Source organism: Ylistrum balloti, unplaced genomic scaffold (genome assembly GCF_031769215.1).
Source record: "Ylistrum balloti isolate Yb309-2 unplaced genomic scaffold, AGI_CSIRO_Ybal_v1 Utg369934, whole genome shotgun sequence".
In the NCBI taxonomy this organism is placed as follows: domain Eukaryota; kingdom Metazoa; phylum Mollusca; class Bivalvia; order Pectinida; family Pectinidae; genus Ylistrum; species Ylistrum balloti.
Window position 1 is genome coordinate 66,820 of NW_026782045.1, and position 72,089 is coordinate 138,908.

At 34.7% G+C, this 72,089-nt stretch overlaps 1 protein-coding gene and 1 pseudogene across 1 annotated transcript; one reads left to right on the forward strand and one right to left on the reverse strand.

Annotated features, from left to right (window-relative positions):
- The first annotated feature begins 339 nt into the window (after nucleotides 1-339).
- Nucleotides 340-1,779, forward strand: LOC132547096 (uncharacterized; annotated as a pseudogene).
- Nucleotides 1,780-9,836: 8,057 nt separating this feature from the next.
- On the reverse strand, nucleotides 9,837-17,202 carry LOC132547097 (thyrotropin-releasing hormone receptor-like). The gene is made up of 2 exons (XM_060210852.1): nucleotides 17,191-17,202; nucleotides 9,837-11,021 (listed from the first exon to the last, which is right to left on the reverse strand). Exons 1-2 carry the CDS (start codon nucleotides 17,200-17,202, stop codon nucleotides 9,837-9,839), a joined length of 1,197 nt encoding a protein of 398 aa, XP_060066835.1.
- Between the last annotated feature and the right edge of the window lie 54,887 nt (nucleotides 17,203-72,089).

Consider the following 72,089-nt stretch of genomic DNA (forward strand, 5'->3'; position numbering starts at 1 on the left):
TTTCAGTTGATATTCTTCTCTTTTCTGAAAAAGTTTTCCAGTTATTGTCAAGTAAAAAGTTGAAGGAAATTTGAGAGTCCATTATCGGATCAGCGTTCCGTAAAATTTGCTAACTGAAGGTTGCAGAGCAGGGACAATTACCTTTGTGTATTATCGGTTTCTTCCGTGTAGCGCCGATCATCGCCAAACAACACCAACATTAATTACGAAATATGCTAGGGGAGAAGGACAGCCGTGATAAATGATGCGTTCTTGTACCATGTAACGAGAGACTACTTTGAGTGTGTGTCGTAACTTATTTAAGAAACTGGACAAATCATAAGGTTCTTGTCTTACGCTATGGCTAATACTTCTCAACAGAGCCTCGAAAAACTAATCCAAGTCCGCAACCAAGAACTTTTAGAGGCCGCCAACAAATATGAACACAACCTCCTCACACCAATCATTGTGTATATCATAATTTTGATGATATCCGGACTAATTGGAAACCTGATTGTGCTTTACGTATACACCTTCCGTTTCCGGCGGTCAAGCTCACGCACCTTTATTTTGTGCCTGGCTATTCTCGATACACTGACATGTCTTTTTGGAATGCCATATCACATTCTTGATATGACGTACGTTTACACGTTCTATAACGTCATGGCGTGCAAAACCCTTAGTTACGTCATGGCCCTTTCCTTGCTCTGTTCGATCTACGTTCTGGTTTTGATCGCCGTAGATCGATATAGGAAAATATGTAAGCCTTTCAAAAAGCAAATTTCGGATATTGGAACGAAAACTGCAAGCGCACTTGCTATTGTCTTGGCGGCGATATGTTCTACGCCTAATATATTTCTGTATGGACACGCGACCATAGAGCTTCCGGGAACGAATGTCCGTGGTGTTGAATGCTTTATTGCCGATATCTATATGGAGACTGTCTGGCCAATGTTATATAACGCTTTCTTGTGTATAATTTTCATAAGTTGCACCCTAATCTTAAGTGTCTTGTACCTGCTTGTTGGCGTCAAAATTTGGCGACAGGGGTCGTTTCAGAGAGAGGATTCAAACGGACGGAATAGCCAGTGGAAGTTCTGCGGCAACAACTCTCCTCAAACTACACAGTGTGTTTTGTCAGAATCCGAAAACCCAAGCCTCAGGGTCAAGTCCGTCAGATACCACAAAACTAGTGACGTAGATGGGATGGTGAAGAATGACGTAGACGTGAAGAAGGTAGAACAATTCGAGATCGATATATCAGATGAAGAGGACGCTGTCTTTAGAACGAAAACCACACAGACTTCATTTATCAGTAACCATTCGTCAAAATTGCAACAGAAAAAAAATCAAAGAGAAAGCAAACGAATGACCTTTCAGGAGTCACGACTTCATAACATGTCTACTAGTGACGATGACCTTTCTATGCGTTCGAGCATCAAGCAGACCGGAAGCTTCAAATCTCGTATGTCGTCTTATCGTCGGAGCGTGCGTCTGTCACGAAAACAGCGTCGATCACTGAAAATCACCTGTATGCTGTTTCTGATTACGTTGGTATTTGTAATCTCGTTCCTGCCGCATCTCGTTTTGTTGATTCTTGATGCTGTAGACGATAGTTTCTGGTGGAACACCACAGACACTCAAAATATCGTTTACAACTTCTTTCTGCGGACCTACTTCATCAACAACATGGCGAACCCAATCATATATGGGTTCCTCGACATTCGCTTCCGGTCAGAAGTTTGTCTCCTTTTTAAAAAGATCGTGAAGTGTAAATGCGCTTCCATCTTTAGCCGATAAGTTGTCTTGTCGATGACGCCATCAACATAATTGTTTTTTTGGCGGAATAGTTGAATTAAGATTTTGTTTTCATAAACTGACTACACGGTGACGGAAGTACATAATGTCGTAGATTTACTGCTGTAGAACCACTGATTTACTTGTATCTTACTGCTGTAGGACCACTGATTTACCTGTATCTTACTGCTGTAGGACCACTGATTTACCTGTATCTTACTGCTGTAGGACCACTGATTTACCTGTATCATACTGCTGTAGGACTACTGATTTACTTGTATCTTACTGCTGTAGGACCACTGATTTACCTGTATGTTACTGCTGTAGGACCACTGATTTACCTGTATGTTACTGCTGTAGGACCACTGATTTACCTGTATCTTACTGCTGTAGGACTACTGATTTACCTGTATGTTACTGCTGTAGGGTCACTGATTTACCTGTATCTTACTGCTGTAGGACCACTGATTTACCTGTATGTTACTGCTGTAGGACCACTGATTTACCTGTATGTTACTGCTGTAGGGTCACTGATTTACCTGTATGTTACTGCTGTAGGACCACTGATTTACCTGTATGTTACTGCTGTAGGACCACTGATTTACCTGTATGTTACTGCTGTAGGACCACTGATTTACCTGTATCTTACTGCTGTAGGACCACTGATTTACCTGTATATTACTGCTGTAGGGTCACTGATTTACCTGTATGTTACTGCTGTAGGGTCACTGATTTACCTGTATCTTAAATAGTATAGTGTAATGCCAACAAGTCGTAGATTAACTGCAGGGAATGGAATATATTGACAAAGAAACTAATGCGACTATACCGTATAGAGATAAATGCGATGTAAACATCACATACATGTTATTTTATAGATTTACGGTAGTATTCAATCAATTTTGAACCTTACCTTGTACACCGTATATCGTATGAAAACATCTAACTTTGTATACTATAAGATGTTATTGTGAGGGAAGTTGTCTCATTCTCACAATCTAATGATGTGTGGTATAAAAGCAATAGACTTTTCCCATATATTAAAAAAAAAATGGTCGTCACGATTTTTTATGAAGAGATTGATCGAATGTGAACTATTGCCAATAGAAAGAAGAAAATCTGGTGGTAATTTTGGTGAGTGAGATTGGTACATATGAGTATGTTAACATAACTGTCTTTCTATTGTAAAAAGGGGAAATAAAGAATGTCTGTCTGTCTGTCTGTGTCTACCATGAAATAGATAACTCCGTCTATTTGTGAAGCTTGTTTAAAGATACTACGATTAAGTTTGGTTTATCATGTTTCTGATGTCGATATCATAATACTTTACTTTTTGTTGATGAGAATTTCAATGCCTGAAGTTACTGATTGTTAGGACAGTGCACTATCGGTGTGAAATCATGATCAATGATCATAATAATTTGTAAAGATTTGAATTTTGAATGTAAAGTACTACCAGAGTTATTTATAGATCTATTATTTTTTTAAAAAAATTACTACGTTTCTTATCAATCTACTTTGTTCCAATTTTGTGAATCTGTCATATTGTTTAATTTTCTTATTTTGTTTTATATTAATCATTATGTTTGACGAATCAAGATAACTTGAAATATAAAGTTATGCTTGAATCAGTCACCTGAATTATACATTTGATTCAAGAGTAGCATCACTACACATACACGATGTAGTTGTGTTTGTATCGAGCCGGTATATATCAGAAATATTAAACACGGATATATTCTTGTTCTTGAAAGTTCAATACAGTGCCAGTATAATTGAATAATTGTTATTTTGTTTATTACGTCAACAGATTTGAAAATTGATCAAGTTTAAATAGATAATGGTGAACTCGTCAGGTGAGTAAGAGTTATCTCCCTTCTCGTCGAGTTGCTTTGATATTTTGGTAGGTCGTCTCGTTAAAATTGATTTGTAAGGTATATATAACAAATACCCATGTAAAATGTGATCTACCATTGTTTCCTATATTAATACTAACTCCTTGTAATCAACATTAAAATGAAAATTGAACACGACAAACAAGTCTGTCGTATTATAAATGTACACCATATTTTGCGTTCATAACACATGAATCCGGCTTACCTGCGACAAAAGCATCCACATTGAGATATGAGTATTATAACAAAATGAGAATAGATATATATACATATATTCAAATATAAAGTTTCATTCTCAGTGTTCGGTGAAATATATTAGAATAACTTAAAACATCACGTCGAAATAAGCATTAGCGCATTTATATATATATAGATTAAACCTGTTTTTTTGTAAAGTAAATAAACTTAAAAAATGACAAAATTGTTTAAATTTTAATTCCTTTATGATCTCTTCGGTCTTCTGTCCTCATCTCTTTATCAACCAGTCCCGTGATGTAGGACTATTAGAAAACATCTATCGCTGTCCCTGACCTTCTTGTATACAAGATTTTATATACTTATGTATGAGAACATTCAGAACAAGTTGTTGAATGTTCGGTTTTTCACATAGATGTAAACCTTTTGCAGGGTAAACACACTTTCTCTGAAGGAATTTTTATTATATTTTAATTGTCTTTCTTTATATTTTGCAAAAATTGCGAAACAAAGTTTTTTCTACTTTGCCAGTCACTCTTGTTGGCCCAAGTGTAATTGCGTGATGGCTCTGTTCGTGGAATCGAATCCAAGCCGGCTAAGTGAAAGGCGAGTACGTTACCTCCCTGTCATCTTAAATTTTTTGTCGGAGAAACGTTCAGGGGTAGTCATCTGCTTATTTTTTTTTTTAGACATAATCCAACCCAACTTTGTATTGTTATATCCCATCATTATCATTATAATATCTCGAGCTTTAGTGTTAACACTGGACAAGACACATTGGAAATGACAATGACACCGCTTAACATCGTAATACAACAGGCATCAGTCTTCATTTGCAGAATCAGAAATTCACGCACAAGAGCGTAGCATATTGTAATGCAAATTTAGGATTAGGTACAATGGAGCAAAGTAACTAATTATACTGCATTATACAGCTGTTTTTGTCCTCTAGTACTCATCATCGATCCCAGACAGAGGTCTGCAGTGTGGATATCTAGACGGCAAGTTAGAATAATAATAATAAACAAGATGTACTTATAAACACTATGCCTCTAGTAGCAACAGTCTTCTGAAGTGAGACATTAAAACTGTATTGAGAAAGACATGTGCTGATTACATGAACACTTTGTGAAACACTTATATCTTCAATGTTCAATCTTTTATGTTCAATAGTTATGGCCAATGTGGATTTTTTTTTCAAATGTAGGTCAAAAGTCACAGTCAAGGTCATATGGTAAAAATAATTTGGTACCAACGTAAAGGTCTTGGCACAAGGAACACATATGTAACATATGAAAGTCGTACACCGTATGGTGCAATAGTGATGCGAAAGGTTAATGTTGACAACAAAGAAACAGACTGTACAAAAATTCTTGCGATCCGGGGACATAAAAATGACAGTTATCTGTGAGATATGAAATTCCTTAACACCTAAAACTGTTACAGAAGGTATAGGGATACTTTCAGATTTAAACTTTTATAGCACTGCATTAGTAGGGCTTCCCAGGAAAAAGTGTATGTATATAAAGTTTATTCGATATTCAAGGACTTGCTTGCATTATCACGATTTCTGTATAAATAAGTATGACCTTGAAACTTATCACACATGGTTTTCAGAAATGTAATTTGATGAAACTATAGTAAAGTAACATGACTGTCATCATGATGTTATTTTGAAATTGTGTATGTTCTTGTGCGATATGAAGTTAGATATTTTCGATGCTCTTTAATATATCTTGGTATCCGGTGGCTGGGTTGTTGGTAATCTTGTTCTCGTTAATGAACGTGACATAACTTACTTCGTAAGAATTGACATGACAGGGGTCGTAGATGAATAAGAAAACGCTATACTTTCCGGAACACCTGGTCTTTTCAATCCTTCTCCTTTGAACAAAAAAATGAAATTTGTTACTAGTTTTCTATCGTTTTGTTTATTTTGTGTTGGAATAAGAATTTGTTGACATGTCGACAATGTCTTTTGGCTACTTGCATGCTCTAATATTGCTCGAAAACCAAATTCACGCTACAGTTCTTCTATGTAGTCATTACCTGAGTCTAATCATTCCGGAATATGCTCTACTGCGGATCAAATACCGCGGGTTCATTTGTCAATTGAAGCTCTCAGGTTTAATGTTTGCCTGTAGGGCAAAAAAATTAACAGAAAAAACCCCGTCGTAACCGAAAGTTTGCGAGATATGTCATGTGATCACTCTCCCCTCTCGGGGTACCAATTTAGAGCTATTTACATGAAGCCGTAGCATGTAAGGAACACAATTTGAATCGAATCACGACACATTAATTTTAGACTGGAACCTACTCGAATAGCGACAGTTGGTATTACTGAACAATTTACATGTGGAATATATGACCTTTCACCATTTCATCATCTGTGTTACCAATGTCTCGTGTACAACGTGATACTTTGTTGAATGCAGGGTACAGGGAGTTAACGTAAAATTAATCTTCGTTAGAAATAATCCAGTACATACATCCAACGTTTACAGAATTGACTGAATGACCCAGACCGAGTCTTCAGGGCTCGAAAGTTGTGACTAAATAAAAACAACAACGAAAACGAGGCTATATCTCGATAAAGGATCAGATTCGTTATCCAATCAGATCTCCCTGCTAGCTGACAATCCAAAGGATGGTCACGCAACGAACTGAAGAAGATTCTTTTTCTAAATCTTACGTCATCTGAAAAGCCTAGAGCCAATTTTCCTGTGAAAATAACCCATACATAATTTCACATCTTTGACAATCACTGTAGAGTTATGTTTCATATGCGTCTACAGATTTGTTTTTACTGAAAAATATTTCTCTCAGACTATTGGATACTGCGGCAACAGCAAATATCCAATTTGATATCTGAAAATTTCTTTTTCGATTTTAATAACTCTAATACTGGATTTCCAAGTGTTCGGTGCAAGACAGTTTCATTAATCTTCCTTCACTGAAGGAACTGTCCTTAACTTAAAATTGCCCAATCGGAAGGCAATATGCCTATCCGTTACTTATTAAATATCTTACATTACTTCTGACTGTCGTATGATGATTTGAAAATCTTCCTGCTAGAGTCCTCCGTTGCTAGGATACTGATCTGAAAAATTACGAAAGTGAAGTTTGGGAAGGTGTTGACGTCATCTATATCAAAGTCGAGACAATTTGTCTTTAATAACTGTGGTGCAACACGTGAAAATGCTTTGTAACGAGAGGTTTTATAGTCATCATAACAACATCGATGTTCCATGATAAACTGGTTGATCCGTTGTTTTTTACGTTGTTTACCGTTTATATTTTGGAACTTACATGGATTTACGACGCGTGTCGTTAAACGGTCAGAAGACACGTGTTCCTCTGGAATACCTGAGCTTATTCTTTTTTAATATTTCCATATGGTACCGTGTATTTTTTTGCAGAGGTAACAGGGTGCATGTGACATTTTAATGTGTTCTTTGTGGTGTTACGTCATCAGAATATGTGATCGTTGCAGAAAGCATTGTGTTTAGAAAAAAAATACTGTCGTAAATTTGCTGTATGATATTATTATACACAAAAGTGAATTTAGCATTAAGACCAATAACAGGGTCAAGGTCAGCTGCACATGCGCATGCGATACCTGGAGAGAATATGTGGTATGATTGGTAGATAAATATATTGAGTTACCTTGGATAGGTGTCTGATTGGTAGGTTTCGTTTGGAGAATTATATACATGATTATATCAGCAGTTCCTTTAAATGTTTGTTAGAGGAAAAAATAGGACCACGAGAAAATAGGAGAAAAGCACATTGAGGGTGAAATAGACTTCAATGAAAATTACAGCATTTTTGATGAAAGAATTAGGTTAAACCACGATTATCAGTAAAAAGCATTTCGTTTGATCTGCCAGTGGTTTTCATGGATTTTACAGGTTTCTTCTTGAAATGTTTTGTCCTGTGATTTGACAAACACGCACAAGTGAAAAGTACTTCTCAAATCGGTTTCACCTTTAGATACATGAAGGCCGAACAATGAGTGAAACTGCAGATATAACCGTTTTGTTTTCATAGACATGAAATCAGCGATATGTAGGGCCTAGATCTGGAAAGAAATATTGAAAGCGTTCTGCATCCGTGAGGGTCAGTCGATATACATTTTGGTGGTGTGCTACAGTCTTTAAAACGTGTGTGCTTAGATCGACTGTAACATCAAAAGTGAGTATACACTGACAATACACACACATATATATACACATATACAAGCATACTTAGGTTGACAAAGAACATATATAGCGAAAGACAAGAAAGTTGACGGATAAAGAAAGGCGTGCATGTGGAAGAGAAAAACGGAGGGAACATCCAGATCAGAGTCACTTTCTTCATAAAGCGACGTCACAAGGACATGCACAGACGTGATAATCTGTTATGAATGAGCAAATATATATTAAGACTCTGAATTTCATTCAATCAATAAAAACCAAAAATACTTCTTTAAAATAAAGGTATGATATGTTGTCCGGACATTTCCAATAATATTGTAACCGAATATAAACTCAATATCTTACATCAAAGTATTTTTTACGTCTCAGTAGTTTATAGTCTTGCTAACTTGCAACCACAACCTTGCTCATGTGATATGTAATTAATTGTGCTTGATTGTTTGGTCTTTAATTCTGACCGGAGTTATTCGTTTCTTGGTAAAAAAAAAAAAAAAACAAGCGAAATCATCGTTGCAATATACTTTTATAAAACATAATGTCGACATCTTTTTAAGAAGGCTAAACTTATCTAGTGTCGACGTTGACAAAATAAAGCTGACTACGATATGTCGATGTCTTTTAAAAAGGCTAAAACGATCTTGTGTCCAAGTCGACAGAAGAAAGCTGACAACAATATGTCGATGTCTTTTAAAGAGGCTAAAACGATTTTGTTCCGACGTTGACAAAAGAAAGCTGACTACGATATGTCGATGTCTTTTAAAAAGGCTAAAACGATCTTGTGTCCAAGTCGACAGAAGAAAGCTGACAACAATATGTCGATGTCTTTTAAAGAGGCTAAAACTATTTGTTCCGACGTTGACAGAAAAAGCTGGCTTTTAAGAAGGCTAAAAAGCTAAAGTCTAATATGTCGTTATCATTTTAAGGAAACTGGGTACATGAATGTCGATACCGTGCTACCAAGACTGATTAATTGTTTAGGAGTTGTGATCTTTTTTTGTTATATTTGGTTTTTCAAATGATGCTCAAATACCAAACGCGGTCTTGAATTTCGTGCACTATTAATATTGCTTTGTTACCTGGAATATATTAGTGACGTGGAACAGTTCGATACTATTATTGATTTTTAAATCAATACAAATGATTTCATTGTCATTTTGATACTTGATATTTCCTTTATAAGTTTCAAATCCTAAGTCAAATTCTAACGATATCGGTCCTTATTGTATAAATATTACCTGTCCTCGTCACAATTATATACCCATCTCCTTTGTTGAATGTTGATTTGGAGTTAAATAAAATCACTGTTCTAGCATCCAACCGTGAGAATAATCATTGTTCAAATAGACGCCAATTTTCTCTTTATGTTCCCGAAAAAGTATTCTCTGTTATTCAAATATAACGTTGTTGGAATACGGAGCCTAACAAACTGACCGCTTGAAGGTCATTTTTTTGCCATTTGAGTTCGTGTGATTTTTGTTTTCAAAATAATTGATAAAATTAGAAATAAAGAAATAAAAAAGAATATAGCTGAGAATGATTTAATGTAAACAAGATACAAACAAAAGTACAAATCTGAATGATAGATTTTCACTTCCGGGATAAGTAGGTACGATTAAAGAAAACTTAAGCAAGTAATCATCTGAATACAAACAATAAATATATACATAAATGACTTTTCTTTGTTACAATCCACCAATACACGCCTTTCAATATCCGGTCAGTCAACTCTGTATCCGTTTCCGGAATTGGCTTTCTCTATTTCCGTAAAAATTTATAACCATGACTGGGGTGTGTTGGAGTTGGAATTATGCACAGAACATCGATGATAATTCTGATACGCTTTACTTTTATATGTGAACAACATCTTGAGCTCTTTCCGGAAGTAGGCTCCGGTAACGCTGTACAGAAAAAAGTTGATGCAGTAGTTTATGTAAAAGATTGTTCGCGTAAAATTGAGCAGATCTTGTGTTTCGCGGAAGGAGACCTTTTCTACTTTGTCACGTGACAGGACGAAGAGCTTGTACCAGACGACAGTGTACGGGACGTTAAACGCTATAAAGCAGAATGATATGGCTATGAGAATAAATGTGAACTCCAGCCGGATAATGCTCTCCTCCGTAATTACCTTGCACTCCCGATGTCGCTTGTTCCGAATGAACAACTTCCGGATGATGAAGGCGTTTAGTACCGTGATAATAACGAAAGGCAGAAAGGTAATAGATATTCCGAACACGCAGTCCAACACGAATGACAAATATTTGTGATCTTCATTGCGTGTGCAGGTTGGCGCGTTGTAATTTCCCGCCACGTGTACTTTGCTCATGAACGGTTTATAGGAGCAGACGATTAAAGCCAAAATGATAAGCGTGAACACGATTTTTCTGGAAGATCTGACGTCACAGATATCCTTCCGTTTGAGTGGATGACACACCCCGATATAACGCTCAAGCGTGAAGCATGCGACAAGCCACGGGCACAGAAAACGCGAAATGTACTGTAGATACAGCAGAGTCTGACAAACGCCATTTTGTTCCAGAAACGATGCTGTCACGTGACCATTTTCGGCGGGAATTCCCCGTCGGATCCACTCCGTCAAGACATAGAAACAGAGGGCCATAAGATCAGCGACAGAAAGTGCGGCAAGGTAAACACTAGCGGAAAGCTTACGCATGTTTTTTGTGAGGAACACCCTGAGGGATAAAATGTTCCCTACAAGGCCAATAGTGAAAATAAAAGGGGTGACGTAGGTGAAAAAATCATGACCTATTGAACTCTTGTACTGATTACTGTTATTGATCCATGTAAGGCTTTGGTTGTTCAGTAGTATGTCAGATAAATCGAAGTTTCCTCTGGAACAGTTATTATTTGTGGATGTGTTGAAAACAGAACCATTCGATTTCTCGCCTTCTACGTTGTTCCAATCCCCACAGCGATCTAATTTAGTCAGGTTGTCTTTCTGGAATGATAGGAAATTAAAATGAATATTAGATATATTTTTATAGTATAAATGATTGCACAAGTGAACAGCAGTTTTTAATCATTAAGAGTTAGATAGAGTAGAGGCAAATAATGAATCAAACTGCATCATACAGCTGTTTCATCCTTCTAGGACTCGTCAGTGATCATAATGGCCTATAATTTGAATCCGGGGAAATGGCTAAGGAAAATTGAAAGTGATCGGGAAAAAAAATCCCAAAACAAAATCTAGACGGGGATGTGCAACAGCTTCATAACCGAATAAATTTCGTAATTTCCATATATAAGATCATTTATGAACAACGTCAAGTACATGTGTATATTCTGAACCGTGTGACACTGTTCGAATGAATTAAAACGTGGCATGCGGCTAACGATAAACCTCGGGGACTTGGAGACCTCCACAGTTTCGGAGTAAAATTTTCTTTTGTTTATATCCTGCCTTTATTGAATTTTGGTTTGGATTATAGTTACGTTGCAATGCTGGTATTTTCTTGTTGTTTTTCACTAAACATGATATTTGTATTTATACTACCGTAATCCAAGAATCATCAATACTTGACTGAATAGTATCTATATGATGTCCCTGTTGACCGATTAAAGTTTACCTAAAGGGAATAAGTACACATGTACCTAGTTGTTTGGTTTTGTATTTGTGAAAAATGTTTATTCCGTCGCGGTTTTTTTTTCTATTGTTTATTTGTTTAATATTCTCTCAGTATATAATGTATTGTAAGGACGCTTGATTCTATTAGCGGTGGCCAAGTGATAAAGGCATCTGAACATCATTATCAAAGCAACAATAAACTACATGTAAACTAAATGCTTCTACCAAGAGACAATTTAAGGGACAATTTGATGGCGTGGCATCACGCACACGTCCGGTCGTAGCCACATTTTCATGACATCCTTCAAGATTCAGTATCTGACGCCAAATTTGGCGAAATACCTTTCAATAAATTTAGTGAATAAAGAGAGAGGGAATCGAGGCTGGGAAGGGGAGGGGTAGGGGTGTCATTGTTTCTGTTTAACAACAATTCTAGTAATTCCAATAACGCCATTTGAAAAAAAAAAATATTAAACACATATAAGTCGATATACGAACAAATGCAATGCTCACACAGGCCTATCATCACCTTTGTTGATATACTGATGAAATAAAAGAACTTTGAAAATACATATTTAATAATATCGAATCAAAATCGTGGTCATTGAGACGTTTGAAGAGGTATAATAGCTTCAAGCGTTTTTGTGATAAAGATTTCAAAGTAAATCCAGCGGTAATTCAAACTTTGGCATTTCTACGTCTACGTTGCCGATAGACCAAAGGACGGCATTATGTGAAACATTTTATTATCGTGGACTTACGATGTTTCGCGCCACTGATTCATTTGGAACATAATGCTTATTCCTTAAAAAAATCATTCAATGTCTGTAGATAGCAAAACTGTGTCATGCAATCGATCTCCTTATTAACCACCGCCTTGATTTTTAGGTTTATTTTACTGAAAAATGAAACACGTGATCAACCTTCCACGATTTCCTGAACAATGTGACCAGAACATAATAAAAAATTACTACAAAGTTTGAGAAAAAATTGAAAAATAAAAAGATATTTTTTTTCAATACTGATATCAAATACATTAAGGTATTTTGGTTGAAAAAAAATCAATAATGTCACATTTGTTAGTACTTGATATCTGAAATTTCAAACTAAATCTAAAAAAAATCTAGGTTAACAAAGTAAGTGCCATCTGGATTACTCAATGTAAGTCTCGACAATCCTAGAAGGGATCGTTCTCCTCGGTGTAAAATGACAATCAGGCATTGATTTTATGGAGAATAAAAAGACCCAGTACTTTCGCTATTTCATTTAAACAACAACGTTCTCACACAAAGTGTGATTCTCTGGGCGTATTCATTGTTGCCGTTGAAAAATATTTTTCCCCAAGGAAAGATAACCCAACTAAGCTTGATCCTCCAATTACAAACAACTTGTATGGAAGTCAATCACCAATAATACGAGAATCATGGGATTATCTCCCTTGAGTGGAAGCTCGGACATCAGATCACGGAAATTACCGAAGCCTTCCAGTACGGAAGCCGCTTGAGTATCTTAACGAAGGCCACTCAAAGAAATTAAATCCAGGAACAAAACAGTTAAATGTAATGCGATTTGTTTTGATTGTTTTTTATTGTTTGTTCAATGGCGGTAATTTCTTCGTTCAGTTTAGTATCAGTATTAACACACAACAGTACGACATATCAACTTTAAGTACACTCTTAATGTGTGCTGTGAGACTCCGGAATAATTGTAGAACATGAAATAAACACGTATCAGATTAAATTAATAGGCCAAATAAAGGTTTTCTTTTTTAATGTTTCTTAGCGCAAATTACATGAAATAAGTTTGCGACAGGTGGTTTTAACGCCCTTGATTTGGACCAATCAAGGGTCATTTTTAAGTATCTTCCGTGATGTCCGAACCACGAAAACGTTAGATATTCTCGCAGAATAAGTATTCCAACAGATGTTCTGACCTTGTCTGTTCTGCCTGTTTTTGTTTTGTTTTTTGTTTGTTTTTGTCTTGTTGTTTGAAAACCAAATGTTTGATTGACGAAGGCATATAAAGCAATGCAAACATGGATGTCTTCTCTGTCCACACACATCAGTCACAAGTCACTTTTATAATCGGCAGATATCCTATATTGGTGCCTGGTATTGTTCTAATAGGGATCTAACCCGAACACCTGATATAGAAATTGAAACAAAAATCTACCGACAAATTAAAGTTCCTAATTGATCGACAATCAATACCTATAAGCTAATGGGAAAACATTTTGTAACCTTATCAATGTGTTAGGTCTCTAAAGATTGTGACACACAAGGGAACAGCACCTTTTAATAATCTAGAGTTAGATGCAGTAACATCAAATAATGTTTAGCTATAGAAAATTGTACATGATAATTGTTATTGGGTGGTCGGGTGGCGCAGTGATAACGCACTCCCCTTTCACCTGGCCGTTCTGGGTTCGATTCCGACGTGAAAAAGTTAGGGGTCACCTGCCCGACCACGTGGGTTTCCCCCGGGTACTCCGGTTTCCTCCCACAATAAGACCCCTAGGGCGCTTCCATCCGGGTCAACAAGAGTGATTAGTATAAGATGAAAGTTTGTTTCGCAATTTTTGTAAAACAAATAAAGTTTTCATCTTATATATTTGTACATTATCAACAAGCCAATGGTGAATAATTTTATTAATCAACATTCGAGCGGACAAACGTGTTTTGTGAGAAGATAACTCGGTTTTATCATCTCGGATAACATGCACTAAAATTCTGTCGATCAACAACATACTTTGTCTCTGACATCAAGATGATCAGCTATGTTAAGTCCCGATTTTCATAATTGACATTAATCAATATGTGGTCACTTGCAAATCAATAACTTCGATATATTTTAACTGTATATTACTATGGTTAGACGCTTAATATGTACCCTTATTGCACGTTTTTAGTAACAGCGATAGACTATCGACACCAAAATAAAATCTTAATTCAAACTCAAAAAGATAAAACACATAACTAAGAAAAAAGAAAAGAACACCTACATTTACATGGATAACATAACCAGATGACTAAGCCTTAATCACTATAGTCACACAAATATAGGTCTATTGAAATGATGTCGCGTTTCTTAAGTGAGAGCCGAGATAGAAAATAAAAACCAAAAACAAAACAAATAAAAAAAGAAAGACAAGAAACCAAGCAAAACAAAATACAAAAGAAAACAAACAAAACCCCCGAAAGCAAACAAACAAGCAAACAAGCAAACAAACAAACAACGAACATGCCATAGTGCTCTTTGTACAGGTATGTTGTTACCCTTTCACCCAGGGATGTTCTGTCAAGTACATACGCTGCGTAAATTCTCATCAGAACGTGTTTCGTTGACAATGTGCACTTTATCTTTGTCCATAAATATCCTGCCCTGGTTAATTAACTGATATATCCACCTACATGTTTAAAAGCCCATGATTTATAAATGTATTATGTCACACAGCTAAAAGTATTTAGCAAGATGATAGCATTGGTACCTTAAAATACAAATCCACAAAACAAATGCACGGAAAATCGATAAAAACGAACATAATTGATAAAGTTGTATTATTCATTTATTCAGAACAAAATCACGAGATCATTCATTAATTCAGAACAGAATCACGAGGTTACGGACAAAGAAGCACTATTATCAAGTATTGTTCTTCACGAAGAAAAGACGGTTGTAAATTAAAGTGGATCAGTCAGTTCCAAATTTAGATCAACATTCTGAGGTATAATAAAATATTTCTTTTCCACCAAGAGGAAGAACTTTTAATTAGTACTTGTATGGATTCCGTTGGCGACATTGCAATCACAGTTCGATTTAAGAAAATGTCAATATGTTTTTCGAGTTTGAGGGTAATGTGTACTATTTGCATTCACAGACTGAAGGATTGCTTTCTCTCTTGCTTAAGACCCTCCAAACTGTTGCTATTTTTTCTAATGCGCTAATATCTAGTTATATAGTTCACTATTTTCGATGCATGTCTATCTTTCAACATTGCGCATTCGGACATTTCCGCCCAAAACTTTCGTTTTAAGTTTTTTTTACCATTACCTGTACGAAATAATAGTAAAAAAGTGACTTTTAACATAAAACAAAATCTTTCTAAACATTTTTTTCTCTTCCTCATTTCTCCCCTGTCACTGTCGCAGTGTTAAGGTTTAAGCTTAGCGTCTGACGCTGTGAGGTAAGCCCTACGTTCTATCGCCAAGTCTTGTTATACACAAGTCAGTGAAATGGTACTTGAAACTCCTTGTTTGACGCAATATAAAACAGCACTTAATTTGATCTCGTGCAAACAAACACCATCCTACAATGATAAATACTTGATCTCGATCAACTTTTTTCTCAGTCATCTGTAAGCTCTTGAGGTTCACATCTTCACTGACGGAAGCTGTAAAGTACACATAGATTGTTTAACTACGACATCTAAATCTATGTGTATCTAAAGTTGCCATTCACAAGTGCATCTTTTAGACATTCTTCTCTTAAAGTTAAAAGTTTAAAGTTTTACAGTTAAAAAAAAAAAAAAAAAAAACATGTTTTCAAGTTTTCAACTGTAAGTGCAGCATACTTTTGCGATTTTAGCAAACATTTCAATTTCTCTTCGTAACGATTTTCCTTCACGAAAAATGTTTGGTATGTCAATTACTTTCTGACGATCTGTGATGTGAGCAAACACTTATGAAATGACACTGTCAAGAAGCTTTTGATTTCGAAAAGTTTTTCGAGATAGATTATAATAAGTTTATAACACGAAGTTTTGTATGTTGAGAATACTTTTGTATATATGTAGATGATGCATTACTCCTTCTCAATGCAATATCAGATGATACACTGTCCAGGCTTTGTTGAGTTGTCAGTATCATGGTGGGGTTATCTGTGAAACCTGTTCCAAATGAAAAAAACTTTCTTTTGACGAATAAGATGTTCCTTCGTACACCTCGGTATTTTAGCTGTAAACCCAGTAAGCAATTTAGTCGTAAGAGAAATTTGTCGCATGTGTTTACCCAGTAGACGTGATAACAAGATCCCCAAGTTATTTCTACATGTCATTAATTTCAGGTGAGTGTCCAGTCAAAAACACTGCTGTTCAGGCACATGTCCGTGTACATTAGCATTTGATCAGCCGTTTGATATTGACTGTAGGTTATTGTCTTCAGATTAGTTACACACATCAAAAGAGACTGAGACATTTGGCATCGGATCAGATGTTGACGAAGTGATTTGAGGGCAATAAACCATGCCGGGAAAATCATCAGGTGTTTGGAAGAATCTTTAATCTGGAGACAAGTAAAGTCTCGCTCAACCAGCTTCTTGTCATCTGCGCTTGTCATGCCAAAATATCAAGTGTCTGATTGAGTGAGACTAGTGTAACGAATGTATAGCTTTGGTTCGTAGTATAGCACTCACAACATGACCAACTCATCAATACGGACGATGCTATTTTGATATTTGTAAAACAATAAACAGCTGATGTCAATAAATAAGTAAAAAGTACTGTAAATCACTTAGCTTTAGTAACAACTTCTTTTCGCGGACTTACCTCTCCAGACATATTCGCGAATACATATTTCACGATCGCTGATATAGAAATGACTTTAAATCCGATATCGGTTACCGAATCAACATGGAAGCCACGCGGAGTTAATAACGTGCAAATAATAATGAGGGATTTGAATTCGCGTTTGAATCTCCTCGCGTTTTAATTAACGCGAAAATACATCCCACGCGAAATGAAAGTGATTTTCAGTACACAGTATGTATCCTCTTCTCTTTCAAAATCACTGTATCAAAAATAAAAAAAAAGGTTGTGTCGTAATACATACGGGTTTATTCGTCGTTAAATACAATTTTAAACATAGTTTAGATTGTGAAAGAATAACTTGGCAGGTGACGTCCATGAAGCAGTAGACGCTTACCATTTCGGAATACCTGGTCGTATTATTCTTGTACTTTGTTCAAGCGCCTCTTAGGGTCAATATTAGTATCTAAAATTAGAACCCATTCTCTCAAAATTGGACCGGAAATTCTGCTAATCTCGTCCCTTTCATGTTGAATTAAATATAATCTGGGACCATTCGACACTTTTTTTTAAAAAAATATTGAGAATAACGAAAACTAATATTATTTTCGAAGGATTACATAATGTCTTTATAAAAGTACAATACTCGTTTTTTTCTTGGATTTGTTTTCGGTATCAGTAGCGTAGCAGTGATGTATGCCGGAATGCTTTAGCATACGCTCAAAACAGCGATTGTTGTTGGCAAAAATTATTACTGCATTTGAAAAAAATGTGTTGGTGTTAAAAGAAAAGATATTTCTGATTGGCTGATACCAGACAGCTACAGGGGAACATCGCACCCCCCCCCCTTCCGCCAACCGGGGGTCCATACACCCCTAAAATACATTCGCTACACCAATGCATTCTCAAGTCGTCTTCTTTATTATTGACGTCATATCACTTCTCAGGAAATGTTACAGAAAGTTTGACTTGACAGGTGGAAGTATGCAATCACCCTTTTTCTGTATATCACTAAAAGCATTTTGTCAGAAGATATTCCCAATGCAAACACGCATTCGGGACAAGCTTCTCATCTTCTCCTGGGTAGACGTATTATTTCCTGAACATCTAACCATCAATCAAACCTGTCCCACACAATCTCAAAAAATGTATTTGTCTTAGTCTGAAAAACGTCACCTGTTTCTACTTTCGGATGATTCACAATTTCCCCTGACAATTTCGCCTGTGATTACGTAAATAATTGTTCATATTTCCTGTCCAAGAAATAATTCAAGTTTGTCAATAAAACTATCAGCTGGACTGAACTTTGGAACAAGAACTGGTTATCAAGATCAAATGTATTATTAAAGTCTACTTGAGCCCAAACTACACAAGATTGCCAAGGACAAAAAACACATCGTTGGAATAAAACATGCTTTACGTCACTCAAAATGAGCGTTGTAACCCGCGTGCCTGTCGAATTGAAGTGCACCAAATAAGAAAAAAATTGATACAAATGTTTGAAGCATCATTCTCTGGTCATTATAGTAAGTAAACCTGTCGCTTAGGACAAGATAGGACCCTTTAGTCTATAGATAAAATCAGTGCTTCTCCAAAATACCAATGATTGCATACTTACCTACAGACATTCTGACAGTCTGTTACACAGAGGAGCCATACCTTTCATGCCTGAACATGTCGTTCGTGACAGTTGACGAACAGGCAACGAATATTCTGACATCCAGTATTTGTAGATAGTTTATTACATGCCATATGTTCACTTTTTATGCACACACTATATATATTTCTTTATGAAAACAAAATGAATTAATGAAAAAGGGTCGTGTTATGTTGTGTTTTGCCTTTCTGTGGTTCCGATTTTGTCCTATTTTTTAATGACTTTTAGTTTGAATTATGATTCTGTTCCTATGTTGGTGTATCCTTTGTTTTTACTGCATTGATTTATTTCCGATTTAGTTTCGATTGTGATTTTGTTGAAGTGTAGGTAGTTTTTATCTGATGTAGCTATTTAATGCATGGTACTTTTTCAGACCAGGATTGTGATATTTGATTGAGGTAGTCTGTCTGAACGTTCAACCATTATCCATTTATGATTTATATACTTATACTGATTATTGCTTGTTGGTACCACATCAGTCGCTTATCTCGATCTTTTCCTACATCGAAATTGACATGGACAGCTTTCCATCAATCTGTATGATAGGTGTGATGCTTTCTATTTCACTATTGTGAATTTTCCATTTTTGGATAGGAACGATCCTGAATCCCCAACCTATGGTGTTTACATGTTGTAGTTGACATTCGATATTCACGAGCATGTTGATTCTAATGTTGTATACCTTGTTCTCATTAGAGAACGTGACATTAATTACTTGGATTAACCAATGTTTACATTGCTGGCGGAAGCGGAAGACACTTACTGTTCCGTAACAACTGGTCCTATTATCCTTGGTCTTTTTCAGAAGTCTCCGTGCAACTCTTTCTTTTGTTCATATTTCACTCAATTTTTATTGAATTTGAGTTTGGATAATGATTACCTGACATGTTGGTATTTTCTTATTGCTAGTTGTATCCTTTCTGGTTAGTTGGCCATTGACATGTTATTATGATTATTGATTCTATGTAAAATCTATTATTTCATATCTTTATTAAAGCAGTCAAAGTGATAAATGTTAAAACTGTTTTACAAAAAAATTAAGAAAAAATCCCAAAAAACAAAAACAAAAAAAAAAAAAAAAAAATACAAACAACCCCCCCCCCCCCCCCCCCCCCCCCAGAAACAAAACAAAGAAAAAGAAAAAAATGAACGATAGTAAATCACATCTGGAAGACAAACACTATACCTGTATAAATTACAATTATATAAAAAAAATCGCATGTTAAGGTTGGTAGTTTCATCCTGCCATAGAATGGATCTGGAAAGAATGAATATGCACAAGTGGTACTTTTCCAAAAAATAAATATAAAAAAAGGATTTACCAGTAAATCCCACCTCGAATAGTCCGAACATGCCTGTGTTCGATTATTATCTAGAATACACATATAACGCGAGGGCATCCCAACAATACATGCAACATGCAATGCATGTCTGAGCTGACACTGCATCGATGCCTAAAACGTATTACGTGATTGTCAGTCAAACGCTGTTGAATTGACCGAATCGACAAAAACTATGATTATATGTGGCTTCAATTCCCATCAAGTTGCAGATCAACGGTGTCCCTACAGTCTCTCATGTTCAATTCAAATGTCGTTATCGTTTCCAGTATAGTATTGTTTGTTCAAATGGATGGAAAACACCGCCACACCGGGAGTTGTTTTCAGTGACAAACTAGGGGTTCAATGCATGACTTTTAGACACTTGTAGTAGCTAGTGGGCTCCAGATCACGTAAATGTTCGAATACCAAGTCAGACCTCCATTTGCAGACATATGGGATGTCTGCATTGTGCAATGTTACGTCAATATTCAGTTGACACGAAAACAAACTGCATCTAGTCGAAATAAACAGACAAAAAGGGCATATTCGTAGTCAAGGGATAGTTCTAAACACTCTTAAGCGTGAAAAATAAATGTTTACATTCTGCTCCGAATCTTTTGAACTTCGATCTTACCATTGAATGAGATTAAGCACCTCGATTACTTTAATAATGCTCTACTCTAACTCCTCATTAAAAAATTGAAAAAATGAAATAATAAATAGGACGTATTGAATTTACATCAGCAAAAATATTTATCAACGGACATAGGCACATGTTTGATCTGGCTTCATGAACAAGCATTGATTTAATTTATTTTGTGACCAACCAACACTCGGTACCGACATGTACAGCTATGTAAGTGAAAAAAAGAAGAAAAAAGGCGGTAAGAAAGTTATCATTATTACAATTTTTACGGCCCGTCAACACATAAAAGGTCATTAGGGCCATCAACAAGTGAAAGACACAGCGATTCAAAAAGGATATAACATCAAACAAACTAAAAGGTAAAACACAAATGCTGAAAGTCTTAATGTTTATATTATCACAAAAGATTAAAATGGTAAGTAATATTCTATATCCAAAATCTTTTAGATAACCTAGAATGCTATAAATATCATCAGTTTCATAAAGAGTATTTAGTCTTGTAACATTACAATAAAAAATTCTCAAGTAAACATAAGTTCAAGGCAGTCCAATAAAATGCTTAACGATGAATGACTCATCACATCCTATGCACCAAAGGTTAACTTCGCCTTTCAAGATATAGGATTGTGTAAGGTATGTATGGCCCATCCGAAGACGAGCAAGGACAACTTCGTCCTGGTGGTTGTCTCTGTCGCATGACGACCGTTCACCGATGATAGGTATGTAAGACAGAAAGCTATTCGTGAGTATAGTATAAAGTATATCTCTTTACACACCCACTTTCTAAGATGTTGAAAACTGCAAACAACAGAAGATAATCCTGACAATATATGTTAGAGACTGGAACCAGATGAGAAACCTTAGAACGGCCATTAGCCTTATTAATTGAATAACTGTTTCCGTCAATTAAGGATTATTGATTTGTAATGGCGGATTCTAAGTATCGAAATTTACATTCATAAAACAAAAGAAATATCGATCAATTTAGAGATCAGATTAGGAAAAAAAGAAGAAAGGAATTATACCGAACTTTTGAAGAATACACCAGGAGAATAAAACCAGGTGTTTCGGATTTTCAGTACGAAACTCTATTCAGACGTTACAACTTTTATTGTAGTATACTGTAATACTTATATAGAACAGTTTATTTTTTGATGATTGTTTTTAGCCTACATAGTTTACTATTATTTCTGTTTCAAAAATATAGACACAATGTGCAATTGACATGAAGGCAAAACAAACCGGTTTGAAGGTGTACTCTTTAACAGAAGGGTCTTGTCATCTTGAATTTTAATTAAAAACACGAGGATTTCCTATCACTTGCAAGCGCGCCTAGTAACGGTATTCGATACGAACTGATATACTTGAAGTAATTAAAAAAAATCATATTGATTTTTGCGAAGAGCTACTGAGGTCAATCAGAGCATATTACAGCAGAAGTCTCGAAGGCGTTATCAATCACAGTATTAATATTAACTATGTTTTGTGAACTTAGGGTAACCCTTTCAATCATTTTTGTTTGTGATGTAAACTAATTAACAAATGGAAGAAATCATCATCAATGGAATAGCTGGGAAGGAGATGCGTCATTTGATCAATATCACTGTTGGTATGCTTCGCACCTCTGTTTACTATTGTCTTTCATCTCTTGCTGAACCACACCTAACTTGCATCGAGCCATAATGGTTAATTATATGGTCGATTATCGTCAGGCGATACTTCAATTATCACAATAAAAACAGCTTTGGATATCTTATATGTTGTACATAGACATGGCGTGTTGATGTTAAATGTTTTATAACATCCTGAGATGAAGCGATCTCTGATAATTTCAACAATAATAAGGATTAGAAAAGTGATGTTCTTGTCTTCGGTTTAATCCAATAAATCATATTAGGAACCAAGAGTTCGATTCCGCGGTCAGACGTGATGAGGTATGGGATCACTTATCAGACATGATGAGTTCTACTATTTTTCTCATTCCAATAAGACATTCAAGCGCTTCTATCCTCGCCAGAACTATTGATTATGAACTAATTGCTGTAAAAAGGATTTCTTATAATAAAACCCATTATTGGAATGTGGACAAATAACACCTAGGGCTCCATTCCTGCATATGAAAGTAAATATCGGATGATCTTGTGGCGCCTTAACACCTGCGCTCAGATTCCTAGAACGAGCGTGAGAATGTATAGGGTAAGCTATCAACCATGGGGGTTCCCCTGCTTCCAAAGTAAGACTTCTCGTGCCCTTTCGAGTCAATGAGACCGATAAATGCAAGTTGGAAAAAGATGACCTCGCGAATGTTGTAAGATGTATAAATAAAAATCTAAAATTGGTTCTACGATGTTACAAGGCAACATATTCACAATATCTAAGCTCTGTGTCTTGTGACTTCACAATGATTATATCAAATACTCAAATAAATTAAACACTGCATATGACGTTAAACAAACTAATAAATAAGCTATCAAAGTGATCTGCTCTGAAGATCACTCATCTACGTTAACCTGCAATATTAATTACCTAAAATATCAAATGACATACCACCCTGAAACCTGTAGCCTTTGGCAGAACTGATTTCAAAAGGTGATCAACTGGTATATCGATAGCAGATGACACCTCTATTATAATATCATCAAAGAACTGGCTCGGAATCAAAGTAATTATGTTTAGTTTCATCTTTTACGGAAGCATTCTTTTAAGATCAATAAAATCAATAGTTAATTATCCGGTATCGTCCTGAATATTGCAAACACTGTATCTTTATTTTTATGTAATAATAATAAAGAATGAAAAACTGCAGGGAAGTATGCAATACACTGAACATTCAAACTGTTTTCCAGCATATCTTTCATAACCAACAAGTACTCAATTTTGATTTGAAAGACAAAGCTATACGGGCTGTTGGAGAAATGTATTCTTATAGACCCTGAGTGAACGATATGACAGCCTTTCTAGCATGATCGTAATAGGCGACATAATTTGAGATATTTTCTATTCGGTCCTTCCCAAGCTTCAGGTTGAAAAACTTACGGGCGCCCTTGAGTTTCTTCCATTGCCATTTGGTACCAATTTGATAAGACATTGGCGGGTGTGATTTACAGAAAAACTCACTTTTGTCGAATAAATAGGATGAGTGGAATGTTTCTCCGGTCCCGAGTTTTTCTCTTCGTTAACTTAGTAAATAAAAACACGGATGACTTTAACACTGATGAGTCGAATAATGCGTTTGTGTCGAATCTATTTTGTGGTCCGTCCCTTCACAATTCTACCGAAATTTCCTTTTTTGTCTCGAACATTCAGCCGTCACCTTGTCTCAGGTAAAAATTTCCTGGCTTCGGTCCGAATGACTGAGTGTGACCGGCCAACTGTGTCTGTGTTAACAGGTCTTATTGTAAGTTCTGGTAGCAATCGAACATTAATCCATGTGTTTCTACACGTGCAAAAGTGAAAAATTGAATTTATAAAGATTTAGGCAACAAAACTGAAGACAAAATGTGGTATAATTCTACGAGGTTTTGACGAATTAGTTACACACACACACACACACACACACACACACACACACACACACATACACATATATATATAATAAGCTTTATTTTTTTACAACAATTGCGAAGCAAGTTTTTTCAACTTATATAAATCACTCTTGTTGGCTCGGATGGAAGCGCGCGAGGGGTCTTAGTGTGGGAGGAAACCGGAGTACCCAATTTTAGTAAATGAAATGATCTTACTACATTTCTGTATTTTCATTGATTGGACACGGTTATAACTGAATCGCTTTGAAAGAGAATAATTACCTAATAGCTGTTCATTCATTATTCACTATATCATTAGCGAATACTTAATTCTTTGTCAATTATACTTCTCACCTGCGTTTCGTTTTTGGAATCTGTATTGTACATTAAGGAAGCCAGACGGCAGTCGGAACTTCCGTTATATTGCAACTTGTTATTATTAAAAATAAATTACCAAAATATGGGCTGCTCTTTGAAATCGATATCATTATAAAAATAATTCTGTTTACAAATTCCCATTTTGTTATTGAATTATCCTAAATTAACTAAACCTTAATAGCCACTGTGTGATCTCCACATGATGACGTGTAAAAAAATTAATTATCTCTCCGATTTGACTACTGTTAATCATCTTAGATTCTGGACGTGAAGGTTATCAGACATTGTTGATGACTTAGTGTTATGCTATCTCAGTCGTTTCGTGGTTAATCAAAGCAACTAGATAGGTTTATGTCTAAGACACGATACAGTAGATTTCAGCGACTGCAAATCGCATTAGTTTTGGAATGAAATGATTGCAGAGAACCCACCATTCTGAATGATAATTGTCAGGTGTGGTTATTGACACTTTCGTTTCCACGTTGCTGCTGTGTCTTTATAACCAGTTATCTTATATTACCTTGACATCAAATCATTGCGTTCAATATAGCATATTTGCTTGCAACACCCATTTATAACAGTCATATATGCAAAAACAAAAACTTCACTCGTTTCTATGGTAATAATAAATACTCAAGAATGGCCATGTTTTAAATGTTAATCATGGTATATTAAATCACATTTCTATCCGGTAAGTTTATATAGTGAGAGTGCTGTGCAAATGTAAATGGAAAATAATAAACCAGCAAACTTTCACATTCACAATACGGGTTATTTGACCTCGTATTTATCAGATGTAACTGATTACTGTATACCGGTAAACATGCCGGTCTTGCTTTAATTGTCGCCCTGAAGAATGAGGGCGAATTTAAGATAAAGACAAAAAATTCAGGCAACGTGAATGACGCAAGATACAAAACGTGTCCACGTGTATAGTGTATTACTATACACACGTGTATTTATTTGCAAATGTATTGTTTTTTTAAATCAAAATATTACATCCTTTTTAAGCTATTTGATATGTCCTCCAGACTTTTTTTATTTTACTTTAATTAGAATTTATTCAAATATCTGTAAATTGTAGACAATCTGATACACAATATTGGTTTTATTACTGTTTACAAAATATTGGATAGTTTACTTTAACTGGTAAAGAGTACTTCGTTGTGCATCCATATTTCTCTCTTAAATCGTAATATGAAATTGTAAGACCTGAGTGTAGGAAAATTGTTATGTTGTCAAACCACCATTAATGATGACATATATTAACAATTCATTACAACATGAAATTGAAGTCATTTAATACTATAATAATTATTGATAACGAAAAACAATTATTTACAATAGACAACATATCAAATAAACAACAGTATATAATGGATAAATTACTGATAAGTGACAGACATAATTTGATCGATCAGACAAGTATCTGTGCTTAATGGAGTTATAATGTGAAATTTAGATAGTAAATGCCAATGAAAATTAAGGGGAAATAACAAGGATCTTTACTTATAACGACTGGCCAGGAATCAGAAACAGGGTTGGGGTAATGAGCGCACATTGCCTGTCTGTATTACGTAAACCATTCATATAACGTTGAAACGACACGGTAATTATGGCAAAGGTGACATGCATATCAAAGTGATTGATTCGTCTAGACTTTGGTTTACAAAGTCACAGACTTGTTATCTTAACATATCTATAACGTTCCAAATTAAAAACTGCTCAAAACATAAACATGCCCTTTTAGTCACTTTCCTACTTTATTAGGTCCACAGCGAAAAGATGGAGATAAATTTCTGTTATGTAAAACGAAATGGATGTAGTCAGTGTTGATAATTTCCAAAAAATTCTAGTTTTTTGAAACACAGCAAAATTGGCATTTCAGTCACAGTGATTCTTTTCATTTTTATATATAAGAAAGATCATCTTTCTGTCCTCAATTCGTTGGTACATTTTACACTGAGTGTAAAAGTTCCTTGTTAAGAAGCTGTATGGGTATATACTCCCTATTCTATCTATCGTTAAATACTATTGATCATGAGTCTAAGCAAGTATATGGGGCGAATCTTTTCCTTGGTAATGTGAGAAATGTGTGCGTATATTTTTTCACTGATCTTCAGCGTTCATTTTAACTTTATTAAATAAAGCGATCAAACGACGACATGGTATCCATTTAAGAAAACAATAAGAACAGGTGTTATTTTGACATGCGTGCCATGAATCAATCAAATGTGACTTTTTAAACATACATACATGTTGTTTTGAAAGCATCTAATGTTGAAAATGATAAATATTTCTAGTTTGTGGAATAAATGATCTTCCCTTTCAATAACTGGTTTCGACCAACTTTCATGAACTGCCTTATAGAATCACCACATCATCACTGACGTAATTGTCTTACTCGGTTAGTATTTTTGATGTTCATCTAGTAAATAATGTCTATATAGACAGGTGTGCTTCACTTACTTGTTTGTTAAATGTGGTCCTGCTAGCCGCAATAAATCCTTCGTTAGAGTGACCTACTCTTTAGCTTGATTGATTGTGCTTAAAACTGGTTAGCAAATAGCCTAAGAATCAATCTCAAGTGGCGACAAACGTTTTTGAAAATAATCTTTGTTACATATACAACAGAGTGTTATATGAGTGTAACTTATAAAAAGTATGTCTTTGCGTCTTCGACACAACAGTGAGCATACATGTACACAGATTGTCCCATGCTAGAGTTATTTTGCTGTAGGATAATCATAGCAATGCGTTGAAAATAAAACCTTGTCGTTTTGTAGGTAAATTTGTTCTTCATGGCATATAAATGATTCCTGGTCGTGACACGTCTGGATCATTCCCATTTTCCTGATACACAACATCAAATCTCGAGAGTATTACTGACCAAAACATCTCTCGGTTTTAAATACTTATCTCGTTCTGTCAAGACATACCAAACAATCATTTCGGAAAAAAATCGATCACTCAAGTGCGACAAGGTCAGCAGAGGTCTTATACACGTGACATTTTAAGCTAATTCAATTGGAAAGTAGCGATAAGGATTTGCAGGAAAAAAACCACTCAATTTCGTTTTTTTTTTTTTTTTTGTTCGTTTTTGTATTAGGTCGAAATGATGTCCTTTATTTAAATACTTTTACGTATATTGGATGAAGTTAGGAACAAGGAGGAAACCAATCAACACGAAACGGAGCATTTCGGCAAGAGCTACGATCTGATACGTGGACCAGACGTTCATGAAGAGTAAGCGATTTCTACCTCTAATATCTGCCAAGTGAACCTATTGAAGTAATTATTAATGATATACCTTATCACTCACACAAGTGTGTACAAAATGTGAATTAAACGGCACCATATAGCTGTTTCATCCTTGCCGTCAATGATGGTAAGGTTTAATTTATAAAGTCTAAGATGACGGCGGAGGAAAATCCAACGTGATCGAGAGAAATATCAAAATCTAAATGGGGAGGTGCATCTGTCTCAATATATTTCGTAATTTTCATAATATCAGATAATTTAAGAGGAACAACAAGAACTTGTGTATATTATAAACCAAGGTTTTAATATGGTTTTGATGGTTCAAGTTTATAGTTGTTAAATATATCATGAGTAAATAAAATTTCCCAATTTACCAGTAATCTTATCTAGATATGCCCTATAATATCCCGATTGTTCCATATGTATCCCTTTAGCATGTATGTCAAACACATCCCATAAGTTTATGAGCCTTCATGTATCCAAAATATATAGTGTCGTAGGTGAATCGAAATCCAAAGGGCTGTTCATAATGCCACGTTTTTCGTAAATATGTCGTCAACTGTCTGACATACTTATAACAAAGGGTTTCAAAAATGCAGGATGATCATAGTTATAATTTTACGGTTGTTATAGTGACATCATTGACAAATATTCTGTTTCTTTGGGCAATATGAGGATGGAGGTTTATCTGATGATATTACTGACTTGGATAGAAAAAGAAACAATCTTTAATATCATACTTCACAAGACCTTATGATTGTTGATAATAATTCTTTTCAAAGATGAAAGGAACCTTACCCAACCAAACATACTTCAGATGATTTAATTCTTTTGATAATAATAATAAAAATATGCGAAAAGTTGAAGATGCTCCTATGCAAGATTTGTTACATTCTCTTTGATATGGACACTATTTATATTCATATCCCGAAGCAGTTGGTTTGGCTGGAAATCTAGATTATACTTTAATCACTGGAATACAGTTTGCTTGTTCTCAGTAACATCTCTTGCCTATTGCTGTCTTTGACTCTTTTTCAAATTGAATTTCAGCTCCAATACGACATAACCGATATAGCGAATTACGTAATTATCAGATTCTATATATAGACGATGGATTCGAATTGCATTTCCTTGAGTTTGGCTTTTTTTCGAGTCCTAGATTTTCCCTTCCGATGCCACAAGAGACGAGCATACATTTGAGTTGCGTCGACATGCAATTTACTTATTTGGAATTTAGATCTTCTGATATTTCGGCCTGTGTCTCTTGCGATCAGTAAGTAGAATGCGCTATGTTATTGTACTGTCGTTTAATCCCTGAAGTAGGCATGATGGTGATCCATTATGTCTGTGTGTTTTCAGTGTGTCGCCAATAATGGCGTTTTGGAGTCAAAAGGAAAGTTAACTTATTCTCTCTAGAAAAAAGAACGGTGTAAACGGTCACATGGGGGCATTGATTAAGACCCGTTCCATTGTGTTTTATAGGGATAAATCACGGCAATTATCACGTGATCCCATAACGCCCTATGTGTATCGCATTGCTCGCCTCCTTAATGTATCAAGATGTAAGAAGGTCCTAACAAGCTTAATTTAGTCAACGAACATGTCCATTCAACATGGTAAGCTCAGAATACACGTTCTTTATCTTTTATGTTCTAAAATTGTCTGATACGTGAAATTTACGGAATTGATTTAATTATTTGACTGCTACACCTCCCCGTCTAGATATTGACTTTTCTTCTTCGATCACTTTATATTCTCCTCAGTCGCTATTTAGACTTCAAAATATAGGTCCCTGGTATTACTGACGTGCCCTAGAAAGACGAACCAACTGTATGATGCACTTTAATTCATTCTTTGTCTTGTGTTTTTGTGCAGTCTTAGACACCTCCGTGATTTTAAGTGATGCAAACTATTGCCATATAAATTATGTTCCATTCTTTACGTCTCAACGTGTTGAGTCGTGAAATAACAGGTATTTCATATCAAATAATTGGAATTCTTTTTTGAGGTTGATAAAAGATTAATCATTATAACGATAATCACCAGGATGTTTGGAGGCAATGTAATATCACCATAGCCGCAATATTTGCTCTACCACAAAAATACACTTTTTTCAGGTAATTAAATTTCTCCAAGACACATCAGATGTGTTTTGTCAAATGCATGCCTGCTGCTGTTCTGTCTGCAAATCGCATGCTTTACTAAAATGTTAAATTAAATAGAATTGAAGAGAAAGCAATGGGTTACAGGAAAAGCTGTCATCTATGTCACCTATTGGCAAGTTCTATCCTCATCACATGATCCCGAGAGGTGGCTAATCTATTTTTTATTTCTGTGTACTTCAAGTTATAATTGTTTAATGTTAACATATGCGCCGAAGGAGAAGAAGAATCAATTTTTAAAATTACTGACATTTAATATTTCTCCTACGTCTCTCAAATGCGAAGTATGCGGCCGAGTTGTGCATTTCAGTTCACATCGAGGTATTTTCTGAAATGGATTTGTCGCTATTTGATTACAGCGAAGTAAGGTTCAGTAATTTTTATCATATCTGGAATCAACATCACGTAACATGGTACCAATCCTTTGAGTCATAGTACTTTATCATTCGAGTGAATACCGATATGTGAAATAGTTTAATTCTAATTCAAAGTCGGTAAAATGAATACAGGTATGAACAACAGACATATGACTGTGGTGCAATAAACACTCTTCATCTGCAAGGTTTCCGTACTTAAATAATTCCTCAACAATATTGTAAATACGGCAATAGGCGCGTGCGTTTCTAGGACATTTATACATGTGACAAAAATATTGTAGGCAAGATTTTGCTGAGCAAATATAGTAACAAATTTGTATGATAAAGTGTTATTCTCTTTTGTGTCTTTTAGCACAAAATGGAAATTTAAGTTAGGCAATAATAATTTTAGTTGGTCGAGTGTCAAAACGATAATATCATGATCTGATATCCGATACATGCATAAAAACAAGTAAACTATCCTCATTCTAAAATAAGTTGAGTCTAAAACGTGCTGTTATTACTGGAATATCAACAAAATTCGACAAATACTGTCCTTCATATGTTCTTAGCCAATCAAAACGCTCCTTTTAACCATTCATGACGTAGAAGTTCCGTACACATTCTACTGATGCAAGTCGAGGCATATGAAAAGGGATTAAATTGTTTTTGTGCTTTGATTTTCTGTCTACATTGTCGTGTATGTCGATTCCTGGTGTATATACACGAATTCGTAATGTCTGTCTCGGAATGACAAAGGTTGTTCACTGAAGTAGATAAATAAAATAGACAACGCGGAGATATTTTGAAAGGTTAGAATAACTAGGCAATTGGAGACAGAAATATACGTTTTATGAGTTTTTAGAATAACGAATATATATGACAACATAAGATAATTCTGCAGTTGGTAACAAAGACAACATCAACTATGTGTTAAGCAATGTTTTGATGAATAATCACTGATTTGATATAAAGGGTATTTGTTATTAACACATTGTAATAGCTGTAACTAATGAGACCAAAGTGCTAGACAAATGCACCTAAACCGGTGGATAAAGATGAGGTAGAATGAATACACGAAGACGACTTAAACGCAAAAAGGTAAGCGACTCCCGTAATGGTTTCAAATGTAACACAATCGAATACTTTCTAAAGAAATGAAATGTAACACGATCACTTATTTACTGAAGAAAACGAGGCCCAGTCAAGTTCGTATGTCAATTAATGTAACATAAAAGGATTACATCAAGGAATTGCCTCGAGTGTATTACGCCTGGACAGTAAATCTTGGGAAAACGTTTCCCAATGGAGTACTTCCTAAAAGTAGTCATGTCAATCGAATATAAGATATTTCACGAGCGAAGGTAGTAGCCAATACATTGAAAAATTCGCAAGTCTGTAAAGCTTGATATCCGGATTTATTCTACATAAAATGAGGATTCGACTTTTTGTCTGTTCGTCATTCTGGAGAGTGTGTTTGTATTTCTAAGGTTAGTTTTCTGTCCGCCTAATTTGTTTTCTGTTATCGCGTTTGTCTTCATTTAGATACAAGTTATTAACGATTTTGGTTTATCATAAACGAGCCGATCGCCGGAAAATGTCCTGGCTGTAATTATCATCTTCACGTTTATAAGCTGTTTGAATGCATGTTTACTTGCAGGTTCCTGGACGCTGGTATTATCACAAGACACAGTGTGGAGTAAACGTCACTATATGATTTACAAAAAAGCATGTTCAAAGTCATCGATTTGTCCCTTGAAGATAACTCGACACATAAACGTTAAAAGCCAATGCATATCAAATTTGGCAGTTGTTTTTGTAAATTATAATCACCGTTGAATCTAGTGTCATTGCATTAGTACAATACAGGTAAAAATCTGGCCAGCCTGCTGTCGTATCGCGATGTATTTACAACCTAATTAATTCATGTCGCGGCTAGTAATTCCCCATCCTTTGGGGATTCTGTATACTTAATAGACAATAAACTACAGGACTGAAGTATCTAGCCAACGGCATTCGGGATATAGAGTGATAATTAAATGTTACCACAAGCAACCTACCAGCAATTACATACTATGTATACACGTTATGAGTCTCAGGCATAAGGACAGTCGAAGTATCAAGAAACAATTGATTTAGATTTTCGCAGGACACGTGTTTTTCCTTTCTGAATTTATCTTGTGACTATACCAAAGTGAGAGGTGTTAAAAGCGATATTTCAAATGATGTAAATGTATCATTGAAATCACTTTAAAAACAGTTTATCGTTTCAATGCGGTACTTATCTCCTTAATATTTGGTTTTTAAATTAATAAGCAAATAAACTGACGCTTATAAACAGCAGTGGGTTTCCTTATAAATATATGCTAGAAAAAAAGAGACTGTTCCTTTAAAAACAGCGTTCCATTCACATTTATTCTTGCGATGTTCTGTGCATTTTTTGAGATTTGTTTTTAACTATTCGGTATTTTTCAGTATGTATCAAAATATTCTACTAATGAACATTGCGATGTCGATAGTCCGTATACATACGCCTGCCTGTCTTTTTGTCGATATGATCATCGTCTAGCCATATCATATGATAATCCTACTTCATACCCGAAAATCCTATTGATAGTCAATTTCAACACCTTGCCACGTTCAACTACTATGTGTAATCACCAGTTTCGCGAAATCTACTCCTCCATATTAACAAAGTGATGTTCACTTAAGAAACACCCCTCAGTGAATCATTGTTAATTATTCAGTACCATTGAGATGTAACTGCGATTGAGTGCGATGTGATTTGCTTCAAGAATCTTAACAGCACAACAGTGTCACATCATCATAACGGAAAGTACGTCTATATATCTCAGGAGAGACATTGGGTACTTTAACTGTATTCCAGGAAATTTGATAATGTCCCTTAGTGCCTGGATGATCTTAAAACAGACAACCCTTTAAGGCCTTATTGCAAGAGGTCGTGGCTTGTGTACGTAATTCGAAACAAATCGTTACAACTTTAGGCGAAATATTCTTATATTGTATTGTTTTTCTTCTGAATTGTATTCCAAAAATATGTCTCCCGAGATAATCCTTATTTCACCATTGATTGTAATCTAAGTTGTATGTATGGTTGTTTTGATATGTTCTTCTATATTTTTCTTGGAACCGTTTGCACGTATAGCATAACCACAGATCTGTCTCAGATAACAAGGCACTACTGTCTACGACAGGTGTAACTGTAGCAACATCTGTTTATTCCAAACACCAATCCGATTGAATTGCATGCGATTGAATTGTACTTTCCTGGGGAACGAAGGAAGAAATAAAACACTGCAAACTGCCAATAAATTGTACCACCACTAAAGCAATAAAACGCCTTATTTTCAATTTATATGACAGTTTTTCGAATTTGGAATAAGAATAAGAATCCCTGGATGAAATTTTTTCAGACATATTTTTGAGGTAAAATCACTGATTTAGGTTCCCATTGGTGTTAGAACGATAGATTGACGGGATATGATGATCCGAATCTGTCGATAAATACGACTGCAGCTATCGCGTTTTGTGGTAGAATCTTTGTAATTTGCGTAAAACAATATTATTGATGGAAATTAAAGCTCAATATTTGTTACTTCTCTTAACGTACACTCATGTGTTTTTTGTTTGTACTGCAAACAGAGATTAATAACATTCGGATTTTTTTTGATAACCTTATATAATTTCAGTTATAAGACCGGTTGGCGTAAATCCTGACTTTTTTCTTTGAGGGTTGGGAGGAATGAAACAAAGTGTGGAAAACCGATTACCAAGACTCCGTTTCAAGTAGCTGCATCTAGTTACGGAAACCATACTGCTAATTGTTCCAGAAAGCACATTTCATCTCTTAAGAACATATTGTGATATAAGAAAATGTCCTTGAATCTCAATATAAGTCAACCTCAGGTGTTACGTAATCTTAACTGTAATGGTATTCATCACCATAAAATGAAGCGCGATAAATGATGCTAACGTCACGGGAAATCGTATCGATCAAATTACGGCGCGTTTGTATAAGTAAGAAAGTAAATAATTGTGCTTTCTGTCTCACAACGCCAAGAGATGTGAATGATTATCTCCTTAATTCCTTTTCAGACTCCATCACTCTAAATGTGGGCAGGTCCCTAACGTGTACCATTTAAGGAGAATTCTAATTTTATAGGATATAATGTGACTGTATACCTGGTATTAATTAATTAGTGAAGTAGACATTACCTATTAAGTGCCCGACCAATCCATCAATCCTAATACCAACAAACCAAAAACCAATCAATTACCTGATTACACGTGACGAGTAGAATTACACGATTTTTTTTTGTTTTTTGTTTTGTTTTTTTTTTTTGTTTTGTTTTAAAAACCGAAAGTCCGTTATATTATAACATGTGATAAGACGTGCTGTTTTGTATAACTAAAACTAATGGCAGACTTTATATGATTTACATGGCGGGTGTTGCTGATGGAACATGAGACGGTAACCCTTCCGGAACACAGTCCTCCTCTCCTTTGACTTTCTGTAGTTCATATTTTGCCTTAGATTGATCGAATTGGAGTTTGGTGATTGACATGGTGGGATTTTATAGAAATATGCTCCATCGTGATTATTTGATGACATGTTTACCAGGTGATCAAGAATATCAGAAAAAGTTATTGTGTCTGAAAGTGACAAGGTTAGCGAAATGTCACTGTATCAAAACGAATTATAGAATATGACGTGACGTTTTAAAAGAAAACTTGACCTATAATCATGGTAATCTGAAACTATACCTAACCGAAGAAACACTACTGACCAAACACAAAGCAGTAATCAACAAGCTTGTGGTGTTATTTGCGTGACTCCAAACATCACGGACACAAGGCAAACATAATAGGACAGGGGGCGTAGAAGGTCCCTAGGGTCAGATAAATACGTGTACTGGACAGATATTTCACATCACTGGACCAGACATGTTACTTTTTAGAGCGTGTAAACCACGTACAGACAACATTCCTTAATAAGGAAATGATTAACGGCTCTCGTGCCAACACGAGATGTACCAATTAATAGCACTTCTATGTATAGTTAGCTTAGGGACCATTGATTTCCAAACGCTAATAAACAATGTTTGTCATTTGAAATGACATACTTCGCTTTTGTTGATTTGATTCTAGCTCAAAATTTGAAACAAAACAACATTTCAACGTGTTTATATACTTTCAGGCTTCGATAACTTTTCTTCATTTCTGCTATATGCCATTGAGTTTAAACATTTTACTGGTTAAACCCTAAACAGATTTAAAAAAACCCCATAGATTAACATTAAGGGTTCGTGCATTACATCTATTCAATCGTATTAACATTCTTCATAGTTCAATAGTCATCATACTTCTTGATCCAATTAAAAGTCCAGCAAGGCCGATTTGGTAAAAATATATGCATATTACTGCTAAACTTATATACAAGGACATTGTATGTACATTTAATCACAATAAAACTTTCACGTCAAAACCTGATTTCTTTTAATATTGCACCCTGCGTATTTCTTGAGTATAGGTTTTGCTATCGTCTGTCAGAATGAGTAAAGATAAGAACTTAACGTCAATTTTCTGATTATATTTGATTTAAATGTTCTAGTTAAACTTAATTTGTAGGCATTTCACTCTCATTCTATCGTCGCCCTGAAATAATAATTTATTGACGCAATGGTTATAATGTTGGTTTAGTGGTATTTTGTATATTTAACCAAGGGATAGACTGTATAGTTGTTTGATTTCGAGGAGCTAAAATACTTCTCGTTCGTACCGGTTTGAGGTAGTTAACAGGAATTAAATGCCTATACATTAATTTGCGTGTCCTTATATTTTGATGTTCTGTTAAATTTGTGACTGATTTTTAATTTTGCCATTCTTTTAAACGATGATGTTCACTTATATACATTTTGTACAATCTTCGAATCTTTGCAGTTGGTAGACACCTAGTCCACGAGGTTCGCCTTACCCTTCATCCTCCGTTTTAATTCATTCGAATAGTGGCAGGTTAAGAGTATGCATATGTACTTGACGTTGTTCTTAAATTTTGTGATATATAAAAAATACGAAATCTATGTTAAGATGATGGTTTCGGGTTAGTTTGATTTGATATTGTTTAACGTCCTATCAACAGCTTTGTTATTTTAAGGACGGCCTCTAGATGTATGCGAGGGGACTGCATGCATTGTGTTTGTGTTTTGGGAGGCTGCGATATAACCATGTAAGCTTCTATATGATTGTGAGAAAATGAAGCCAACTACCACTTAAAAGTATACTGTTGATGGCTCCAGCAGAACAAATATCCACTAATATTGTACTGACATTGAGCAAAGTAGTTGTTACCCCACCACAATGTTTAAACTTTAAGCAAGGACTAGTTACAGTCATTATTACAGACCGTGGTATATCTCGACCAGTTGACAGAATCCAAAACCTTCTAACATGTGCACATATAAAGGCCAAATGTGAGGCAGTGACAAGGGAACCATTTAAAAAAGAAAGATCTTTTGGAAAGAGAGAAAATACTTAACTTTGATTAATGATGTTTACGGTATATCAATAAAGTGAATGAGTACAAAGCAAATCTCATGCTGTCGTATTTTATGTCAATGTTTCAGTCTTAGTGTTTGATTTCTGGCTTGAATTAAACCTGATAAATGTTCTTATTTTTGGAATTATTTGAATAATCTGTTTTCATATGCGACGTAGTTCAGGATGTCTGATTGAAATCAAAGATTTTGGAATCCGGATAATACCCAGATGTAGAACCATTCAACTACTGGTGATAGAAGATAGCAACACTACAACTGCAGAACGCTGCTTTGCCGTCTAACATCACTATCTAATTTGATTGTAAATCGCACATGTTGGCCAAGCGATACCACTTGTAATACATGTATATCCATTTCCCTGACATGTTTGTGTGTAAAGTAATAGATTTAAAGAAATGTCTGAGGATCGTATACACTCTGAAAGAAATTCCGTCTAGAGCATTTCATTGGTAACCCTTTCAGCCAACTTTTTAATTCATTTGTGTATTTCCATATAAGCATTGCCATTGTAAATTTAATAGAGCATCGGGAAATTGTTATTTTACAAATGCAAATTAAGCATAGCAATCGAAATAAATTTGAGAACTCGAAAAAAAATTCGCTAATTGAATCCCATCGGGGTTTTAAAGTGGTATTACCTTATCCAGAATGAAAACCGAATATTGAAAAGTGGAATAATGAAATATTTCAAAATTACACAATAATCTAATTTGATCCTGAAGTTTAGATGTTTTGTGTATATCTGTGTAATGCTTGAAAACAACGAAAACTCGTTAAAACGCTGAGAAAAGTAAGTTGACATTCATCAATGATATGAATGTCATAAAGTTTTGTTATTGTTATGTTGACACATAAATAACTATAGCATCATGTACAGCGTTAAAAGACGAGTGTTTTATCGAAATTTAAACAAAATATTAGAATATCCTTAAAAAGGATTGTGACATAATTTATTTCTTAATTGCGACATGAACGAGAAGAAATATAAAACAAATATTTCATATACATGTTCTAGAAATTGCGTTTATTAAAAACACAATCACATTACAGTATCCAAGTCTTGACAGATTATTGTGATGGAACAATTAATTTGTCAATCAATAGCTACGTGAATGTCTTCATATGACTCCGTCAGTCTGTTGCGTGGGTGTATACGTTTCGTGAAGAAAAAGTAAGTCATGTCACGTTCTCAGATAATAACAACGGAACCAACAGGCAAATTCAGTAGTAAGCCAATTCTACCTTACATGTGGCCGCACTATAACATCACTATCAAGACACACGTGTTATAAAACCATGTTCATTGCAAACTTATATTGAAAAATCATTGTTCTCTTCATATGAATTTGTACTATGAAGTTTATATTGACATCCGTTTCTGTTTCGTACATCTACATACTATAAAAGATAACGGCAATATATTTCTGTGATACTGTAGCATTAATGACCTATTTTTCGATCTGAGAAAATCCTGCCAATGCAACCCGACGGCATGTTGAGGGAAGGATATTACCCATAAATAGAACACAGTAAATAGAGTAGGTGAGAATACAATTAATCTGCAAAAGTTTTCTCTGGTTTTGAAACATTCGTGATCTTAAAAGCTTCATCAACATGTGGACTGCCGCGATAACATTATCTTTACTTAAATTGATTTGCCTGTAGCGATTTACAAGTCAATGGTAGGCAAGAAGAAATAAGAATTTTCTATTGATTAGCGTTTTGCATGTGGATTGTATCTGTCAATGAATACACCTATGTTATATGTAGTGCATTGGTATACGGCAGAAAATGTGGTCCATGCACCCTCGAGATCAGATCACTGTAAAATTGTTTATTTGGATTGTTTCCATTTGTTTTTGTGGGTACTACTCCACAAAACAGCATTCCCGCGAATGAGTAAACGGCTTCAAATGTTAGGAGTATTTCTTTTTATATATAAGGTGATTTTTTTCTTTGCATAACATTGGTTATCTACGGATTCAAGTGCACTCGTAGAATGTTCTCATGGAATGCGAATCTCACGAAAATATATGGTGTTCCAGTAATACAAACAGGAACAAAGAGGTCATTGGAAAAAGATTAAAATGACATGCATCCTGACAATAAACCGAATACAATTCTAAAGAAGTGTCTTCAACCAAGGATTGGAGGCGTTGTTAAACTTTGAAGAATCATTAGTTTCCTTAAACCCCCGAAGAAATGGAGTCTCATGTCTATCAGCGATGTCTGAGAAATTGTGATGCCCACGTAAGCTTACCTTTAATTGGGTAAAGACATCAAGATAAATTTCCACTGTCGACATAGCTTTACATACTGTATACTGGGAAATTTTCGCCGACGTTTAATTTTCACCCTTTTCTTCATTGCACAGGGAGGGCAAATTAAGGTTGGGTGAAACGTTGTTGCACTTATATTACTCTTTTTTATAATCATCAGAGGGCGACATGAACAAAATATCACGGTATACAGTAACTTTATTTTACAATGTAATTGATTGATTGATTGATTTAATCATTTGAAGTGCTTGTCATTATCTATTTTGTATGTTACATTGTTGAGGTTAGCTTCAATGTTATGCTGGATTCAGATCTTTAACCAATGAGTTATATGTTAGCACATCTATCTCCTTCCTGCAATGTTCTGTAATAAAGACATTTAATTCTTGACATGAACACTTTCATCTTATTGGTTAGTGCTCCAATAAATAAGACCAATTTCCATGTGTTCATGTTTACCAGGTGATCAAGAATATCAAATTTCCCAGGACAAAGCACTATTGTTAAGCATTGTTATTGTAAACGCTAACTAGCGATGATAACAAGATAATTTATGATAAAACTCAAATGCTATGACTGGAGTCATTCTTTGTTAACATGTTTACAATCTATTGTCACCATTTTGGAGTAAATTAAGAAATATCGATATGTGTCTTCCTTTTCAACCAATCGTATAGATATATAGCCATTTAAGCTCATTTACATCCGGCGAAGTGCTATTATCATGTGTCTGTTGATATCAATACGCCGTTATGAAATGTCTGCAACGTTGAGTCAGCGAAATAAAGACAGGAAACAATGTAAAATAATTGCACTTTATCATTGTTTAAGTAACCATTTTGCGAGACAAACCACATGCATGACCTAGACGCCAGAGCATGCAGATTAATGACCTAAGGGACCTGCATTTTGACTTTTGTATACTTTAAATTAGTCGACAAAACAATTACATATATGTTCCCTTTTATATGCCGGTAACACATACAGCTATATGTTTATATCATGGAATAAAAGTGATTTATCATCGTAACGTTTAAGTTTTTATATTAATTATTAATATAAACTTTATTTATTTTACAACAATTGCGAAACAAGTTATATCAACTTATACTAATTACTCTTGTTGTCCCGGATGTAAGCGTGCGAGGGGTCTTATTGTGGGAGGAAACCGGAGTACCCGGGGAAAACCCACGTGGTCGGGCAGGTGACCCCTTATCTTTACATGTCCGTTCCGGGAATCGAACCCCGGTCGGCTAGGTGAAAATTATTATTAAATTATTATTAAATTATTGATGAGAAATTGACGAATACCAGTCAATGCTCTTTTATTTTGTTTTCCTTTTTTATGGTTTTTTTTTTTTTTTATTTTATTTTTTTTTTTTTGGGGGGGGGAGGGGGATGTCATGTTCGTTTACATCCCTGCAACACGTGTTGTCATAAAGGCGTAAAGGGTAGAGGAAGACAAAGTTTTTCAGAAGAGATGTAAATGAATATGAATTATAATAATAGATACAGGGTCTGCAGGAGACAGGCATATTGATAGCAATAATGACATCAAAGCAATTGGCGAGTGTCACTTCGTTCTTGTTAGACAGTTAACAACGACAGGGCAATGGTCGTGTATAAAAAAACGAACAGGAGGCCATGAAGATACAATAATATCCTCTGTCACTGAAGATCAAACAAAAGATCGTGTGATGTAGCTTCGTTTCTGTAGTGAAAAACAAGTTGTTATCATATTCTTATTAGAAACTCAGATTCGATGAAAAATGGCAACTACAAGGAGTTGGAGAATAGACGGTCAGTGTCTTAAAATATAAGCTGTATTTCGGCGAGAGTGAAGATAAAACTGACGAACCTCTAGCGAGCCAATTTTGTCTTTCTGTCGCGAGCCAAAATGTAGTTTATATTTTAAGACATGTAAGTCATGTATTCTATTTATACAACAGCATTGGTTGAAAATCTTAGACAGTTTTGTCGTTCAATCTGGGTTTATCTGACAATGACGATACGCTGATTTTTGCCTCGTGACGGACGCCAAAATAATTGCTTTGCGCGGATATAGAGTTCCAAACTCCATTGAATATAACCGCGATTTTACGAATTTTCATAAATAAGCTTGCTCTTTACAAAATGCAAAATCGCTTATTTTAACAACTATCTGTATTTCAAAAAGTAATGTAAATATTTCTCAGTTGTCAGTGTCAGCAAACACCCTAAAGAGAAATATTTGATATGGAAGTGCCCACTTTCACTGGAAACAAAACCTCAAGTATATACAATGGAGCTTGGACGTGACCGATGCTACTGGAAGTCAAATCCTGGAGAGAACAGTATGGGATACATTAAAACTTGAAGATAACGTTTTCATATTTGTCACTGTGGACAACGTCCTCAAAGACAATGAGTCGTAGCTGATTTTATACCCAAAGTTGTGTGCCTTATGTAACGATACCCGCATGCTCGAATTTACACAGATATAGCGATATACGAAAATAAGATATAGTACATGTTGAAGATGATAAAACATTACTCAAGAATATCTGTATCGGGAAACAGACTGCCATTAGTAAGAGCCGCATATGTGATTGTAACACAAGTATGACTCGGCTCGGAATAAAACAATGGCACGAAGAGATGGTTTGAAAATACCATGCATGTTATAAATAGTTACCGGGGACTTCAATTGTCACATATGCTACTTCATTTTTTGTATTTTACCATTAAATGACTGGTTTGGTCGGCAGTGTCCACAGGCGGTCATGTTCTTCTTTTCGCAACTTTCGGAACTCTTTTGTATCGGAGCGGATAAACTAATATCAGAGTGTAAAACCGCTATCGAAGATACGGACCATTCAGTAGTCTGGAGTCGGAAATTAGCTGTAAAAATCGTGTGCAATAACTCCAAAAGAGTATAAAAGGCGAGGGTGCCTTTGATTTGTTGTCATTCGTTGTCGTCTGCCAGACGTTTCTCCAAAGTAATCTACGCTTGACCATGGGAAATATGGACATTGAGCTGGTAAGCCTCTTTGGAATATAAATCCAAAATATTGATCCATTCATCCATAACTGGATTTCTGGCTGCTAACAATTATCATTACCCAGGATTTTAAGTCATTATGTCCAATCTCTGGAAACCCACTGTCGGGTAAAAGCTGTCAAGTAGCCAGAGTAATTTATGGAGCAAATGCTTGGAAACAGGAAATAAATGATTTAACTTAAATGTATCTATGTAAATTAATACTCAATACTCACATCTCCAGTGATATCTTTATTTCAGTTTCGGGTAAATCATACCATACTAGATTCGAACTTGTATCTTCTGTTTTGGGTTCCGTTTGGTCACAGTGATAGGCTTGGAGTGTATCTTTATTTTATGATAACGTGTCGAATACGAAAAAAAAAAAAAAAAAAAAAACAGGTAGAGACAATGCTTCACTTATTCAAGGGTTTTGGTCCACAAGGTCGACAGCTTACAGATTAAATCACAGCACAAGATTCAGAGAGATGAAGGTATATAAGGATTATTGGGCGTTCGATAGTCGTCATAAAGATCTAATTAAAATAAAAAAATTGTTCATTGTGTGCTACGATTTTCGTGAGTTTGCCTGGTAGATCTATTGTTCTTTATTCTTTTTTCGTTTGGAATCCTTGCATTACTGTCTTGGAAAAGGTTAACATGGCGGATGTCGTCAATGAAACAGAAGACTATTACCCTTGCAGACCTGGTCGTATTGCCCTTGTTCTTTTTTAGGTGTGACTTTCTTTTTTACATTGTCCATCTGGTTTCAGCTTAGATTAAACTTCTGCTGACGTGTCGATATCTTTATTGTTTTTTTCACTGAAGACAATGCCCAGACAGAAGAAAAAGACATGAGGTTGTGTGTCTTGCTATTTGAGAAAGCGCCCAAACAGACGATATTGCGACGCAGTTGTATCCTTTGTTGAAGGAGACAGAACCAAGACAGAAGATAATGGAATGTGCCAGTTACCCATGTCTCTGGAAACAACATTCAGACGGATTAATAGCCATATCATATCATTATTAGAAGCAGCGCCTTGACAGAAAACATTTGAAGTCCATAGGATGTTATTGTCTCCCTTGTCACTAGAGATAACGCTTCCATCTATTGGCGAATCAAACCACTTTGCGTCACTTGCTTGACCAATAATCGTTTACTGAGGATTAAAACCTTGTCTGTCTGTGTAGTAAACCTGTACGATGCTGTCAAGTAGTCAAATGTACGCAAATACATGATGTTTTCCCCAGTTCATAACAATCTAATTTTAACCTTAAGTGGTAAATAGCCAAACATCCAATTACGATTTGTCAGATGAATTCACAAAAACAATTTTCAGCAGGCAGATAATGATTTAGATCACCGTTTGTCTTTTATGTATCAGCTTTTGAGTGCACTTAATCGCTCGCCAATAAACTTACAAGTCCTGTTCTGATAAGCCCCTAGAATACCATCGTAATTACGTTTCAACACCATATCAATAAAATAATGTACAGAACATGAAGTGTCGAAGTAAACAATTGTAAAAATAGCAGATTATAACATCAGAGAAAATCAACCGATTTCAACAACAATAATGTTAGCCATAGATTATTAGAATTTGGAATTCGTGTAGAGAATCTTATAGGCGACAACATATAAGTTAGTTATAACAATTCTTTGTAGTTGTTATCACAAAATGTATTTCTCCATTGTCTACTGATAGAAGTATTCGTTACATGTAATTTGAAAAGAGATGTCACGTAGTCGTTTGCATAAAAATGTTATGCAATCATGTTTCCTAGCTATTTAAACTAATTTAGATTTACTATGTAATATGATTTATCTTTAAGTCATCGATACATATATATCTTAATTACGATATGGCAATCAAATAAGCGAAATCTAATGAGAAAAAAGATGCGTTGGTTTGAAAACGCTTGCTTAATCATATTTACTGACTGCCATATCAGACTGTTAGCAGATTATCCGAAAACGTGTTTCATGCCTATATAATAAAAGTGTAGTATGGCGACAATCTTCCCACGCTTAATAACGTAGTAAACACTTTGTGTTCACAGTAGAATCCTTGTTTGGTTTTAATTTTATAAAAAAAACCCCACTGTAATCAGAGATTTCACAATCTTTTTGAAGATTTCACATATCCTCGTTCTAAATTAAAAGCCCTTGGTGAATTCTACACGTTAATTAACGCCGTTACAAATATCAAATAAATCGTAATTAAATCAACCATCCGCCGACACAATTTCACGTTTTTTTTTTTTTTTAAATCTTGTTCGCCACTTGTAAAATTTTTAATTAGACCTGACGACTGTACTCTGGCGGTACATTTTTTTTAAAATTGTGTTGATATCTCGTTAATGTTTTTATTCAACTTCCTACCGATATATAAAAAAATCGCGTCGATTGCATAATGCTATCATCCAGGTGATTTGAAGGAAGAAATAAGCTTTCCACCTTGAGAAACCATACTTTTATTGCGCTCTCTTGCGCATGTCTGTAAGATTGATGATGTCTGTTTTACGTACAGCAACCTTACATTTCTGTTCTCTAGATTACTTCCCGTTTATTTTGATATAAGAAATAGGCTGATAACATAACATCTAAGTCATAATTATCTGTTAGGAAATCGATCTGCACCAAAAATTGAATAAAGAAATAGGAAACGTTATCAAGCCCGCAATAAGGTATTCAACCAATATTTGCATATTTGAAATCGGTGTCCGTATCAAAGGACAATTATGGTTGAATGACTATACCAGATAGCGTGGAAAGATTTATAAGTGGAATAGATGCCGCTATCAGACAGTATAGAAAAGTACACACTTTGAGCCAAATTTTATATTAGGTGTTTCCAGGTGGCTGGTTTTTGTGGATATTGGTGAGGTCATTTTGGATAGTGCGTACTTACATTTGAATACTGAAGTAAAAATCAAATTATATAACGAGCTCATGGTATGCCATTCCTTGTCTGTCACACTGAGATTTGAATGCGTCAGATATTTTCCCGTAAGCTTACTACTACAGGTAATAATTGTACAAACGACAAACAAGTATATAATACCTTTAAGTACAAATTTCGATAACACACAGAAGAAGTGCTAAACAAAGAATCAAACTGCATCATACGGTTGTTTCGTCCTTCTAGGACTTGTCAATGATGCTAAGGGCTTAAATTGTTTACCTAAGAGGCGATTAAGGAAATTCCGAAGTTATCGAAATAAATGTTAAACATCGCGATTGGAAGGCGCACTAGCCCCATGATTTAGTAAATTTGATATATCTGATAATTTGAGAACGTCAAGTACATGTGTATATACTGAACCGGGCCCTGTTTGTATGAATGGAAACGGTGCATGCAGGTTAAGGCAAACCACGGGGGCAAATAGTCCATCAACAAAGTCTGCCACCTGCTTTCCCAGAAGATTGCACTAAAGTAAATATCAATTTTAATACAAATTTAGATCAGATACAGCCAAACAATGAATTAGACTGGTTCATCCAACTGTTTCATTCTTCGTGGACTTATCAATGGTTATTGTAGTGAATGGCGATGTTTAATCCTTTATGTAGATATACGTGATTACCTCTGTTTCACCTTCTGGATGGATTTCAAAACTTTAGGCCCCTTGTATCACTGACGAGTTTTAAAAGTACAAATCAGTATTATGTTCAGGTGGTATGTTTTGATATTTTTACACACTACGTCCAGCAAGATATGTATTGAAGGCGTTCATTTTTTGTACAATACGTAGATGCGCTTTTTATCATTGAACAGTATAAGGATAGGTGGTCAGTAAATTCATGCTTAATGGAGATAAATGGGCGCAAATAGAATTTCAAAATACGTTGTGTTGGAAAGACCTCAACGTGGTTTGTAAGTGATCGTTTGTTGACAGTTATGGAACAATTGTAGACAGGAATGTCATTCCGAGTTTTAACAAGCCTCATTATTGTATTATTCCAACATTCAGAACCTACAATTACTTAAATATATGTCTTGTGCGAGATGGCAAAGCACCCGTCACATTCCGACGATGTTTGACACAGTAGACAAGTCTGTATGATCACGAATATAATTAGTCTCACAAGTGTCAATAGAAGTCGTATTGTGTATTGTTTAACTCTGGCTGAACCCTGTATAGAAACATATGACAGCATAATTATAATAATTTCGTACTATTTATTTAGAGAGAGCACACAAGTTATATAGTAATGTTTAATCAGAATTATTTATATATTATATATGTCCAGCAACTCTAAAACTATGTATGGACCTACGGAAATTTCATTGTATCTCTACTAATAACTGTAGTTTTCTTGATCCGAATATTAAAGTAGCTTGTCTCACATCACATGACCTGTTACAAGTAATTAGTTATGGGAGCCATATTCACACCTGGTACACAATAAGTACTCGTTATTTATTTCGATGAATACATGTTAAATCAAATCACAGTTGATATCATATCAACACGTACTATAATGGCATCCATTAGAATGGTTTTTCGTTATTTCCGGAAGAGGTCATATATCGTAAAAATATATTTAAATAAACAGAAAGAAGTCCTGTTATATTGCTTTCCTTAAAAAATAAGCCCATTTTGTTGTTTGACAAAATTTAACAATCGGGAAAAAATGGAAGCTACACATACCATTTCTTTAAGCTCTCATGAACAGTAAAATGTAGTCTTTTAGGGCGAGCGTACCCATGTTCTCCAAGGTGAGTCTATCCATGCGCTACAAAGGTTTGCTTGTGCATTAGCCCCGTATTGCAGTGTTTGATCAGACAACTGTTCGTTATGTATCATAATGTCGTTTGTCGTTAACAACTTGAGGTGATTCATTAAGAAAAATGAATATCGAATTAGGCTGTAAGGATAAATCCAGCATGTAATTTATGATGAATTCAAACAGCAGATTGAGGTTTTTGTTTAAAAAAGAATATGTTCTATTTTAACGAATATAAATACAATATCGTTGAAACGAGAAGGAAACATGAACAAACGGATTAACACAGACTAAATCCAAGTGTTACGGAAAGGAAAGCGTCTTTTGCTCTATCGTTGACACGTAATGCCATGCTCTGGAATGTTAGCCGACGTAGACGCACAGTATTTACATATCATTAACATACTAAGTAGTGTGTATAGGGAATTCAAACTAAACCCTATATAACTGGACACCAAGTCTGAGCAACGAGAAGGCACGCACATTAGGAAATGTGTAGTGATCTATATTTAGGATTTTATACCAAAGCAATTGTATACCTTGTTTATAACGATGGCCAAATAACTCTATACGATATTGATTTGTTTACAAATTTACCATTCTTAGTGAAAAAACTATGCATTTTTATCAGAGCAGCACCATTTAATATGATGTCCTTTTATATGATTCATCAATTCATGAATTGCAGTCTCAAATAATTGTTTTGGATGTCTGGAGCTTAGAGTTGGTAAGGAACAACCCCAAGGAATTATTATTGCCTGAGCAAGCGTTCTTGCAGTGATCATATTGCTCATTAAAAGAATACACGCTATATATAATTGCCCCGTAATAGAATGCATTGTCTTAAGTACACATGTAGCAGTAGTATTTCTATACAAGTCTTGTATCGCGCTTTAGGAATATTATTCATGTTTTTATATTATTTCTATATCAATATTCAAATATACGTTAGAAGGGGGCTTAAAGGGAAATAATACATGGATAATAATGGCAATGTGTTTCATCAGTAATAAATGACATTTTGGTAAATTCTGGAAGCAACACAAGCACGAATCCTGGCTGACTGTCTGCAATATTTGTATTGCAGGTATAAACACAAGAAATGAGACATGGATTAAGGTGTCACAAGGTCTGACGATAGGCTTAAGATAAAATACATCCAGTTATATAATTTGATTCTCAGTGATCTATTTTGCAAAATACCATCGCACACTTATAGAAAAAATCACTATGAAATTGGAATGGATATCGGCTACTTTATATATATACATCAAAGTATAATAGGGTTTCAAAATATACATGTAGATGGAAGTTATCGGAAACATTTATGGTCGTCATAGTAATTTCATTGAGAAATATACTGTCTCTTTGTGCGGTATGAAGCTGGAGGTGTTTTATGATCGTTGCTGTTGATTCCGCTGTTTCATACCTTGTTCTGATTTGTGAACGTTCCATTACTTGCGTGGATTGGCCAGTGTTTACATGGTGGGTATCGTCGATGAAACAGTTTACGCTTTCTCTTCCGGAACACTTGGTCTTATTATCCTTGTACTGTTTTCATGCGTCTAAGTGTAAATCATTCGTTTGTCCATATTTTGCCCTAGTTTTATTGAATTTGAGTTTGGATTATTATCATGTTGACATGTTGGTATTTTCATGTTGTTTTTTTCAATTGATAACATTTCTCCTAAATCACAATTTTCTTAGAGTTCGATAATAATATCTTAACGACATAATTGGTAACTGTAGTGACCAGAGAGGAATGTTATAGGTTCTGCTTACAGACCAAAACAACCCAAAATGAAATTGGGAATCGCCGCTCTTCTCTTGACATTTGGTTTTATACGACTCAGATGAAAGTGGCGTGCTTTTCAGTGTGATATGCTATAAAAGCGTGTCATCACCAGTGGGCAGCGACTTAAGGATACCGTCGATATATAGCGCAAGGAACAAATTAAGCCCATTACCTTTAAATATAGACGAAAGGTTAAAGTTGTCTTATTTCAAGACAGGAAGATAAATCTTTGCCATCGTTTCGAATTTGTTGTATAAATATATTTTTCTTTTCTATTTGATATTGAAAGAAATCGTTTTGAATTTATTGTATAAATATATTTTTCTTTTCTGTTTTATATTGAAATAAATATTGATCCCGCGAGTTCTAGAGATAAAGTTACTTCAGACTACGTGGTGTATAACTAACGGTGCACTGTGTTGAGAGTGTCACCACAGATATTCGTAAAAGTGGGGTATCGCGTTCACTTGCTTTCTTCGACAACTGACATACTAAAACACCAACAATTTGTTGCCAATACTTTACTGCAAAGAACAGACACCGCATCATTTCCATCTAACTCTAACCCCATTATATTGTATATTTTTAATCATGGTTTATAAAATCTGACCGTGACGTGTTACGCGTTAGGTTGACGGTGTATAACAGATTATCAAGAAAAGTGACCGTGAAGCTCGAGGTGTAAGAGTTATGAAATAAGTGACAGTGTTAGATGAATATATGATTTTTACACTGTTCTTACTGTAATGTTAATAAAAACTGCCATCTATATGCTTTTGATAATTTGCCTTTCTGGAAGTATTTCAAAATTAAGGGAAACCGATTTCATTATGAGTTAAGAGTTCATTATGTTCAATGAAATGTACAATTATCAAAATCGAGAATTTTACAATGCTGTATTTTCCCCGTACCTTTTTCAGAATATCTGTATAACTTTCTCCTTTATTCATCTTTTGCCCTATCTTAATAGTTTTATTCTGTTGATATGTAGGGATTTTCTTTGTCTTTGTCTTGTAAGAACTGAGCATTGGTATTATCTACTTTATCATCTCAAGTGGTAATGGTGAAAATTGGTAAAAATACAGTCAAATCTGAAGACATAGTGCTAAGAAATGAGATAATGGATTAAGAATATAGCGTCATTACGAATCTGAAAAAAAACGCGTCATAATCAAAGTTAAAACTTTCGAAATTGTTGTAAAACCTAAAAATCATTTTAGTGAAACTAATTAGTGCAAGATATCTTTAAGCTACTGTGATACACACTGAAACTTTGGTGGTTATTTCAGTACATATACAACGCACAGCTAACTTCAGATTTAGACGACAGTTCCAATATACTGTAAACATCTAACTAAGTAGACACCTATACATCTTATAATTATCTTCATTATTTCCAAACTTTTTTCTTGCCAGCAAGCCTAAAAATCGACTACGTATAGTCATTACAAGAAAATAAATTGATCTGCATTGTTTTACATAGAAGAAGATAAGAAATTAGCATTTATACATTGAAGTTATCTTTTAGTATATAAGGACGCTTTCATTATGGAACCTTCCAATCGATCTCGCCTGGTGTCTTCAATCAGCAATGTCGTCATGAGATTGCAGGGCGTTTGGGTCATGTCAGACGCATGCATCACATATATTTTCTGATTCTGCACACGAGTGTACATATTGACAAATGTCATTCAAAGAAACGAAAGACTGATTTATTTTGCTCATGATCTGATGTACTCCAGATATGATTTCTAAATGAAGATTATTTATTGATTAGCTATACAGCGACATATTTGCTAGCATAACAAATAGGACAACACAGTAGTATTTTTTCCACAAGACCATTGCATGGACCATTGGAAAACAACTGGCGTCTTTCATAAAGTGTCAAAGGTATTAGAAATATAAGAATTATATTTATGACAGGTATGTAACGTTATCAGGACTTTTGCTACATGTATGACGTCATCAATTCATAATACCTCCAGTCTAGTCTAGTTTCGCAATCGTTTGTCATGCTTTGAAAAATAATTGAAGAACTATTTCAGTAGCTCCTGAAAATAACGACGCATTTCGAAACATCTCAAAGTCACCTTTTATGATTTAATTTTTCAGTTCTTTCTTATTGGTTGGGAAGACGACAGTTTTAATTATCAGCAGAGAAGTCACAAGACTTGTTGTTCAGCTAAAGGCGTAGGGTACATGTTACGTATTATTTGAATTGTCCCTTTGGAGCCAGTCTAGGGGAGATTATCCTGATATTGACAGCTGTACTAACCTTTGGCTCCCAAGGGAATCCGTTCGATAGAAAGACCAGCAGGATTCTTTTGTCTCCCGACAGGGTCGAAAGCATTGCTCGTTGGATAAAAAGATGTTGTCGATCTAGATATTTCATTGACAGAAGATAACGGTCCCTCAGGTTCTTGAATAAATTGCTGTTTTGTTCGTACAGTAATTCTCAAGTTATTTGATTATCGGCGATACAATGTGCTACCGAGTGTGTTTAAGTGGTCATCAATGAAAAGCATTGATTGCTTTACGGAGCGTGTCTTTGAATTCTTAAAAAAATAAAAAAGAATGTTCAACACTCTTTGTTCTGTTCAATCTAAGTTTATTATGATCACTTAAATTTGTATTATGTCGTTGTTTGGCGTTTCTATTTCCGTAATTCATTCAATTCTATCCCCGTCATTCTCTCACTCTACCTCTGACCTGTCATTCCATTTCTGTTGCTTCGTTTCCATATTCACATGATCCCTGCGCTCTTGGCTTTTTTCTGGTTATTCTACATTTATATAAAACACACCTTTCCTCGTAGTCCTCTATATTTCTTTCTTGCTTTTTTGAAAAGCTTCATTTCTGTCCCTCCTTCTCTTACTTCTTAGTACTTCTCTCGATTGTGCTTACTTCACGCGATGTTTCGTCACATTCATTTCCCTCTTCATACAAAATTTCATTCATTTTACTGACCAATAATATCGCACTTGACCGCCTCGCATTATCGCATTGTATAGGAATTTCAAACAGCTGTGGGAATAAGTATGGACACTTTTCATTTTCAGGGTAACAAAAACTATATATTGAAAGACGACATAACGAGGAATTTATGAATGACGAGGTATACTAATTCAATTCCTTACAAGACATAAACTACTTAATTCAGCATTGCATAACATACAGATAACATTTTTGTATAAAGATTAATTTGTTTGCGGAAAATTGATAAGATTTATTCAAGTTGTTTATAATCGATTTAAAATGTAAAATAAATGCGATTGCATCATACAGCTTTTTCGTTCTTGTAGAACACATGACTGATGCTGGGAGACTAAATGAAATCTAGGACCCACTCGGGGGAAATATAACTTGATCGACATCTTAATGAAACCAATCATTCGATAAATTTTTAAACGGTATGTGTGTATTTTCTCACTATTTGAATGGTTCGGAAAATGGCATGCTAGTTACGGTATTAAAGTCGATCGGTATACGACCTGCAATCAAAAATTGTACAATAGACACACACGAAGATAACATCCTTCGAGACAACTTCACAGTTAAATACGGTAGGGCCAATAATGAATTTGATTGCATTATTACAGTTCTTCCGCCCTTCTAGGACATGTAATTTATCAACAATATTAATGTGAAACATACCACAGATTAGGAACTATTTCATATAGAGGGTTAGACACATTATTGAAAATTAGTGTATTCAGTCTACAGTTGTCGACCTTTTTCTCATCCTTATTCTCATTGTGCTTGTCAAGGGTTCCCGTGCAAATCTCATATTCTGTTTTTGTTTTATTGATTTTTGTGTATGACTTTTTTTATCAAGATGTCCATATTAGCCTGTTGGTTTATTAGAAAACGGTATTATTTTACAAAAATAAAATATTCCCATAGGAGGTGTATCTCTTGTTTCCTGCCCCTTCTACCAAAGGTGGCCAAGACCCCCATCCTCCCCTCCACGTTTATACAACATTGAATCCTTTTCACAGGAAGATGGTTCAGATCATGACGGGCGACGGATGCTGCGCCATGACATGTGGACACCGGTCCTTTTGACATGGTGAGCTAAAGAAACTTAGCCCAAACTCAGAATCGATGAAACAAGATCACAATGTCAAGAAGGGAAGACTAATATGAAACCCTGAAAGTTGTATTTTCAATTGGCATATTTGACTTTTGATATATCTATGACATGAGTAGAGATCAAACTTTGTTCTGCTTTTGATAAAGGCACGGGTCGGTAATCAATTTAACAAATCTATATGACGAGCTCTTCACATCAAGTGCAAAACTCATTTACTTCATATTGCATATGGGCATCAATCTACATTTAAAAGTTGAAATATGATCAGTATTCATACACTGTTATGGATCCAAAGAGCCAGCGTATTGCAAACCTTATTGAAATATATGTAGTCAATGACAATGATGGACCACACGAATTATTCAGTTTATTAGTCCTGTGGAATACAGACAGACATATCAAAAACCCAATTAAAGATTGCTGGGTTCAGTACAATGCCCGATGTGATTGTTCAGATTCCTTCACTTCATCTATAGTTACTAGTTTATAGCGAAGTAGGACAAATGATTGATTTTCGTTCACATAGCCCTTTCTGAATTTGAAAGTACTTTGTACAGATGAACACAGTAAACCACACTGTCTTCTGGATTAACGAATGACAAAACTGATGATGTTGATGATATTCAATGATAATGATGTTTGCTGTCTCGGTAAACCAAGTGTAATTATCTTATGATTGTGACGTCACGATCAGTTGAAATTATTTCTTCCACATATTGGTAAATACTATTGTTAAACCTTTTTCGAGGAAAATACAGAATACATGTATACTGTAAATCTTATTCAAAAGCTAGTAAAAAAGGTTTCAATGTACACAAAAGACAGATTCACGACAAAACCCTCGGCACAGCACAGTGACAGAAATCTAGGAGTTTAGAAGGATAACCGTTTTCTTCGCTGACGTCACGCATCATATTGATCCAATTACGTCAAAGTCTTCAAATCATACCGGGGTAAAAGAAATAACAGCAAAACAAATACATCTACTAACGAGTTTCGACTGGTTTGGTTTTAGATATCCTCAGGCCCTTCAAACTGTAGAGGTCATTTAAGGACACTCACCTTCTTCCCGGTGTATACGAGTACATTTATAGAGAACATTGTTTTTGGGTGACTACTTTCAGTTCGTGTACAACTCCTAGTAGTAAGACAGTACTTAAGACGACTTTATAGCGCAAGCACACTGAAAGATGTATTCCGACGAAGATTCAATGCAGGAAACAATACCCGATCGTAAAAAACTCTGACACAATAATGACTGTGAAGCAGGAACTACCGTTTTTATAGATTTTAGGCATTAAGTGAAGCGATGAATGTCAATAGAGACGTTTGGAAGAAGGGAAATATTTGTAGACACCAAGTTAAATCACTTCTCACGATCATGCAATTTGGGCAACAACAGAGTTTTTACCCCCTACCTGGGACAACTGTCAAGCACTTTGAATATTTTTAGATATTATCCTAGAAATGACTTTTATGTTTCAGTAAGCAAAATGGGGTTGTTATTTTGATACAAATGCATCCCCACCTGTGTAATGGGCATTACATTATCATTGTTGCTGCATTGAATTCATTTCGGTCAATAAAGATTAATTACCTTTCAATCCCGTCCATTGCTTCCTCTGCTTGAACAGTGAGATCGTGTTGGTGGAGAGGGGCTGACGGATTGTGACTACCAGAACGTTCGTTACAATTGAAGGTAACGTATTATAGTGAAATATGTTATTTCAATACAAAATGAGGAAACAGATGCCTTGCTTTGTAAATTAAATGAAATACGATACGTCATTAAAATCAAATTGATGGGCTACACCTATTTTTAACACATTACAGAATACTGCTTTATCCTAAAAGCAACAAGAAAATGATAACATGTCAATAAAAATCATAACCCAAAAACATCAAGAAAATGTCAACATGGCAATATAATCACAATCGAAAATCAAATTACATAAACTAGTGCAAAATATGAATAAAAGGAAAATTTACATAGAGACTCCTGAAAATAGGAGAAGGAGAATAAACCCAAGGGTACCAGAAGAGTAAGCGTCTTCTACTTCATCGGCGACACCCGCAATGCAAAACCACGTAAGTAATATCACGTTCTCAAATGAGAACAAGGAAACTAACAAGCATTAATCACACCCATTTTCATATTGCACAAAAAGATAGAACATTCCTCAATAAGATCACTATGACAACCGTAAAACTTCCCCTTCTGTTTCATCAACCTGTAGTTTTGAGACTCTGCTCTGTATGTCCATCTTCTTACACGAAAATCGTGATAATGGGAACAGGCACTTGAATATCGAATCAACTGGGATATGTAAACACCATTGATTTGGTATGCAGGAATGTTACTTCCTAGAAATGGAAAATTTACAAAAGGGAAAATGAAATCATCACGGTGATCATACAGCTTGGTTTAAGGATGTCCTTGTTGGTGTCGGTGTAGGAAAAGATCGAGATAATGGGCTGATGTAGAAGAGACTGTCGTATTCTTGATTTCCCATTCTGGTGAGTATATATGGACATGGTTGATAAAAGTCTTAGCAATTATAGACAAGATGTCACCAGCATATCTGAAAATTAAATTAAACGACTTTGCAAGAACTTTGTGACCTGTTTTGATACTCTCTTCGATAGATTCAGCCTCTTATGAAAACAAAAACATGTCTGCAAGTAGCGGAGCACAATTAGTTCCCATAGGTGTGCCGATAGTCCGTTAGACGATCGTACAACCAAGCTCGACCAAGATGGTGTCAACCAGCAACTATACCATACTGTAGATTAAATCAATCGCTTCTATGTAATAATGTTAAATCCCCAAACACCATTATCAAGAAACGCAGTTGTAAGTCAATAGCAGATATGGCAGCAGTGCTGAATTCCGAAACGCTACTCTAAGCCCATCGCATATAAGTTGACAGTGCTAAATCCTGAAACGCTATTGTAATAAATCAGGACTATGCTAACAGTGCTCAATCCTAAAATGCTACTCCCGGGTGACAAAATATAAAAGGACCTCAGAATCAACAACGAGTTTCAATCTTAGAGTGCAACAATAACTTACCAAATCACTGTTTCATTTATATGAAGGAATTTTCCAGACTTCATTGGAGTTAATAAATCGTTCATTTAACGTAAGATTTGAAAATAAAGGAATCGCCAATTTTACTTAATCTCAAGGAACTAAGTAAAAAAACATTACAGATACTAATGACATTGCCCTATGCATGATGGCCTGCTCCCATCATTCGTAAAAAAGCCACTTAACTTGGGATCTTCGGAAGATAACTCTTCCTTTTGATGTCTCCCTTGACACCGTCACACTTTCGGTCTTTAGTTGAAAGTTCACTCCTGTAAAGGAGGCAATGGATTTGTCCCCTGGCCGTGACATACCAATATCTTTAGTCGGCTTTAGTTTCGCACTATCACAAGTACATTTACACGAATATATTGCAGCCTCCAAAAACTCTATGTACTCAACACATATTCTTACTTTGCATAAATCGATGCGGCAACCTTAAGTGACCATCGGTATCGATTAGTACCGCACGAGATTCTATTTAATCCAAACCAAAGACATGTTCTGATATATTTTCGGAAACCAAATGTCAAACAGGACGCCTATAATAATGACGTCGATTGTCATCATACGACATAAATTACCTAATGTAATGGAAAATTTTATTCAAAGATGAAAACAAAGATTAAAGAAATAAATGTCGGTTAATATCAACACTGACAGATGAACACGTGGAGAAGTGATAAAAAAAGAAACAACAAAGTGGCAATTTGACTTGCATTACAATACATTTGGCTATCATACAATCAACGTCTATGTCAAAATGGATGTGAAAGATAGCAAGTGTACGGTATATACACTAGATTCTTGCTAACACACAGAAAATAATGGCTTCCTCTTCTTTAAGTGTATCAGATTGATGCAATATATCACATTCCAGAACATGGCATATGCTAGACAAAGCTTGAAAACCGGGATAGGTTTCGGTTTAATCTTCATTCTAATAGTCTTGTATTTCTGTATGGAACCTAATTTAATAGGAAAGTTTTTATCGTAGTTTGTGATACCTTAAAACGCATTTTAATTACACAAAATTTTTTCGGATGATATATTGAGGAAGTCAGCGGGAATTTTTCTCTCGAATTAAGTTTGCATTATTAAGTGCCTGTCATTAAGGTTTAGCGTGAGTGTGGGCTGGTAGGGGTAGTCAAACTAATGAAAGTAAAAGTAAAATAAAATGCCTTAATTTGCCTGTACATTTTAGATACAATTTCCGTGCATATCATACAGATATTAGTTATCTCCCAAGTGACTTATAAATTTAAGTTTTTAGGAATGCAATTAATGAAGCAAACGTAAATCAAACTTTAATTGGTGTCAATGACACACTTATATATTATGCTGAATAAATCATGATGTGTTAAGCTACAACAAATAAATTCCTTTCAGGATAAAACTACGTGTGAAGGTTTCCTTAGTGTAGCTCAACAAACAAACATCAAACATGAAACAAAACACCTTTTTCTAGATTTAATCAAAGTCGAATACCGTAAAACACATTAACCTCGAGAAATTATTTCAATAGATTAACATCCATTGTGAAAGTCAGAATTATTAAAAGATGTCGAATCTTAAACGCGTTTTGAGACAAACTTATCTTATGTCGTCGCTATTAAGGAATATAAAACTAAACAGGTTACGATTTCAATGCTGATTATAATTCAAAGTTTTCAGGAAGTTTGGCCTTAACTGGTATTCAAAGAATGATTTGATATTTGATAGGCAAATGGTAGAGAATTTGATAACACTGTTTTGAAACTATAAACATTGCCTTTGTTGATATTCTGTCGTGACCATACACTTTTATGATAGTTCATCAACAAATAAACGAAAACACCCAAGGTATCGCACCTTGTTGATTTTTATTTGATGATCGTAATATGTGACACAACTTGGATTTTGTGTATCAAAAGACACGATAATTCCTATCATTTTGCTCTTGTCTTTTTGATAGGTGTTCAATACGGTTGTAAATTACGTTAAAATCTGTTGTCACGGGTTCTTCCTTTGTTGATATTTAGTGTCAGGAAATAATCACGTGTCCACAAAATCATTCACTCTAAAAATGACATTGTTTACAAGCATATTCGTAAAAAAACTGTTCTGTTACACTACGCTGTTTTGTGAATTTAGCATATTCGTGAATTGAAGATGAACCTAAACGCACGCTGAGTTTGTAATAGAATTTAGATACAGTAACATTGTGCCTTACGAAAAGAGACACAATTGAAAACCCAGTGTTTCAATTTTTTTTTTTTTTTTTTTTTTGATTAATAGAACATAAATATTTATTGATAATAGTGTTTAGAGGGAACTGATTGAGTGCTCTCAAATTTCATGCGCTTTAAATATTCGACTTTCGTCGAAATGCCAATTAAAGAAAATAAAACACTACGCATAATTGGAATAAAGACTGCCAAACCTGATTTCATACAGTAGGTCTTCTTTCTATGGCGTGAATACAGTGAAACACGAATATCACCGACTCTATGTGGTATTCTCATATTTTATTTTGTCAATGTTCCTTTCTTTTTCCTCTTTGCAACTCCATGATAAATGCTTTATTTAAAACATCTACATTTAATAGATTGTTAACTGTACAATAACAGAAAACGAAGTTCTGTTTTCGTCACAATCATTGTGTTGCCCTGTGATCATTCACCATCATCCTAAGAATTAACATGCATGTTAAGTACACATTAACTTTGTGGTGTTCACTGATGTGAAGAAGAGGCAATAACACAGGAAGAGGTTTAATTTCAGAGCGTGTCTCTTAATTGTATTGCCGAACTCTTTGCCCGTCGCAATTGACGATGCATAATATTAGAAAGAGTTGGCAAGACTCTTTTCTCCTGCTCTTTTGTGTTTCTCTCAAGACATTTCTCATTGTGAACATGCAATCTCATTACTGCCAGAGGACTGAACATTTGAGCGCATGCATAGTCTAGGTATTCACGGCATGCGCATTTGGATGGCTTACTTGAATTAAATGATCATTTTTAAGTTTTGATCGATATAAACACATTATGTTGTCTCTTCCAATTTCTCTCTCAAAATCAAAATGTTACAGAACATTCATCATACTTCAGCAGAATTGAGATTACCCTGACGAAAAGGACAAGGAAATAGACAAATACACAATCAGTATATCATGATGTACGCCATATTTAAGTTAAAACGCTAGCAAGAGGCGAATTGATACCAAAATTTAATTCATCAACTTACATTGAAGGATTCAAATGTGTTGCATGCTGTTTAGTATAAAATCCAAAGACGTTTAAAACACATTTAAATATCTCGTACGTTTAAGTACGTTAGAAGGGCGTGGTTAAAATTGGCAATTGTGGTACCTAAAATAAAACTGGATTTTTCTAAACTGTGACTTTAAATAAGTAAATGCTAATTTCGAAATACCTAAGGCTTCTGTAGGATTTGTTTTCAATTTTCCTTAAATGCTAATTAACTGAAGTTTGTACCAGCATCATTCTCATTCTATGACACATTTCAAAATATTGATTTTATTCCATTAAACCATCTTGACATTGTTAGTGAATTTTCTTTTCCCTAAACACCTCTATCAAAATATCTTCGTTAGTATTCTTCTTCGAGAGCTCTCATCTGTTTAAAAAAATGTAATAAGATTCATTCTTAAACTGTGTTTTATAAATTATTAATTTGAGTAAATTTGCTAACGTCATCATCTTAAAAGCAATGCTAAATCTATTTGATAATGCAAAGTAGGCTTTATAAAACATAAAACGAACAACACTCCTGTATCGAAATCGAACGAATATCGACTGAAGTATAAGTTGGAGTACCAAAAAGGTTGATTTAAGACGGAAATTGAATAACAAAATTGAATACAAGGAAATAAGAAACCAGCTGTGTGTTGATATTACCGTTGTTTACTACCAGATTTTCTCTCTGTATTTGTTTATTTTTTATGAAATAGGTTTCCCTCACGACTAACTCTGGGAGTGTATTGATCGTGTGATATACTTTGTTGATCGTTAGTTCAGTGCACTCTTTTGGACTTGATGTTTACTGATCACGGTAAGACAACAAATCTGAGTAATGCAACGCTTAAAAATGTATCAAATAGCCGGTATTACAGAATATTTAGGTCGGTTTTATTTAATATTAATGTGTTGTCATCAACTTTGGACATTCAATTATTTGTGCAAGGTGAGTTTTTGTGTTAAATATTTGTGAGGTAAGTATTTAGAATAAAGTACGAATCTCATCAGAGTTTGTATTTAACAATGATTTATGCATCAATAAAAAAACCTCGCAGATCCACAGACTGCAAAACACTAGGCTTACATCGACATGTCTGTAATTGAAGGTGTTATGCGAATAAGTACCAATAACTCTGCAGGTATATATGTGAACTTGTGTCGATATTCTAATTTCATACATGAATCATGTTTGATTTAAAGTTAAAAAAAATATCTACTATCCATGCATTTAAACAGAAAATTGACAAACAGATTAGAAACTGTTAAAATATCTTCTTTAAAACAACCCAGAAGGATTCATCCTATCTGTTTAACAAAGCATCCTGTGAAATATTGGTGTTGGCAACATCTGGTGCCAGGAGAAATCAATATTAATACCACGTATAGGAGAAATGAACACAGTAAATCAACAAGACCAATGTTAACTGAAGTCTGGTCACAGTAAGGATGTGCATAAAACCGAACTCGAACTATTTCTTAGTTGGATGAATTTCAAGAACTGTAGATATGATTTTTATAATTTTCTTAGTGTAAACGATTAAGTCACACTGATATGATCGTACTAATTCAACAAAATAACACGTAAAATAAGGCTACTTTATCTAGAAAAAATGTAATTAAACAACAGTGATACTACCACGAATGGCAGCATTGCAAAAATGTTCACGTTTTAGTCATTCATATTGTACTGCTCCTAAATATAAACACTGGAATACTTGCACTTGGCATCGAATACGTTAACCCTCTGATTTCCCCCCTGCATCCAACTTCAGTTTCACCTTATCCTACTCTTGGTAAAATCAATTTGAATAAAAACATCTGCCAAATTGAAGTTCTGATATAAATCAATATTGGAGTGTATCCATATAATGTGAAATCATTGAGGGGATTCATTTTCCTTGATTTCGTGGGTACTCTAACTATTAATCCAAGACATCATATGTCCACAATCTGATAGGTTAGTATAAGATCCGAATTCTCGCTATGTTACTCTCCGCATATGATCTGACAACATTCACTATCAGACAATGTTCTTGTGCGCGTTTGCAGTAGTCAATCAAATTAATACTTACCAAATCTTGGATGTGAAAAGGCAAATAGCTCAGGAGTTGTATTTCAATAAGATATTCATCCACGATTGAACAACAATTTCGAAAGGACCACAAAAATTGAGTCTCCACTAAAATATATGTATTATGTCAATATATGTCACGTTTTGTAAATCTATTTTAGACAATGTATTCAAGAAGAATCCATAAATTGTTAGAAATTGTCAGTTGAAAAATCGTGACATCGCCTATTCAATGAGTGTTTCACTTTAATCATCCCAGTTAGAGAAGCATTCGTCCCAGGTGGAGAAGCAATCATGATTCGACGTCATTAAGAATAATTTCTGAAGTGTTCCCGAAGTATATTCGCATTTTTGATAAAAATATTTCACTAATAAGGTGTAAGATAACAGTTGATAAGCCTATAAAATACCCTGGTCTAATGACATTTTTGAGAATTCAGGAACATGTACTCATACAAATCATGGCTCTGTGCCCATGATAGATCTCGTATATCAATTTTTAAAACAGTCTGGATTATTATGACAGCTATAAATGTTTAATTGCAGCATATTTCATACATAGACACAAAATTCAAAATTCACAATATCTCAATAATAATCAATTTGAAATTTAACATGATTGAATTATTCAAAGAGTATATGATTCTCCTGTATAATTGAAAAATAATGTACAACTTATTTTAAAATTTGAATTATGTTATTCAGAAAAAAAAAATTTGAAATTCAAATGATTTCGTTGATGAAATTGAATCCATATCTTGGTACAAATATCCCACTAGAATCCTGTCTTAACATGCCAAAGGAAACATCAATAAATATGTAAAGGCGAAAGTAGAACAGACAAAAACAAATGTACTCGCCGATTTCAATGTCCCATTTATGCTCAAAAAATGATTGACAATTATCCGGTTTTGAATAAAGTATGACATTAATTAAAGACGATGCAGGCATAGTCCATGTCTCCAAATCAATCAGTAATATCCTTAGCCAGTATCCACATATCAAGAACTGACAGTATAATTCTTTTTGACCAACATAATACTAATACTGTCTTTCAATGGACATTATAAGTAAAACCGCAAGCACTGCATGACGCATGTGCAAAAATGTTCACACGCGTTATATGTATCCAAATCCAATTTGCTTTGCAGTTTTGACATTTTACTGTGTATAAAGCTTATTTTACTGTCTCGTTTATAAAGCACCGTATAAATGACGCTGCTATATATGTAGCCAGATATGAGAACGAAATCCTTTTTAGATCAATGGAGTAACTAAGGACGAAAAGCTTAATGTTACCTATCCAAGGTTAGATGCACACGCAGTTTTGCTTTTTGCTTGTGTAGAGTTACAAACATCGAGTTTTTGTACTTTTCCCCATACCTGGCGAAGCTTGAAACTGTGTAGTGTTGTTTCTTGTTTATTTGAAACGCTATTTCAGCAAAATTAAAGGATAAGGATTATGTTTGGCAACCGTAACAATGTCAGCTATTCATCATGTATTGATAAATAAAGATTTATATTCCAGTCATTAATTAATTTATTGACACTTACTGTCCTAATCAAATGTCACAGTTTTCATGTATCATAATAATAACGTTATTATTTCATATCATATCTGAAATACTTTTGCAAAAAAAAAAAAAAAAAAAAAATATAAAAAACAGTATATTATTCGACTAGTACAAGATATAGTATTAAGTATTTTCACTCTACATCTCTTTCTTTTGTGGCGTCACAATGCATGTGACGACATAATGTTATGACATCACAATAGAAGCAATGGGAACCTGTAGTCAATCACATCCCTACTAGGTAATATCACAGGTGTAATAACTAAACAACATAAAATATGCATTATTACAGTGATGACAGGGTAAGAACGTGATAAATACATTCATAATTTAACCAGGAAAATTAACGATGTATGTGCGGGCGAACATATCTAAAATCGCTATTAATTTTCAGATGCAATCCACAAATAATGTTATATTTGTTTATCATACCGTCTTTTTAATATTAGAAAGTCGTTTATAGCATTAAGTTTTTTTTCCAAAAGAAGTAATGAAGGCAGTTTAATCAAATGCATCTTTTCACTTCATGTCATATTCTGATTTTGTTTCATATTGCATTTTTGTTGTTAATGGATTTGTTCCTTTATGGGTTTAAAATTGAAAGTCCTGTTTTTAGCGTGAAATGCCTACTCATTAAAAGTTGGTCGAGGATTGCAAGTGTTATTTTCGACCTTCTGATTCTGCAATAACGATACATCATCTGGTGACAAAAACACTTATGCATCACTTACGTCATTCTTGCGAATGTGCTTTTTCGTCTTAATAGTATCTAAAGGTCGTCAGTTTCACTAACGACTGATCCTTTTTGTATTTGAAAATGAAAGCGAAAATAATTTACACAAACTGTTGAGAAATAAAACAAATTTTTTTTTCAACTTGATTAAGGACTTGAGTGTAATTAATGTTAATTTTGAGCTCACAATTGTTGTATCAACCTAAGGTTAAGGAACGGAAGGTCACATTTGTCACACGTATTTGTTATTGAAAGTCTGCAAACTAGCAAATTAAACCAACAAATCATTGCCTAGTAATCGATACTGTTTCGTGAGTCTTTTTAAATCTTAAATCGATTTGATAATGGCAATACTCGAGGAATACTAGTGGCATTCTGTATAACAAGCAGGAGGTTCAAATTATGTCGTTGGTCATGAAGGGATATACGTCAATAGAAAAATAAAGAAAGAAAGCACAAGAAGCTATCAGGCTATCTTGAAGAAAAGTACCAGCATCTCCAAAACTGAAACTTACCATTATCTGCTTAGGGCTTATCATATGTCTGGCATAACGACAGGTTTGTTTAAAGTCCGAACAATGTTATCAAGTGTTGGGTCCTGGGTGGAGCCTTTGGTCGTATACTTCAGTGTCATAGCACTGTAAAGTCTACCATCAGTTCTGAACTATTAAAAGGGATTCGCATGAACATATTAAAAACAATATTAAAACAAGGCAAACTTGTAAACATCATCACTACTTCAAGATATTCTATGTGCAAATTGAAGGTAGGTGAAAATGTCAATACCACAATAGAGAGAAAACCAATGAAATGTCAGATTTAGAGGTGGTCACTGATGTTACACGTTAAATCTAGGATTTAACGATTGAAATTAATAATTGTTGTAATAACAACTACGGCATTGAACTTGACCTTGATTGCATATCATATTCGATGTTAACGGATTTATCGCTGAAAGTCTGACAACAAAATGGAACAAACTATGATATATTTTATATAGGAAATATGAATGATGCACTGTTTCCACAATACAGAATTAGATGTATTCTCAATTTTGCCCCTTCAGTATATCACATTGTAGGAAAAGGACTTATAACTATATAAAAAGCAACACACTGAGACTCTTGAACAAGTACAAGTGGAATAAGGCTATGTGCTTCGGAAGAGTAAGCATCTCCTGCTTCATTGACGACACGCGGCATGTCAAGCAAAAATTGGAAAAGATACACAAATGAATGACATCATTAAATACAAAATTTATCTTGCATCACAACCAGTTTCGTCCTAGGACTGGTCAGCTGTACCACGGATCTAAATTTTGAAGCCTTATAGGAGAGTAAGAAAAATCAAAATTGACCGAAAAATGTCAGGATTTAGATGAGGAGATGCACCAGTAAGTAATGTCACATTCCCAAATGAGAACACGGTAAACAACAACGGAACCACTAGGTATACTAAAGGATGTTAGTTCTGTTCCCATGTTAAAATGTAATTAAGTTATTGAAATAATACTTCAAACACTATTTGGAGCTAAACATTCAATCGAAGGCACCTATTAACCCGTCATCAGTAACATGTGACTAGGTGAGTTGCGAAACCACCATGCCTGGTTAACATTTCAGTATACTGGTGCTATCAAAAGCGTCTATCAGTGTGGATAACCTCCTTACAATATTGTTTACAATAATGGTTTTTGAACGTGACCCGTCTTCCATCGCCCTCGTCAAAAACAAGCGGCACAGGAGGTATAGAACACACAAATATGTCTTAGATTTAAAAATAAAACAGTTAAACTGTGCATATAATTGGATGTCTATTTATAAGAAACATCTGTCATTTTCCATATTATAGAGTGACAAATATTCAATCTTGTCCATCTATGGGAAATATGTATGCTGAACAATATACACCATCAAATAATTTAACTCCTTCAAAAATAAAAGTCACAAATTTAGTATTTGAATTTTTTTAAAGAATAACAAAACTCGTGAGAATACCTGTGCAACAAAAATATCAATGCAAAATTGAGTACTGTTGACATTCGGTAACTTTTGGAGAACAAGTAGAATTGCTTAAAGGTCATATCAAGAGATCTGAAAGATCAAAGATCGTTTGCTTTTCCGACATCTCCTGTTTTGTAAGTCAACATCGATCCAAACAACATCATGTTTCCCAAATCAGAGTTGCGTTAAAACGCATTATAGAATAACAAGGAAATGTGAGAATCACGTAGAAGTCCAGCTGTTAATAGCATGATGTGTCAATAACAACGTCTTATATCTATCTCAGTGGCATTGCCTATAATTAAAATTAAGTCATTATTGACAAATTTCAGCCTTATCATGTCACCGCCATCAGACCAAAAAGTGTTAAGGTGAGATGTTGTGGCTGGTTCTAACCAGATTCATCATGTGATACTAAGATGTTTTAATGCACTTTCAGTATTACGTGATGCTGTAATTCTTGAGGTCAAATTAGCTTCATATGGCGAATCCTGATCGATACATACATCATCAACCTGTTTGATTTTCCAATTTTAGCACCTTGGTCTTTTAATGAGAATGATAACCGGAACCCTAATTATAAGAAAAGGCAAAAACACAACACGGAACTTGTAAATACCAGGAAATTGAATAGCGGCTTTTGATCCATATCGCATTTTTGTTTATCAAAACTGCATGTTGTGACTCTCGTTTATGTGCTTTCTTCATTTTCATCACATAAAGAATTTGGCGAATTCTTGTATCAATTAAGCAGATTCAGTTGTCACGTTGCAGCATCTTTTGTCACGTACGCAGTGCCAATGTTTGTTAGTGCACGTATACTCAGTGATTCTCGTACAGTTGTGTCATAATTTTTCAAGAAGCTGGTGATATTGGTAAATATTTGGCTGCGTTAGTTCAAAGGCTGCTTAGAGATTACCAGTGGTTATTTAAAATTTTCAAACGTAAATTAAATAAAATTTAGAATTTTTTTGTCATTTCAAAGATAAGGATTAGTTGTGACATGTCAAACTGAGATAATTTAAAAGTTAATGTTGCCTTTATTGGTCTTGTGATTTGCAGTGGGAGCAATTTAATTTTTTCAGTAACCCACTGGTTAACTTTTAATTAACATTCGAGCGATCGGGGTCAGATGTCAAATGCAGAATGCTAAACTTTCCTTTGAAGCAGTCGACAAAGCGCATACCTACACCTGTATTGTAAAACGTACTTTGCATACAAGTAGGAGGCAATTATATACAGACTCGGTATTGTTAATAATGTGAATCATAGTTTCATTATGACACAAGATGTTTGTACTATTATTAGGTTCAATGCGTAACATGTCATAAGTATGTGATTTCATTCGTTTATAAATGACACTTAAGCCATCAATTAAGCATTTAGTCTAATACTACCATGAATATCAATATCATATTTTTTTCGAAACCATAGAATGGAAAGCTGTTCCAGTAAAACATTTTATCATCACATTCATACCTCAATACATGCCATATAAACTGATTAGACTTGGAATCTCAAATACAAATGACGTAGATTTTCATATTAGGTAAGCTTACTGTCCACTCACCAGTATCAAGTGACTGCAGATATAATGGAGAGTTACCAGTGAACGTTGGGTAACCAACAAAATTTCAGTTCGACAGAAAATAAAATCTTAGATATGAAGTGAAATGAATTCAATCAAATATCTTCTGTTTCGTAAGAGCGACATGATCAACGTGTTCTACCAGTAGTTGAGATTTTTGTAAAAGTAGTTGTTCATACTAACGTATACTATTTAGTCCCTCATGCCAATGTTGTATCGTTTCAATGTGTTGACATTATAAAAACGTCCGTCACATGTCCATCTACATTAACATAGTTTACATTCAAATCTAGCTGTTGCTAAGACGTTAAACACATCTCGTTGTGTTTAGTATTTCTCTAGTGCTCAACAATCATTTTACATTACGACCTTATTATATTGTTTTCTACTCCAATCAAATCATAGTTAATTGATTAAAGATTACATCTATAATAACACATAAGCGGAGCTGTGATAGGTTTAATATTTCTAATGATTCAATTGTGACGTCATTACTTCATGGCTTAATATGTCTCGTGTCATCATATAGGATATCGAATAAATATTCGATATGTATATTTAGACCATCAAGAAATTACCAAAAAATGAACATAATCACTATTCAAAATTATATTCAATAAAACTAGGGCAAAATATGAATAAAAGAAAGATTACACAGAGACGTTTTAGATGTAACATTCGCGTAATTAAATGATGCTTTAACTAATGCTTGCAAAAGCATGCATATATAAATAAAGACTAATATTTTCTGATCATATAAAATACTTTTATGATTTTTTAGTGTGAGATGTAATCTCATGCAAGATCGCCTATTTGATTTCCTTATCCAACCTGACATAATAATGTATTCAATTGCCAGGCATTCGCGTTGAAAAGCCATTTGGTAATAAATTCCGTCTTGAGAGTGATAATTATGTTTATAGTTTGAAATAAATCCCGGTACTGGTACTAGGTATTGCTGACAGCAATCATTTACGTATACATTTGTATAAAAGATGTTGTATGAGTTTTTATTTCATATTTTATGGACTGGGTCTAAGAAATATTTATTTTAGCGAGCAAGACTTTCAACTTCGAGTTTCCTATTATCTTACATGACAAGAAACAAATACTTTTTATCTCATAAACCAGAAAAGTTGCATTTTGACAAACAAGTTAATACGCAGAGGCAAATGGAAACAGTGTATATTATGACTTGACATTAGAGAGTTTAATACTCTTTTATGATATATTTAAAAATATCACATCGGCGATCTCGACGAATAAGATACCGATTACGCGATGTATATATCTAGTAGGTAGTTGTCAAATGTCTGCTGTCATTCATAGTATTGAAAGTGTTCATTTGACAGACAATATTGGGATCATAATGTGACGTTTGGATGGGATATTAAAACTGCTGAAGCGATGGTTACGTATATAGCTGACAAAAGAGGACTATTGCAATCGGTATCCTTTTCAGTTTTATTTCGTTTTCCCAAAAATATTTCCAAAACGGCAACGAAAAATAATTCATATAGATTATCCCATCCCAATATTGGCCAAAACCTAACAAAAACATATCGGATATTTTCAATATCTGTTCCTGTATGTAGGGCGTTAGAACTGTTACAGGAGGTACATGTTTTCACAGGGTCCAGATTATACCATAGTAGGTTGTAGACATTGTTCAAAAAGAAATCTCCCTCATTTATGTATGTTCACGACTGTTGCAAAGACAAACCATCATCTCCCACTACAAACACAGACAGGAAAACTGACTAATGAGCAAATGAAGAGAAGAAATAACAATGTGATTAGTGACATAAAATCCGAGTCTCCCTGATAATATAACAGACCGTCACAAAGAATTGTGTCAAATAACTGTGCTTGGAAATTGTGTTATATTAAAAGACGGAGATGAATTGATACTACCTGTTCTGCCCGGAAGAATGAGGCGATAACACGTCTGTATCAATACAATAACAATAAATTTTGTGCAGTTATGCTAGTATTAATGTGTATAAACAATCCCGTTAGCTGCACGAACACGCGGGTCATAAACCGATTTCGCAGAAAGTAATGATCCAACATTCGATATACGCGAGCTTTAGTGTTTTGGAAGGTGACCTTTCCCCCGAAGGTGTTTTGATAAAGATATCGTCAGTCCATTTGACTTGTTTCATTACAAGACTCTTTGCCTAGTCGATACCAAGATGTCGTTTTATTGATATCTCTCACTTTTTAAATGACATCAGATTCGATTTTTCTCTGATGTCAGATACCTATCATTATGGGCCGGACTTGTTACAGACAACCATCTGCATAAGTGATACTAGCATCGCTCTAAGCTGTTAAATTAGGTAGGGACACACCAAATTAATTATTTGGTCGTTATCAGATATTCTTATTTTTGCTGTGAGTGATATGAAATAGAATAACTAAATACGTTTCCTTGGAAACAAATAAGATAACATAGTCTATTCCATTTCCGGAATTCTGAAAACAGATAATGATCTCTGATACAGATTGCGTTTTTTTCATATAGAATATTCCTTTTCAACATTATTAATTCAGCATTATCTAATGAAACCATCACTTCCTGATAGACTTTCTAAGCATTTCTGTCGCATGGTGTTTCTTCTGGGGTATTCAATGGCGTCCAGTAACGCTTTATGCATCAACTTTGAGTATTATAGACAGATTTATTTACCAATCATTCTGTTTTTAACTGTATGAAAATACGAAAAGCGCATTTACTTCTTACATTACCAACATATCGCGTGCATACGCGTCAAAAACGTACGAGATGTTAACCAACAGTATCGAACTGTCATTCTTACTATCGTAAACATCAACTCCTAATGGACACCAACGCCATCACAAATCTTAGCTTCTAAAAACATCTGTTTACATACACAGGAGATATCTTTTTAAGTGACATTATCATTGTTGACCTCAGTTTCTCCGTAAACTTACGTAATGTTCCCATCAGTAATCATCAACATCCCTACCTTTTTTGCTCAACTTCGGAGGATTATGTAAACTGAATTTTTTACGTGAAATGAGACATCATTCAGTGACAAGTCGCGGTCGTAAAGTTGGATTGTGTGTATGTTGGTCGTAATTTTTTGTGTACTGTCGCCTCTACAGCCGTCTTCTTGCTCAGTAGAGACAATAACCAATACATTAAGGTTTGGACAAATTCTGTTAGGAGCTATTGTAACGACTACTACACTCAGACAAAACAACCAGAATCCAGTTTCACTTCTTATATTCTGAATGGCTACATACTGCTCGTCTCGATATGTCTACATTGTATGTCAACCATTTAGTTAATTAGATCGATCGTGAAAAGTTGTGTTAACGTTTAGCAATGTTAATCGAACTAGCTGTTGGCTGTTCACTTCGTAAAATGAAATAATTTAACTAAAAGAAGAAGTTACTATATCAATTGATTAATACAATGTTTAACACTTCCTCTGACAATTCTTGTTTATGTTGTTACAACAATACTCACATATGTGATATTTATCGTATGAAGCAAATTCACCAAAGATAAAGCTGAATGATATCCCAAATAAAAACATTTTTCTCAAGAAAAATGATTTTGGAAATCATAATAAAGTTACCGTTCTTCAGGTCAAAATATCTTGATATACTATTATACAGGAGTGGTAGCTTTGCCTGCATTGTTTTCATGTAATTAATATTTTAGCAGATTATTGACCTATTGTCTTACCTATAAAACTTTTAACCATAATTAACTGTTTATCCCCCAGTGTATTTCTTGTGTCAACATTGTAAACACACAATTTTATATTATTGGTATTTTCTTATGTCATTTTTATTTTTCTTTGCTACAGTATTATATATATGTATAGGGTTGGAGCTGTGTAAATTGATTTAATATTATTTATGATATTTATGCATCTTGTGATATTCCAATCCAAATTGTTATCTGTGATATTTTGCTTTCTTACTACAGGTTTACTATGTATATAATATAGGTAACTTTTAACAAACACATATATACTGTATTTTACTAACAAGAGGACCATATGGAAGATAAGCCGTTGGCTAAATATGTAATCCTCCGAAAATAAAGTTTATTATTATTATTAATTACTGAATATATGTTACTAGTAATTTGCCTTCTGTTTACGACTGTGTTGTAATGTTTTGGAAAGGAATTGAATATACCCTGCTAGATGTCAAATCATTTTTTCAAATATCATGTCGATAAATTATTTAAATTGAACCCTCAGTAACTCTAAATAAATTGTTTCAACGCAGTGTCTAATACACGAAAATATCAAAATTGTGACGACATATGCTGCGATTCATGATAATTAAAAATGAACGTTATAGCGGCCAGATACATTTACATGTGTGTACTGTATTACAGTTTCAAGAAAAATAAAATATTCAGAAGTAGTCACATTCTGAAGTTGAATGATAAGAAGAGTACTGGAAAAGATCCAAAAGACTAGAAACAAATCTTATTTACGATTTGTTTCATATTCAATTTCCCATTTCGAAATTTTAAAAGTTTACCACTGGGGAAAATAGAATTTGGACATTTGTTGTTATATATGCTGATGCATTGAATTGGAATTTTACGACGAAATGGATAATCAGAAAGCAAAATGTGTCAGCGTGTCGAACCGAATTCGTGACGTCAGGCCTAGAGTACATCATAAAATGACTTTATTGGTGTCGTTTATTGTGAGTTTAGTATAGGATATGGCGCTTAACTTAACCCAATGGAGCCGAATGCCTATTGCATAAGTTTAATGGGCTTGTTATAGTTCTCTCTCGTTACATGATATACGGGACC